Source organism: Lissotriton vulgaris, chromosome 7 (genome assembly GCF_964263255.1).
Source record: "Lissotriton vulgaris chromosome 7, aLisVul1.2, whole genome shotgun sequence".
Taxonomy (NCBI): Eukaryota; Metazoa; Chordata; class Amphibia; order Caudata; family Salamandridae; genus Lissotriton; species Lissotriton vulgaris.
Window position 1 is genome coordinate 181521039 of NC_141695.1, and position 72089 is coordinate 181593127.

General features: G+C 44.6%; 1 protein-coding gene across 1 annotated transcript; it reads left to right on the top strand.

Moving 5' to 3' along the window:
* Nucleotides 1–11583: 11583 nt before the first annotated feature.
* LOC147701143 (phospholipase A2 inhibitor and Ly6/PLAUR domain-containing protein-like) lies at nucleotides 11584–54072 on the top strand. The gene is made up of 5 exons (XM_086929309.1): nucleotides 11584–11923; nucleotides 26506–26625; nucleotides 39333–39488; nucleotides 43747–43896; nucleotides 53942–54072. The coding sequence occupies exons 1-5, from the start codon at nucleotides 11584–11586 to the stop codon at nucleotides 54070–54072; spliced, it is 897 nt and encodes a 298-aa protein (XP_086785435.1).
* Nucleotides 54073–72089: the final 18017 nt, after the last annotated feature.

Consider the following 72089-nt stretch of genomic DNA (forward strand, 5'->3'; position numbering starts at 1 on the left):
AAGCTTTGTGTATATCGGTGCCTTTTTCACCTGTTCTAACAACACACTGATAAATGGCAAGGGGTACCTGTTTTTAACTGTAATGGCATTCAATGCCCTGAAGTCCACACATGCCCTCAACTCGCCATTGGTCTTTGGAATAAAAACAGCGGCGAGGCAGCAGGCGACTTGGAGGGACGAATGAACCCAATCTTTTCGAGCTTGTCCAGATATTCTCCCAAATGGAGTTTTTCAGGTTCCAATATAACAAAAATGGAGTATCACCATAGGAATCTGAAGAAGATTCTGAATGGGATGTGTTTTAGAACCGAAGGCGTATTACCCTCTGTTAAAAAAAACCCTCACTCACCAACCTGGTTTGTGACATGCTTCATCATTGGGGTCCACCCTGATGACCGAGTGTCACCAGGGTGAGCTGCGACACCTGAACTACAGTGGAGCTGGTTTTTTGAGTAATTAGTGCAAAAAAAGGAGTGATGTTAAAAATTGTCCTGGTATAACTTTATTGAAAACACTTTATTCGCAAGCAACTGGACAATATTAAAAATAGTGAGAAGATACTAATGGGTGATTATGACTGTAAGTATCTATGTGATTGGTCTACATGTTTCAACCTTTACGCTGTCAATCCCAGGTTTTCATCAGGACCAGAAAAAGGAAAATGAACGGTCTACACATACTAACGTGCACCCAATCCTTGATCCCTAAAGCCTAATTGCAAAAATCGTCAATAGGCACAAGTTCAAACCTAAAATAGGCGAGAAGAAAAAGAAAGACCTGTGGGAGGAACAAAATAAAAGGCAGTCACAATCAAACATTTTTAGGTGCCTGTACAGTAGTGTCGACTCTCACGTGTCTGCAAGCTTCATGTCAATCCTATTCTGAACATACAACCAACTTAGTGATGTGTATTAAGAGAATACTTAATCGTATTCAGCAGTACAGTACTGATTCGTTGAATATATAAACTGATACAGGGTGCTATAATATAGCTATAGTTTGCTTACTCTGACACACAGATCAATAGGTGTGTGAATGGTGGCGTAAGTTCAATTACTCATAAAGTCACTCGCCTTCCAAATTTTTTTTTGGTAGGGTGACTATCAAGACTCACAACAATGATCGTGAGCTAAGCGCTAAATGCATGCATTTATAGTTGTAATACGCGGACAAACACAGACAAACCATACAATCACAATGGTTATCACGAGGAGATAATCCTACTCCTACTGCGGGTCTCTCAGGCTTTGGGGGGCAGTGGGAGGATTAAATCAGCTTGGAAACGTACTCTGTAGTGAGTAAATACAGAGAATCAGTTGGAGTGCCGATAGGGGTGGAAACAGTGTGTCGGCAAATCTAAAATAAAATGGGTGCCTCTGAGCTGCAATGGCAGCGGGTACAGTTCTTACAGTTCTGCCGATTTTAACAAGGTAGGTAACCTACGTGCCTCACAAGGAAGCCCGCTGAAGTGGCGAGGAGCCGGCCACTGGCTTTAGCTTCCGGGTGTGAGCGGGGCTGGGGTACGCACGTGGTTAGGCTAAGTTGCTAGGCAACGGAACGCGTAGACTAATCGGCGTTCGGCCTGCAGGCTTAATGCGCTGAAATGAACATAAAGGTGAATCTTAGAACAAAGAGGGAAGCGCGGGAAGTGAAAGTTTACCCAGTCTATGGTTACATAAATGAAAAACAATGGGGACAAAGTGATGCGCAATAATAGTCAGGTGCTTTTCGGGATTCCGGCCATTTGGTTTCTGCCACCAAACGCCGAAAATAATTCAAATATACTAGCTGTTCCCTGTTCCCCTGACAGAGCTCTAACAATTCCCTATCAGCTGTATAGGAATCAGCCCGTCTATCAAACACCCTTAAAAACTTAGCCTGAATTGCTTCCCAATCGTGGAGGAGACGATCATCTCGGTTGACTAGCGGGACCGCCCACTGAGTATGACATCAGAAAAGCCACCCTCGCCTGGTTAGTGGGGAAGGTCTTTTGTTTGCATGAAAAATGCAACGAGACCTGTGTCAAAAAGTGCTGGAATCCCCATGGTACCTTTCAGGGGTGGCCAAGGGCATAGGCACCGACATCTCCACCACAACTGCACTAGCGGTAGATGCCCCTGCATGAATAGGGTATCTCTGGAAGCCATCCAATTTAGCCCGTAAATCAGCTGTTTCCTGTCTGGATGCTGCTAACTCTACTTGCACTGTGGCAAGTGCAGCCAGTACATCATTAAGAGTGACCATTCTGCACACACCCTGACCGGGAGGACCGTATATCGTAGATCGAATATTTTGTTAGGTTGTCAGTCCTCAGGATCGGTGTGATGCCAGAAATGTCCACCTCTTGATCTAGCCAAGCCTACTAGCCGTAATGGCACAGGTCAGTGGCAGGATCAAGTGAGGGAAGGAAGGGAAGGGGACAGCAAGGAAGGAGACCTGAAACAACAAAGAACAACCAATAAGTACCAAGTACTCTATCAAGACTGTTCCACAATGATAGATCATATACTATTGCAGTACCTGTAAATAAACCAAAAAACCAGACAACTGTGCTTGAGCCCTATTGCAATCAATGCTATGATCCCAAGTAAATTCTGACTGTAGAGTGTCCGTCTTTATGGGACGCCGTCGCACACAACTGGTGCAAGTAATCATGGGAATTGTAGTTTCAGGCAATGGGAAGAAGCCGATTTCTTCCTGAACGAGGGTGCATTTGGCCACGTGTTGCGCACCACTGAGAATGTAACACATCTCTCGAGGGATACCTCGAAGAATATTGTCTGATAGCATTAATATGTTTGCCTAGATAGATCTCATCCATACAAACTTTGAATGATTTCACAAAGCTGAGAAAAAAATCACCATACTAGGAGATAAAGTGAACAAATGTTTCTGACTGGGGATTCAGTAACTCATTATAAGATATCCAAGTACTGTTTGTATAAGATGCCTTAGTAATGCATTACGTTGCATGAGTTACTAAGAGCTAAGCATTAGATGAAGGGAGTGAGCTAATCATTTTTGCATGTTGGAGTCCCTTACTATACACATGCGATTCTATATTAAGTAAAAAGTTTATTGTTTCTGATTAATTAAAACCATTACAAAAAGATATATTTGAGTGCACTTGTCATCAGTTAAAAGTTTTACGATTAAAAAAGAGAGAGATTCTGATTATTAATAGTTATACTAATAAAAACAATGGGGTTTGGTAAATGACCATAGTTCATTAAATCCTGTGTGGAGCATAGTTCATTAAATCTTGTCTGGATCGACCTCTTGGGTTGTTAATTTCAGCTCCGCTAGTTTTAGGAATTTCACCAACTTCCCATTTAGTGACGGAAGTCCTGGATCAAAACAAGCAAGAACTGCTTGTCTACGTGTGCGTATTCTGTGTTCATTAAAAGACATTTTTAGCACGGCTGCTCTTTCCTCTTTCAACCTCAAGCTGGTACATCGCAACTGTTCAATATCATCATTCCCTGCGCCACATAGCCTACATTTTGTCCCGCAGTTCCTTCTCAACCATTAACATTTTGTAATAATTGTTTAATGTCATGATGTTTGTTTGTTTTTTTGTAATTCTTGTTTTCTAAATTTAGTTTCATTTTGAAGTATTGTCATGTTTTATGTGTTGATAAACAATTGTTTTGTATTATGTGTTGATATATGTATGGCAGTGAACAAAGCTCTTGTTCTATTTCCCTTCATGTATTTGTACGTAGTGTTTATTGCCCCAATGTGCCTGTAAGTAAGTTACTTACAGCCCGGATGAAGTTCAAAATACTGTTTGTAAATAAAGAATTAAACATATACTTTGAAACATATATGTGATCTTTATGTACTACAATATTTCTGAGTGCATCTTTCCATTTCTAATTCCAACATTGTATCTTTGATGCCTTCGGCTTGGAGCTTAGAATGATGGATATGCAACTTCCTTGAGTGTCACACTCCACAAACGTTGGTTTCTCCTTCCATACCTGCTGTGCGATTTGATTATTTGCCCAGGTAATAATGGTAGATTCTTCTGCATTATTCAGCGCTGGTCGGTGGAACGGAACTGTTAAAATGCCAGTGGTAGTGATGTGCTGTAGAGAAGGGTTTTCCTGGTTCATAAGTAACATTGAGCCTTCATTAATTACATCTTGCTGTCCCCAGGACTTGTATTTACGGATAAATTAAATCCAATCTACAAAGTATGCTGTAGATCAAACCTAATGAACTACTGACTGATTGTGCTTATCAACATTGAAGCCAAATTGTATGCCTCCAATCTACCATTAGACTTTGAGGTTTGGGCCACAGCCAGCAACATTATTCCAATCACATAAACAAGATTTAGAGCTGGCATGAGCACAATGAGCAACCTTCTTGCCCTGAGTCTCATTAGTAAAAAATCTATTCACAAGACCTCTAAGTTATACACCGGCTTCATTGACCTAAAAGTGATCTTTGACATGGTCACAAGAAAGCGCCTTTGGGCAAAGATGGTCAGATGGGGAGCCATAGTCAAATTTTTCTCAGAGAAATGGATTTGAGTCAAACAAGGCAAGGATGACAGAATAGCAGGGAAGATTCCCATACACACACCCCTAAAGCGAGTGTGTGTGCTTGCCCCTTGCTAATTTATCATTTTTGTGGCGGACCTAATTAAATGGTTATCTGCAAAAGCTACAAAGCGGTCCACCCAAACTAGCAAAGAGCCCAGTGAGGCGCCTACAATATGTGCACTACATTGTTCTATGTAACCAGACCCCAATTGGTCTTCAGCACCTGATAACCAAACACATAAGTGCTGGGTCTAGAATTGAACTAATAAAAACAAAAGTCATCTTTTTCCAAATTCAAGTGGAAAGCAGCAGGGAACAAACTAGAACTGGTCAGATCCTACGAATACCTTGGATTGGTCCTGAACTCCAAACTAAAGTTTGAAGAGCATCTAGTTCAAAGAAGGGCATAGGCTGCTAAATTGCATATTGTACTTAACACACTAAGAACAATGCTTGGGTGTACGTTACATTCCAATCTACTACAAATAATAGTCGCCAAGTTTGTCCCTACAGTTACTTATGCTACAGAACTTTTAGAGGAACAGAATGTGACCACTCTAAACTTACTTCAGTCTATCCTGTTCAAATGCTGTTTTTGCCTTCCGTGGTACACTTCTCAAACTTAGGTTTCATTGGAATTTGGGTTCTTCCACCAGTCCTTGGTAAGGATGGCCGCACCTTTCAAACTGTGTTGGAAATTGAGAACCGCACAACCAGATCCTCTGGCTGCCTTGTGCTGGACAGAAATGAACAACCAGCATACAACCAAAAATGACTGTCCAACGGTGTTTCAGCAAGTGTTAAGCACCCTAACCATCTGTTTTACTGCAGTTAAAACAATTGTGTAGTAAAGAAGTCGCTGGAAACAGGCAGGAGCCAGTGAAACAGTTTTATTGGTGACAGGGACTGTGAAGCAGCTAACAGAGGAGACAACTCAAACAAACTGACTTCTACATTAAAAAACTGAGTTCAATGTTCTGTTGTGGAATGCACACATGCAAGGACCCACAAGGGGTGAGCATTCCACAACAGAGAAGCACACAGTGAGTGAAGCCACTACATTATCACCTTCCTTTAAATGTTTTTTTTAAAAGGACGCATAAACAGGAACAACAAGAGAACACAGAGGAGAGCAGAGAAGGATGAAAGGGGAGAATGAACAAAGGAAATTGGAAGTGTACTAGGAAAAGCGGACACAGAAAAGAAATAGAGAAAAAGATTTAACAACATCTCATCGGAACAGATTGTCGTTTATGGCTCTTGTGCAATTTCAGAGGGATAAGAGCATGTCAGTATTTATCATTAGGCAATTCAGCAGAACTGCTAAAGGAGCAATGGTTGTAAGCATGTTCAGTGAACTCAACAACCCTGGACATGTTCCACAAATGTTTGTTCACTGTAAATGTAAATGTAAATGCCTTGTAAAGCGCACTGCTACCCGGAGGCGTCCTGGCGCTAAAACCACTGGTGAACCCGTCCTGGCTTTCCCTGTGAGATGTTCCCTCCTGGGTATCTCCAAGGTGAAACCAGGCATCCCCGGCGTTTGTGGGGGGCCGTTGTGGAGATGAGGCAAGCTAATGCCCAGAGTTGCCGAGTGTGATCCCTGGTTAGAGTAGGCACCGAGGCGAGAATTATCGAGTCCGCTGACCCTGGTTCACGACCCTGCCGCGTAAGGAATTGAACCCTGGTCCCGGGCCGTCCTCTGCTTCCGGGTCTGCCGCCTCTAACCAGTGAGCCACACCACTCCACTGTAACAACATTTTCACAAACCCTGTCAACAACATTGCGTTCAGAGAACTTAGTGTCTCCCTTCTTGCTGTAAACAGGAATCCTCACACACACAATGTCCCCAATCACATATGTATGTAGAACCGTGCCCCTCCTGGCATCAAAGTAATACTTTTGGCATAACTGAGCCTTGGAGACATTTTTCCTGACAAAGTCATCCACACCCTCAACGGCATTTACCTTCACCCATTTAAACATCCAACCTGGACACACCTTGGAAGAAAGCTTGCTTCCCCGCAATAATTCAAAAGGGGAAACCTTGGTGGATGAGTGGGGGGTGGTGTGGTAGAACCATAGCATGGAGCACACAGCATTCTGAACAATATACACTTGCTAGCAACAGCCCCTTGTACACAGTTGTTCAAAACCCTGTTCATTCATTTCACAAGAACATTAGTTTCTGGTTGATAAAGAAAACTCTTGGAGTGAACAATACTCCCCTGAGTTAAAAAGTCTTAGAATTCCTGACTGATACACCCATTGTTGGTCTCACCTAGGGCTTCATGCCGCTGAGCAGCCTTGCTTCCTTCCCAGCATTACCGCTGCATTGCTCAGCTGACTCCAATCTCCTGAGGCAGAGTTCGACTTATAGCCACGCTCCTAGAGGCTGGAGACAAATTTATGGCAGCTGCGCGGCCAGAGTGGATTCCTGTTTTGTGAGCGATCACTTTGAAGCCTAACTGGCCTTTTTACACCTTCTTTTCATTTTCTTTCAGTTTCTTGTATCCGTGCTAGGTGCTGGGAGTTGCCTGGATCCTATGTCACTTTCAACTTTATTTTGCCCTACACTTTATCCTCAGTTCCTTGTAAGCACACTAGGCGCTGGGAGGTGCCTGGATGCTGTGCATTATTGCGTTGCTCAGCTGCCTCCAATCTCCAGAGGCAGAGTCAGCCTTGTAGTCACGCCCTTAGAGGTGGGCTACAAATTCATGGCCGCTGCGCGGCCAGAGTGGATTCTTGTTTGGTGAGTGATCACTACAAAGCCTAACTGACCTTTTTAAACCTTCTTACTTAGGGCCCGATGTAGGTACCAAATACCGGTCGGAAACGGCCGATTTCGGCCGTTTCCGACCGTATTTGGCCTACTGAGATGTAGGGGACCTTTTTTTGTCCGATTCGGTATTTTACCGATTCGGTAAAATTACTGAATCGCAAAAATACCGAATCGGTAATTTTACCGATTTTTTAAAATTTGGGATGTAGGTGGGACTACTTTCAGTCCCACAGGCCCTTTAGATTCGGTATTTTAACACCCAATCCAATTGGGTGTTAAAATACCGAATCCAGGTGTGCATGCACATGTGTGCATGCACACCTATGCCATGTGACAGACAGACATGCTCTTAGGGCATGTCTGTCTGCCACATGGCTCACATGCCTTTTTTTGGGGTGCTGGAGGGTGTCAAAGTGACACCCCCTGCACCCTTGCACAAATCGGTAATTACCGAATCGGTAATTACCGATTCGGTAATGCCCATTGATTCCTATGGGCTTCAAGGCCGATAGGAAGCAATGGGGGATACCGAATCGGTATTTACCGAATCTGAAATACCTACATCTCCCCCCCTCTAATTTACCACTTCATAAATACCGATTCGGTATGATTCGGTATTTATGAAGTGGTAAATGTAGATTTACCTACATCGGGCCCCTAGTGTTTTCTTTCAGTTCCTTGTATGCGTGCTAGGCGCTGGGAATTGCCTGCCTATTGTGTCACGTTTAACTTCTATTTTGCCCTATACTTTATCCTCAGTTCCGTGTAAGTGCAGTAGGTGCTGGGAGGTGCCTTCGATCTCCAGAGGCGGAGTAAGACTTGTAGCCACGACCCTAGAGGCGGGCTAAAAATGTATGGCAACTGCTCGGGCATGCAGCTGGCGTGCGTAGTGGGTGCACTTCTGGCACACCAAAGGCAAGAACATCTGCACCCATCTCCAACTGGACAGCCCCAGGGGCCAGGACCCCTGCTTCACACATCCTCCAGTCCGCCGCCAAGTGTATGGAGTTAGGAAGACATGTCCACTATTCCCTTAATGCTCTACTAAAGCTTAATTGTCCTCTGAGAGGCGTGTGCACCCACACTTTAAACCTATCATAAAAAGTTAAAGGCTGCAGTAGGTGCGGTTTCCGTTTAGGTGAAGCCCACAATATGGGTTCTACTGTTAGGGCATACCTATCCAACAACCGAAGGATGCAATGTCTATTTCTTAATTGCTGCTCACTACCCAAAGATAAATTGGAAATAGCAGACCTTATATCTGAACTTCGGCCTGATGCTTTCTTATTATGTGAGACCTGGCTCCTGACATACTAGATGCACTAGTGCCTAAAAACTATGCAATACTTCGCCTTGACAGTCCCACTCTCAGAGGAGGAGGGCTGGCGATAATCTTTATAAGCACTTTGCGCTGCCCGCTGCAACCTATTCACTTTACGAATGCTGAGACAGCTTTAATTAGCTTAACTTTTAATATAAAGGTTACACTGAATGGATTCTTAATCTATCGCCCATCGGCATCAGCAAATACTTTTTTTAAAAGCCTAGCTGATATGATTCGTTACTACGCAGTCAGATATGCAAATTTTATTGTACTAGGGGTCCTCAATATTCATAGATTCATAGATTCCTCCTGCATTCAAGGACCAGCTGGACAACAACGCACACAACAGCAAGGAACTCTTCAACATCGTGAAAGAGCTATCCAACCCCAGCGCAGGAAACAATGACATCACCCCATCGCAAGACCTCTGCGACTCCCTCGCTTCTTACTTCCACAACAAGATCGCGGACATACACAACAGCTTCAACAACCAACCAACGCACACCATGACCGAACAACCACCCCCCACCACCACCCTCCACGCCTGGACCCCGATCAGCACCGAAGACACCATCCGCACGATGAACTCCATCCACTCCGGATCACCGACCGACCCCTGCCCTCACCACGTCTTCAACAAGGCCAACGCTGTCATCGAACCCCACCTGCGAGACATCATCAACACATCCTTTGACACCGCCACCTTCCCTGAGAGCTGGAAGCACGCCGAACTCAGCGCCCTACTCAAGAAACCAACAGCGGACCCCACCGAACTCAAGAACTACCGCCCCATCTCGCTCCTCCCGTTTCCAGCCAAAGTCATCGAGAAGACCGTCAACAAGCAGATGGCCGCCTTCCTCGAGACGAATGGATCCCTCGACCCCTCACAGTCCGGCTTCCGAGCCAATCACAGCACCGAGACCGCCCTCATCGCCGCCACCGATGACATCCGAGCCCTGATGGACAACGGAGAAACAGCGGCCCTCATCCTCCTAGACCTCTCCGCGGCATTCAACACTGTCTGCCACCGCACCCTAGTACAGCGCCTCAGCAACGTCGGAATCCAGGACAAGGCGCTAGAATGGATCATCTCCTTCCTCGACGGAAGAACACAGAGAGTCCGCCTACCACCGTACAAGTCAGAGGCCTCCGAAGTCATCTGCGGCGTCCCTCAAGGATCCTCTCTGAGCCCCACCCTCTTCAACGTCTACATGAGCCCCCTCGCGGCCATCGCACGCCAACACAACCTCAGCATAATCTCCTACGCCAACGACACCCAGCAGATCCTCTCCCTGACCAACAACCCCGCCACCGCCAGAGCCAACCTGCACGAAGGGATGAAAGAGGTAGCCGAGTGGATGACGACCAGCCGCCTGAAACTGAACTCTGACAAGACGGAGGTCCTCATCCTGGGCTCTTCACCCGCACCCAAACCGACAGACCATGCACGCAACCTGGGCTTCATCCTGGACTCCTCCCTCTCCATGACCAGGCAAGTCAACAACGTCTCCTCGGCGTGCTTCAACATCCTACGCATGCTACGGAAGATCTTCTGGTGGATCCCCACCGAGACCAGGAAGACCGTCACCCAGGCCCTCGTCACTAGCCGACTGGACTACGGCAACGCCCTCTACGCCGGTACCACCGCCAAGCTCCAGAAGAGACTCCAGCGGATCCAGAACGCCTCAGCCAGGCTCATCCTCGACATCCCACGAACCAGCCACATCTCCGGACATCTGAGAGACCTTCACTGGCTCCCGGTCAACAAAAGAATCACCTTCCGCCTCCTCACCCACGCACACAAAGCCCTACACGACCGAGGCCCGAGCTACCTCAACAGCCGGATCAACTTCTACGCTCCCAAACGCCACCTCCGATCAGCCAACCACGCCCTCGCTGCCGTCCCCCGCATCCGAAGAGCAACTACAGGAGGAAGGTCCTTCTCCTACCTGGCCGCCAAGACCTGGAACTCCCTCCCGACCGACCTGCGCCTGACCCAAGACCACCTCTCCTTCAGGAAGAAGCTGAAGACCTGGCTGTTCGAGCAGTAGCGGCACCCCCCCCCTCCCCCAAGCGCCTTGAGACCCTACGGGTATGTAGCGCGCTCTATAAGTGTCATTGATTGATTGATTGAGATAGCAAGGACTGTCCGATCACAAAAAAAACTAAAAGATTTGAGTAGGCTGGAACTCACCCAATTAGTTTATGCCCATATTTTGGATCCCGTGTTTACCAGCTCTCATTCTTTAAGAGTAGCGGAACCCATCTGGGTAGCAGACCATCACTTGATTCGTTTTGTAGCTACAGAACCCTTACAGGCAGAGATGCCACTCCAAAAATCCATCGCGTGCAAATGGGCTTGGATTACCCCCAACAAATTTACAAAGGTCTTAAACTCCCACACACTAACTCTTGCAGAATGTCCATCACAAATCTACATATCTTGCACCCTTAAAGAAATACCACAAGGATCTTAGGCAGTCCTGGGCAAACAATTATGCTCTACAAATCGAACACCCGAAAAATTCTACAAGGGAATTCTTTCAGGTAATCAAGTCTCTCACCTCTTTAGAACGTACTACAGCAGTAATCCCCCTATCTCCTTGGTGCTGTGATCAAATTGCAGTCTACTTTGTGAATAAAGTGAACAACATCTACGCTTCTTTCCTGGAGAATGCTAGGATCTTTAAGAAGCCTCTGCTCTCGAGCACCCCATTATACACCCTGGTTAAACTTCTTAACTTTTAATATGTTTCAGAGATAAATACCCTCAGTCTAATGCTTAGAGTTAAATCTGGATCCCCCTTGGACACTGCCTCCCCAGCTATGTTTGAAAAGGGCAGTGCTGCTATTGCTTGGGACTAACTGAACTTTTCAATTTGTCTTTCTGCACCGGTCTAGTCCCGGAAGAATGGAAGCATGCCATGGTCATTCCTTTGCTCAAAATGCCTACCTTAGACCCATTAATACCTGAAAACTTAAGACCTATCTCATTACTTCCCTACTTTGTGAAGGAGGCAGAGACGTTTGTCAACCAACAGCTAATGCAGTTTGTAAAGGAATATGACCTCCTCCATGAGACAAAGTCTGGATTTAGACCCCTCATTAGCACAGAATCTGCGCTACTTCTAGCTTCAGACTCAACACGTAAAATTGCTGATGATGGTCAAACGGCAGCTCTAGTCATGCTGGACCTACGTTCCGCCTTTGAAATGGTTGCTCGTGACTTGCTACTTGACAGACTACACCAGGCAGGTTTAGGAGGTCTGGTCTTGGGCTGGCTGGCAAGCTTTCTGGAGCGTTGCACTTTTAAAACTACTCTGCAACCCTATGTATCCTCTATTCAACAGCTGAAACAGGGGATGCCACAGGGTTCCGCCTTGAGCCTGACCCTGTTTAATCTATATATGCAGCTATTGTCAGATCTGTTTAGCAAACATTGGGTGCAGATGACATGCATCTGATCCTCACATTGGCCCAGGACAATGGCTAAGCATCAGAGGATTTTAAGTCCTGCATGGAGGACATAGCTAACTGGATGAAACACTGTTACCTCAGGCTTAATGCTAGCAAAACTGACATTCTAGTGGTAGGAAAATAACTCTCCATCTTGTCCTCAAGGTGGTGGCCTATGTTGTTAGGATCTCTTCCCACTCTGAGACAGAAATTTAAAAAATCTTGGAGTTTGGTTTGACTTTAACCTGTCTTTCTCTGATCAGATTTCAACTCTTACAGATACCTGCTTTGGGATTTTAAAGATGCTGAAGAATATCCTAGGACTTATCCCGAACGATGCTAGAAAGACAGTGGTACAGGCACTTGTTGATTGATTGATTGATTTTAAAAAATAGGTCACACCTGCCCGAGCCTCAAAAAGACTCAAGCTAGGCCTTGGGAAAAAGCCAGGTTTTCAGGTTTCTGCGAAACTCTAGCAGGGCGCTGATCTGTCTAAGGCTCTGAGGGAGTCCATTCCACAACCATGCGCCGGCCACACTAAAAGCTCTACCTCCTAGCCTGGCCCGTTTGAACCTAGGCACCGTGAGTAGTGCAGCACTGGACGACCGGAGCTGCCTGGTGGGTTGCTACCAGGAGAACCTTTCCTGCATAGGAACTGGCCCTAACTCATGCACCGCTTTAAAAACCAAACACAGGAATTTAAAGTGAATACGCTCCATCACAGGTAGCAAGTGCAGCTCTCTCAAGGCCAATGTTGTTGAGGTGCAGCGTTGCCAACTGAGGGCAAGTTTAGCTGCTGCAGACTGGATTCTTTGAAACCCCTGCAGAATGTTTAATGGGGCCCCCAAATACAGCGAATTGTAATACTCCAGCCTGCTACCCACTATACTACTTACTACCTGTGGGCGCGCCTCTTTAGGTAGCAGGGGCAGTATTTTATGCAACATACGTAATAAAGCAAAGCAGACATTGGCGGTCTTATTAGCCTGTGATTCCATCTGGAGATCCTTGTCAATCAGCACCCCCAGGTTACGTACTCTGCTTGCCGGGGTCAACGGTTCCTCCTCTGGGGTGAGCCTGAATTCCAGAGGAAATTGTCTAGGTGGCCCACCCGAGGAACAGTAGACCACCTCAGTCTTTCCTGCGTTAAACTGCAGTGAATTCCTGCTAAGCCAGTTGGCTGTCTTCTGCATGCATTCCTGAAACAAATCAAGAGATACTGCATTGTCACCTTCCAGAGAGAACGCCAGTTGTATATCATCCGCATAATTAACTGTGCAGACTCTGGCAGACTTTATGATGGGGAGCAGGGGCTGCATATAAATATTAAATAAAATGGGGCTGATCGCAGAGCCCTGCGGCACCCCGTGAGTGACTAAGGACTTACTGGCAGTGAAAGGAGCCAGTGTTACCACCTGCTGATGTCCTGCCAGGTATGATTGTAGCCATTGTAGTGCCCGCCCCCTCACTCCCAAATTCTGTAGTCTTTCCAGTAGGATAATGTTGTTCACCGTATCGAATGCGGCCGACATATCGAGAAGCACTAACACAGTCGCATTCCCGTTGTCGGCACGCATCCATAGGTTGTCCAGCATTGTAACCGAGGCCGTCTCCGTCCCATGACCAGGGCAGAAGCCAAACTGATCTTTGTCAAGTACAGAGTTCTCCTCCAAAAAGCCCAACAGTTCCCTATATCTAGACTGGCCTACACTAATATCCTATGTCTGGGGGCACCAAAAAGGAACATATATATGCTCCAACGGGTGCAAAAAGCAGTAGCTGGTATGTTTCTAAACATCCCTAGATTCTCTCCAACAGGGACTGCCCTGGAGACTCTCCATTGGCTCCTTAATAGGGAGAGAATCTCCTTCAAAGCCATGTGTTATGTCTACAGGATACTGCAGGGTAGGGGTCCTGAATATCTACCCCCATAATACATCCTTATCATCCCACATGCAGTCTAAGATCAGCCGAAACCGGACTGGTCTGCATTCCTAAATTAAACAAGAAATGCTTTGGAGGTATCTTTTAGGTACCTGGCAACAGAAAAATCAAATTCTCTTCCTATGTACCTCAGACAGGAGTCCTCAGAATCAGTTTTTACGAGGAAACTTAATACTTAGTTGTTTAAGAAAAATCTTGCTCCCTAGAATTTTTATCATCTCTATGATATTAGCCTCAGAAGGAATTTAGCTTGGGAACACTCCTTAATTGAGTAACTACTACACTTTACAAACTGCCATAACATAACATAACAATGGTAGATAGAAAACCCTCCCTCATGAAAAGGTCCTTGAGGAAATTAATACCATCTTTAGAAATAGGCTCTCCAGGTAAACAAACATCTGGCCATTTGGAATAGTAATCAATGGCAACAACAGCAAAGTGAGAAGAGGGAGGAAGAAGGTTAAAAGGACCAACCAGATCAATGCCAATTTTCTCCCAGGGTCTAGCTGGAAGTACAACGGGTAGGAGAGGAGGAGTTCTCACGTTCAGTCCTTTTGTCAGCATTCAAACATACAACACACTCATCCACAAAAGCATCAATGTCCTTGTCCATAAGGGGCCACCAAAAACATCAATGTAACCTGTGCTGAGTGAGTACTATACCCAAATGCCCTTCGTGAGCACCACAAAGCAATCTTCCTCTGAATTTGTTAGGAGAAATCAATCTATCACCACACACCAAGATACCCTCCTCTTCAGAAAGTTCAAGGGAGACCATTACAAATGTTTGCAAGGAGTAGGGTGCGTTCTTTTCTTTAGGAAGACCACCTTTAACACACTTCATGACCTGAGACAGCAAGATGTCTTTAGTCAACTCAGGTCTTCATTCTTCCTTACTCACAGCACACAAGTCACCCATTACCAAGGAGGCATTAATACAATTGTCGAGATCCTCATCATCACCTGACAAGGAATTTTCATTGGCCACAGGAAATCTTGGGAAATAGTCTGCCCTGGCATTCTTCTTACCAGGAAGGTAAGAGACTTCAAAAAGTATTGTAACAACTTAGTGGACAACCTGACTATTCTGGGAGTGTGTTCTTTGATTTTTTCCCAAGAAAGGATGGAAACAAGGAGACTATGATTGGTGCGCTACACAAAATGGATGCCCCAAATATATGGATGAAAATTCCTGATGGTCCACCAACAGGCCAACAACACTCTTTCTATAACTGAGAAATTCAACTCTGGACCACACAAAACCCTAGATGCATACCCCAAAGTGTTCTCTGTACTGTATTTGGTCTGTATGAGAATAGCGTCCAACGCAACACCGCTGGCATCTACGGTGATGGTGCACCTGACATTGGGATCAAAAGGTTTAAGAATATTCAGACCAACTAATTGGATCTTGAGCCCTTCAAAAACTTTCTGACAGTGATTGTCCCAGACAAAAGCTACACTTTTCTTCAACATGTTGCTGTGGGCTGTACCTTTGATGCATAGTCAGACACAAACCAGGAGTAGAACTCACAGAGTCTGTTGAATGACTTGAGGCCAACCTTATCAGTGGGCGCAGTGCAGTTAACTATGGCCCTCACCAGACCAGGCCTAAGTTCCACCCCTTGTTCAGAGAAAACATGTCCGAAGTACTCCATTTTTTCTTTTCTAGGAAGAGACACTTTTCCTTTTTGTGAACGGCTCCCTTCTCTTGCATGATGTCCAGAACATGTTACAAGGATTCATTGTGCTGTTCCTTTGATGCACCATGGATCAAGACATCATCCTGAAAGACAGCAACACCCCTGACCCCTTTAAGCACGTGGCACGTACTCCTCTGAAAGACCACCGCTGCAGAGGCAAGGTCAAATGGCATCCGATAGTATTGTAACTTTCCAATGGGTGACATGAATGCCGGGAGATGCCTCGAAGAAGGGTCCAAACCACCTGGTGGTAGGCTGATGCTAAGTCCAGTTTGCTGAACCACATTGAACCATTAATCGCTATCAGTAACTCCGAGATCTTGAGAAGGGGTGGGACACAATCCAGTGGTTTTAATTGAGACTGCGTAAGTCAAAACAGACAAAAAATCTCATTCTCCTTCCTGGCCACAACCAAGAGAAAAGGGTAGAGAGAAGACTCAATAGGCTCAATAATGCTCTTCTCCCACAAGCCAATAAGCTCATGCTCAAGCCGATCCCTGACACTAAAGGGGACACTCCTGAGTCTGTGCTTGGCAGGAATAGCATTATCCTTAACCCTAATCTGATGGGTAAAACCCTAGATCTGCCCCAACTCTCCACCAAACACAGATGGGAAACATCTAAACACATCTTCAGAATAGTCATTGGATGAGACAATAGAGAATTTGTTCCTTTGTGCCGGGCCTAAGAACAATCTGAAAGTGCCTTTGATGGAAATACCCCAGAATGGTCGGCCCCTTGATTGCTACATATGCACCTTACTGATGATCTTTCTACCTTTAAATTCAAAAATGTCGCAAAATTACAAGCCATTCTATCCTCAGCCCCTCATAAGAAACTGGTACCCTATTGGAAGGTTCCAAAGGATGAGATCCCCAGACCTTGCAAAACATTTCCTGTGTGATCACGGTTATTTTTATACCAGAATCCACCAGCAGCCACAACATTTTATCTCCAATACCGATTTCAACGAAAGGGTCAACACATTCGGAAATGTCTCCCATGACAACAGTCTTCTAACCAACCACCATATCTCTCAGCTCATCCTGGATACTACAGCATTTTTCGAGGATCAGCACGTTCTGCATCAGAAACATTCCCAACAGAGGGGGTATTGACCTGTTTGCCAAACTGAGGAGTGAAATTACCCCACTTACCACTTTGACTAACTTTGGCAAAATGTCCTAACTTGCCACGCGACCTGCAAGTAGCACCCTCTACCCCCTTTGACGTGAGTCTGGTTTTCACAACAGAAACACGTTAGCTTGTTTGAAAAATAAACTTTCAGAACATGAGACAACATTGATTTTAAAATCCTTTGGTCTAACTGCCCCTACCAGATCATTAGACTTGTCCTTCAACTCTTTAACATAAGCTTTGGAGAGCTCAATAATCTCCATGAGGTAGGGATTACCCATGGATAACAGTTTTTGCTGGATAGTCTGCTGGATAGTCATGTCAGAACACTTACATATGTACTGTTCTCTTACCAATTGCTCTGCAAACGCATCAAACTGACAATCAGCTCTCCATTTACAGAGAGCAGACACAAAAGCATCAACATCTTCTCCAGATCGCTGCTCCCTTTTGAAGAACTTGTGTCTAATGACAACCAAGCTGGGCTGTACACCAAAACACAATTCCAATTTCTTTACTGCCTCAATGTATTCATCAATGTCTTCCTCCTCCAGGGCTCGTACTAAAGGTGGCAAGTGTTTGAATACTGATGTAGCCTAGAAACCTGAGGAGTGAAGCAGGAGATATTGTTTCCTTTCCGCCGTGTAACGAAATGCTTCAATAGCTCCCAAGTAAGCCACAAATGCATCGTACCAATTTTTCCATGATATGGGTGGGTTTCCAGGCACCTCGAGAAAGGGGAGTGGGGGAGAAACAGACTGCATGGTGAGTAAGTATACGACTTAGCTGACACAACACCACAAGAGGCAATACAAGTAAAATACAACCACCAGAACAGAGGCATTAGCTATTGTGGGAAACCTAAATAATAAAATTGAATTAAAAAACATCAAAGAGAACAAATTCTTTTCAAGGTGTGCGTTGTCCCATTAGATGCATGAAATGAAAATAAACAGGTATGTTTGCCAACATGAGCAAGAACTCACACCATAATTGTTATCAGAGTTAAAAATCTGCACTGAGTTAAAGTATATGTAGGACACTCCTGGTGTGTGTGTCACGGTCCTGCTGCTTGCAGTCCATGCACAACCTGAGATAGAAGGACCCAATGAGTGACGTGTCACCGTTGCTGAAAATAAGGTGCAGCATGTGGAAGTGCAAAGTATGAGGTGTAAGGTGTGCGTGTCACCGTAGATGTGTGAAGCTGGCTTTCTGAAGCGCAAACAAGGATTAACTGTGACTGACACACAAGGTGTGCGTGTCACCGAATTAACAAGAGCTCTGCTTGAGGAAACAATGAGTCACTGGGGAATCATCACTGACACACAAGGTATGCGCGTCACTGAAATTTGAGACTGATTAGAAGATGGCAAGCTGGCTGGAATGCAGGCTGACCCATAAGGTGTGCATGTCACAGCTGTAAACTGCATCTAATCTGCAGAGGCAGACAAAGTTGAAAATGGGCAAAACAAATGGGCGCGATGCTGACTACGCTGCGAGCATAACGTGACAACATCACATATTCCCTCGTCCTAGGCTTGACTCCTGCCTGACAAGCGCATGCCTAAGAAATGGCGCCTCCTGTGACGCAACAGTGCATCCCAAATACCTTGCCCCAGCTTGAAGGAAGCTGTTGCTTGGACTGCTGCTTAGGGGCGGGTGCAAGCACGAACAGCAGGGCTCGAGTCGGGGTACCACGCGTGTAGACGGCGTCCCCTCACTTATTTTCCAGAGGGGACACAGTCCCCCGTGCTTACTTATTAAAACACCGTCCACCCTGCTCCTTCAAAATGCCATGAAGCACACACAGAGCGCACCGAGCGAAACACGCATTTCCGGGTGAAGCATCGGACTGCATGCTAATCACCACACCCTGTTAACTACGCCTATCGCAGGTCATGCCACCCACCCCACCCCTTCTTAACCTTGCAGACATCACTGGATGGATGGCTGTTTCTGCACCTCAGCAGTCCCGCCCTCGTGCTCCATGCCCTTTATTTTTCTGGCTTTTCTTGCTCTGGCTCCTTAACTTTTTGACCGGATCCGGATATCGACGCTGTTCTCAGTCCCTGCCTGGCCTCATCTGCTGGAGACTTCCCTTCCTACATCTACGATCTACGCCGTCACCTAGGAAATCATTTTCGGCTTGGCGACAGTTTCACTTTTAAGATAAGTGTAAGTTTAATGGCTCCACTTGTTTTTTTCCCTCGTTTTTTTGTGCCTTTCTGCCCTTTGTTCCCCTCGTTCTTCCTTTGTTTTTTGTGCATTTCTGCCCTCTGTGCCACTCGTTTGTCCCTCTTTTTTTGTGCCTTTTTTTGCCCGCTATGCCACTCGTTTGTCCATTGTTTTTTGTGCCTTTCTGCCCGCTGTGCCACTTGTTTTTTTTGTGCCTTTCTACCCGCTGTGCCACTCGTTTTTTTGTGCCCTTCTGCTTCCTGTTCCCCTCGTTTTTCCTTTTTTTTGTGCCTTTCTGCCCTCTGTTCCACTCGTTTTTCCCTTGTTTTTTGTGCCTTTCTGCCCTCTGTTTCCCTATTTTTTTGTGCCTTTCTGCCCGCTGTGCCACTCGTTTTTTTGTGCCCTTCTGCTTCCTGTTCCCCTCGTTTTTCTCTTGTTTTTTGTGCCTTTCTGCCCTCTGTTCCACTCACTTTTCCCTTGCTTTTATTGCCTTTCTACCCTCTGTTCTGCTCGTTTTCCCTTTTTTTTGTGCCTTTCTGCCCGCTGTGCCACTCGTTTTTTTGTGCCCTTCTGCTCCCTGTTCCCCTCGTTTTTCCCTTGTTTTTGTGCCTTTCTGACCTCTGTTTCGCTAGTTTTTTTGTGCCTTTCTGCCCACTGTGCCACTCGTTTTTTGAGCCTTTCAGCCCGCTGTGCCACTCATTTTTTTGTGCCTTTCTCCCGCTGTGCCACTCGTTTTCCCCTTGTTTTTTGTGCCTTTCCACCCTCTGTTCCACTCGTTTTCCCTTGTTTTTTGTGCCTTTCTGCCTGCTGTGCCACTCAGTCAATGGTCCTCATGTGCTATTCAATGTTCCTGCTGCACTATTCAGTCATTGAACCTGCTGCACTATTTAGTTAATGGCCCCGCTGCACTATTCAGTCAATTAACCTGCTGCACTATTTAGTCAATGGCTTGCTGCACTATTCTGTCAATGGCCCTGCTGCGCTAGGGGCCTGTTGCACAATTCAGTCAATGAACCTGCTGCCCTATTCAGCCAATGGCCCGCTGCACTATTCAGTCAATGGCTTGCTGCACTATTCAGTAAATGAACTTGCTGCACTATTCAGTCAATGAACCTGCTGCACTATCCAGTTAATGGTCCTGTTGCACTATTATGTTAATGGTCCTGCTGCACTGTTCAGTCAAAGGCCCTGCTGTACTTTGCAGTGAATGACCATGCTGCACTGTTCAATTAATGGCGCTGCTGCACTGTTCAATTAATGGCCCTGCTGCACTGTTGAGGCAGTGGCCCTGCAGCACTATTAAGTAATTGACATTGGGGATTCTTCGGGCAGTGCTGCGATGCCTAAATTTGTACAGCACACGCAATGGTTTTCCGTTCACGTGGCAATTGGCACTGTGAGGGGAATTCTGCATGCACGCATTTTCCCATAAGATGGTTGGATTCTTCCACAGCACCCATGTCAGTGCTGCCAGATTCACAAGGAAGCACTGACTTGCATACTTGGACAGGAAGACACTGGTTCGCGCACTGGGACAGGGGGGCTGGGACTGCGAACAGTGAAACACGCAGCATGATAGAGAGATACTGGCTCGTGCGCTGGGACAGAGAGCTACTGGGACAGGGTGGCTGGGGCAGGGAACAGTGATGCCCGCAGCAGGACAGAGAGATCCTGCTCGCGCACTTGGACAGGGAGCTAATGACATGCAGGAATGGACAGGGAACAGTGAAACACACAGCAGGACAGAGAGGTACTGGCTCGTGCACTGGGACAGGGAGCTACTGACACGCAGGCTGGAACAGTGAGAAGTGAAACATGCAGCAGGACAGAGAGTCCTGGCTCGCGAAGTGGGATAGGAAGCTACTGACACACAGGCTGGGACAGGGAACAGTGAAGCATGCAGCAGGACAGAGAGATACTGGCTCATGCACTGGGACAGGGAGCTACTGACATGCATGCTGGGACAGTGAGAAATGAAACATGCAGCAGTATAGAGAGGTCCTGGCTCGTGCAGTGGGACAGGAAGCTACAGACACACAGACTGGGACAGGGAACAGTGAAGCATGAAGCAGGACAGAGAGATACTGGCTCGTGCACTGGGACAGAGAGCTACCGACACTCAGGCTGGGACAGGGAGCAGTGAAACATGCAGCAGGATGGAGAGGCATAAAAGGTAAATGAAACATAGATTACCCGTGGTTTCACTCAGTACATCAAGTCACTTTTCATTAAAAAATATATTTCACTCATAATAAAACTGAGAAGCACCCGGGATTGTGAAGTCAAGTGTAGGTCATGCAAAACTGGTAAGAATTAGAATGACAGGGAATTGTGAAGCTGTTTTTAAGCAAAATATTTTAGCCATAATCACTGATTAAAATGCTTTTTAAACTCGACCAGAATTCAGGTGCTTACAATTAAAGGTACTATAAGTATTGATTACATGAGATGAAAATGTCACTCACCTCTGTAGGCAAGTGAGGGTATTTGGCAAATCCAGACTAATTTGGATTAACTGCAAATGACTGTCCTCCTCACAAGTCAATATGAGGAAATGGCACATACAGATGTTTTTTTCCTCATATTACGAACAAAAAATCAAGCAAAAGAAAACATTTGAAATCGTTTGCTAACAAACAAAGTCATAACATTGAAACAAATCCCATGGTATAAAAGTGTTCTGCGCTTATGCAGATTCACAGAGAACATGAACAAAGGAATGCTAGAATGAAAGCCATGATAAGTGTGGCATTCAGTAGATGTAGGAAATGGCCACATGAGTTGATACCAATAGTCTTTCCTTTCCACAGTGTTTCTAAGAGATGCCACACACAGCAGAGCAAGCACTGTCATAGTCAATATGCCTTGACTTTTTTCCCCAGAGTTTTACATAGCGTGAACTTGACCCAAAGGTATCAGAGACCTTTACATGAGCACCAGTTATGTCACACAACGACACATTCATTTATTTGTCAGGCATGGGGAGATTTGCACATAAATGAGGTTGCCAAACTGTACATTTTCATATTTATTTCACTGATGGACGCGAACTCATACTTTGCTGTCTGTCGAGTTTTAGCTATTTAAGCTGGCAGTTATTATATAACAATCAATCCACTGTAATACAAGTCACAGGCTTAAGTGCTGAGTAGCTTCAATTGTTAAATCTTGCAATATGTGCAAATGATAGATCTGCCTCACATGTCATGTCACTTCCTGCCGTGATGTCACTTCCTGCCGTGATGTCACTTCTTGCTGTGATGTCACTTCCTGTTGTGATGTCACTTCCTGCTGTGATGTTACTTCCTGTAACACCACCTAAATTTGAGAGTCCCCCCACTTCTTTGTTTAGGACTTGAGCCCTGACGAACAGTACCTTGAAAAGTCCACCCCACATGCCACCAAACTTGTGCCAATAGGAAGGCGGTAGGTCGCATAAACCACAGGAGGGTTGCGAGGTTTGAGAAGTTCCAAAGAGAAATAGACAAAAATCGGTGTGAAGAAGTCTCTGGAAACAGGTACGTGCAGCAAAACAGCTTTATTGGTGACAGGGACATCTCAAAATAACTGACTTCTACATTTAAAAAACGAGTTCAAGGTTCTGTTGTGGAATGCACACAAGCAAGGACCCACGAGGGGTGAGTATTCCACAACAGAGAAGCATAAAGTGAGAGACGCCACATCAAAATGTAATAAAGAAACCAATTTGCAAGCTAGGACACTCGACAAAGCCGAGATGGCAAAAAAAACATGGATGGATGGTTCTGCAAACAGATTGAGGCCCACAACCCTACCTCATAAGTCATATATCCACATCAATCCATTATTTTCTGCTTTTATTCTGCCTGGTAGTCTTCCAACCAAAAGAACAGGTTCCAGCCAGGAAACAAATCATGTTGGACCCCTAATGTTGTTTATGCGGCAGTTACAAGGAGAGAGTATTACATTTATTTGCATTTGCTTCATTGTCAGCCAGCTGAGACAGAAACTGCTATGATAAACCCTTCAGATCATCCAGATAGGATCCTGCCACCCCACGGGGATGACACCTTGAACAGTCAGTCGGTCCGGCTTTCTTGCAGGGCAACAAAGTTCCTACTACAAGGTAATAGACTGTTACAAGCGCAGCAGGGGTACAGTGTGGGGGCTGTGAGTGACAGCCCAGCGTCTGGAATGCAATAATAAGCTCCAGCCATACAGTCTTTGCTTAGAAGCAACAGTACGGCTTCCTAGTAATTATGAGGATTCTCTGCCCCTTGAGAAGTTTAAACATTTGTTAAATTAATTTTCCTTTTTCCAACAAGAAAGCGCACTGTCTCAATTGAATTTGTGCCTTATCCGTTACAGATGTTTTACATTTTGTACTGGTCTGTCTTTTTTAATGATTCTAATTAATCAGAAAATAAAGAATATTTACATTGGGGAAAATTAATTTAATCTGCACGGTACCAGTGTTTTGCGCCTTCACTGCCTTCTGGACCTTGATCTCAGCTTTCAAGTAACTGTAATTATCATTCCAAGGGAGTTTTATTGTGACCTGCAGGATGGCACCGTTGCTTGATACTGTTAAGTAGAGGATTCCTGGTAGATCTGGAGGTACCTGACTTCTACTGCCAGTATCACACTTTCCAGCACTGATGGTTTTTAGAGCTGCAGCACTCTTTGATCTGACTTAAGATCTGGCGTGCCACCCAATTGGTGATTTTAGGTGGTTGCATTTTCAAACTTGTCTAATTGCTGCTGAGGGTCACTGGGACCTGTTTCCTCACTGGATAACTCACTGTTCTGCTTGCATCTCATGTACTCTTGGTGACTTTTTTGTGCTATAAGGATGAAGCACACCCACTTCTTTTATGTTATTAAAAGTGGACCTTGCTATTGTTGGAGAACTCCAGCTTGCTCCTGTTACTATGGCCTCCATTGATGATTCCAGAGCAGACACCTTCTTTTTGGAAGCCCATCTGAAGATGAAATATATATCTGATCCATCTGTTTGGTTTTGCTCCCTTGAGAGGGCTGATTGTTGTGGGCCTTTTTTTGTTGTTTGCGTTACTTTTTTGACGCTGAATATTTAGCCCTCACTGAAGAATCAGTTGTTCCGATGACATGCAGAGATCTCTTTGGAGAGGTCTATTGACCCAACTTTCTTTATGATTGGGGGCCATTCAGTACTATTATTAACTGGTTATCATTGCAGGTAATTTGTAGGTTGTTTGTTTTTTATGGTTGCCCAGTTCCTGGCTTAAGCTGAAGTTTTATTTTGTTTATTACAGCATCAAGTTATGCAGGAAGGGTGGATACATTATCAATCAATGGGCTGCAAGTACAGGCCACTGACGAATGTGACAGATCTGCTTGTGCTCATTGGATCAGATTAATTAAGGCTGCTATTTTGGTATTGATTGCAGTGACATAAATTCCAAATGTATTAAGTAAATTGACCCGCAGGTCTACTTTGTTTGACTTATACGTTAGAACGCCTACTGCTACTTGGAATGAATTTTGCAGAACCTCCCAAGTCCCCTGCATTTAATCTATTTGATGCTGCTGTATTGGGGAATTTTGAGTGCTCTTTACTATTTTACTAGATTCAGCCAGATCCGGAGACCAAAGTACACTCTATTGTACCTGTTTCTACAAGACTAATTTCATGCAATTGAGAGCTAGCTTACAAAGTAATGGCAAATAAAATGGCGGAAGAGGCCAGCCTGCCCAACAACCGTCTAGAGTCTTTTATAGGTTAGTTAAGTGTTCGCTCCTGGGCCAACGTGCGCATGCTGGTGGATCCTGTTTGCTTGTCACATCAGCGAATGGAGCACTAAAGTACTCCGATACAGCTGCTGGTAATAATGGAGCATGGCGTACTGCGGCTTTCACTACATGCTCTCTCTTTTCATTGGATAGCACGACTGAAGTTCAATATTTATTTGCCTTTTTAATACTGTAGGATCCATTTAATAGCCCCCCAGGTTGTTCATCTGAGGCTCGAGGGTACATAGGTGACCTAAACTTGTCATTGCCAGTACTGCATATGGGTGCTTTCTTTGAATGTACTTACCCATTTCTCTTCTGATTTAACACTTCTTACTGCCCATTCTTCCATTTGGAATGATGATTTTCTTTAGCTTTCTAGTTTTATCTTCTGCACTGAGTCACCCTGGTTGCCTTCAAATTGTTAATTCATTAGAGGGAGTAGTGTGTGGCTGGAGGGGAGCTTGCAGTCCTTTGACATCTTTATTGTATGCAAATATTGCATCCATTGGGTTTTTTAAATAACTAAATGTATTCTGCGATCTCAGCTTAGCACAATAGGACTATTCCACTGCAGCTGGTGAAAATAGGGCTCCCTCCTCCTGCTGTAACATTAGCGGTGGACCTTCTGGAACACTGTTGCTTTTAGCCGTATGTGTGCACCTCTGCTTACGCCCAGTGGTTTTCAGTGCCACTAGTGTTTTCACCCGACCTCCTTTGACCCTACCTGGTGGGTTGGGTCTGATCCCACCAAGCACTTTTTTGAGTAGTAGAGATGACCTCTACTCCCAAAGAGGCACCTGTCTCTATTAATTTAAGTCTTTAGATGATGTTTGGATGTTGCCCTTGCACGTGTCTTACTCGGATTGCAGAAGGGAGCAACTTTTCTGTTGACTGTGAGTCGTAGGCCATAAACTGCATGCCACTCTTATCATTCGACACACTCTATTGTTGAAATTGATACTGTGAGCCTAGAAAAAAGCTGAGGGTGCCTCCATAGAGCACAGTTCTTGGTTTTAATGTAGCGGCAACTTTCTTTACATTATGCAGTGCTTTATATGGCTTGGAGTTCGAATTGGAAGGCCCACATCCTCGCACTCCCCATAAAGGACATGCGAGAATGTGGGCCTTCAGGTGGGCCGTCTCACAACTATCCTGTGGGCCAGCAGGCAGATTTCTATCCCATGGGGCAACAGGATTCTAGTTGCCCCCTAGAGGTGCAGAAGAGCCAAAATGCTGGGGCATGGAGAGGGCCTTGATCGTGAAGTCCCTCGGGCCTCCATGACAGAAGAGGAACTTTCAATTATAAGCCAGACTTATTAGCAGTGCCAGTGCTTGTTTCTTTTTAGAAATTTCCTTCTCACGCCAATTCTTATGGTGCATAAAATATAGAAAATGATTCACCGGCCTATGGCTCAGCATCATTTATTGTGCATAGTTCCCAGACTGGACGGACAATATTCTCAGAAAGAGAAATTTATGTGCTGTTCAATCGAATACCCGCATATGTACTACAATATGTTGTACAGTAGAACAAGGGTGTACCTTCTCAAATCCAACACTTATCATAAATATACGTTTCTGACAATAATGCTGGGCCCAGTAGCAAAACAGTTTCATAATGGAAAATCTAACAACACACAAAATCTAACAATATAACCATTCTTTTCTTTTCAGGGAGTTCCATCGTTTGTGAGACTTGCTTAAGCCTCAACAAACACAGTTGCTCTGGTGAGTTAAGCCCCTGCCCCCAAGGAATCAATCAGTGCAGCAGTGTCCTGCGGAAAAAAACAGAAGGTACGTGTCCATAGATGCATGGATTAATTGTGTCTTAATTGCCGACCCAGGCCCGTTTTATGCATTCTACCCAGGGGGAACAACGGCCATGTGTGCCCGCCATAAGCTCCCCCAAGGCACAATGGTACTACAGAAGGATGCTTTTGTGTCCCCTTCTATACAGATAGTGCTGGTGCACACGTTGCTCCAGTGCTATCATAAGAGGGCTTTTCACCATTTGCATGGGGGCGTGGCTCCATGTAAATGAGTGCGCCCATGCCGCATTACCGCCGAAGAGATAAGAGGTGTACTGAAAGTGCACCACAAAAAGGTAGTGCACTTTCAGTACGCTTCCTAACAGTCACCCTCTTGAGCGGGAGAAATAGGGTCCCATGGACCTCCTCAGACATTACCCTGAATTTGGTTACAGTCACTCACTGCACACAACTGCAAGGGAATCTGTAATATGCCTTAAAAGTGTAGGTGGGTTGCTACCTGCACTGTGAAATGCAGGAAGCTTTTAAACATCTGATCCGTAATTCAATTGAATGCACTGCCCCAAGGAAAGTGCAATTTCACAGTTGCTGTGGGGGCAGCACATTCATTTTAACATGGAGCACTTTCTTTATTTGCTCAAGGGCGCAGTTCAACACAGCGTGTGAAAAGTAAGACCATGCTCATTTTACTAAAAGCTTGTGTAATTTAGGTAATTTTACATTGTGCATACTTTGCAAAATGTCAGAGGAACGTCATTGTGTAATTTAATACATTTTCTGGAGTGGAAGTTGTTTGAGCATAAAAGGTCTTGCAGGGGAGAGATTCTGGAAGAAAATGAGCCATAAGAGAAATTTCCAATATGAACCATTCCTTTTGTCGGCAACTTTGAATGTCAAGAATGTTTAGTGTTCGCTCAATGTAACCCAAAGTGCATTTTATGTACATTACGTGTAATTTTTCACAATTCTCTGACATTTCACATATTTTCGGGATAACAATTATGACATTTTGCACTCCTTTGGTGTAGAATGTCTGGAAGATGCAAATGTTTGCGGCATATTGGCAAAGTACTGGAACATTGATGAGACAGTCAGATCAAACTTATGGATGGGCTGGTCCCATAACAGTAATTAAACCTAACTGCATTTGAACTTGGTTTAAGGAGCATAGCTGAAAAGATATTCTCGAAATTAGGTTAGAAAGATTTAGTGAAGTATGATCAGGAATCCAGGTACTTGTTGAAATATATGTATTTAAATTAAGATGGTACAGGATAGTAGTATATTTATTAAGTAAAAGTAAAGGAAATATTAACACCACCAGGAGCAGGATGGTACCAGCTCAGCCCTAACTCTCAACTGAAATCCTAGAGCTGTGTAGCATTCTAATATGTCATCATGATGTCAAAATTCTACAGGACTAGGCAGGAGACTATGGGGAAGGGAGAATGAAGTGCAATCACTACACATCTTCCCCTTTTACAATATCAAAAAAACATTAGGCTTAAACAATGCAGTACGACGAAAACAAAGTAGAGAAGAATAAGAAAAACACAAAAAGAAAGAACAACAAGAAAAGACCATCAAGAATGAGAATAGGAAAAAGCAATAAAAGCATAAGGTGGAACAGGTATACAACACAAGAACAAAATCAAGAAAAAATGAAAGAAATACTGCTAGTGTGCACTGAGAAGGACAAGCACTAAGCCAGGAAGAAAGAAGAAAGATAAGCAACGATTAAAGAAGGAAGACAGGACATCTCATTCAATGACAAAATAGGAACGAGAAAGAGGAAAACAAAATGAAGAATGCATAGAAGGACATAAGGTAACACGTATAAAAAATAAAAACAACTTTCAAGATACAGCGAGGCACACCAGTTGGCCATACTGGAATGGATGCATGAATCAAAGAACACTGAATAATGAAAAGAAAAAACAGATAACAAATAAAAGCAAACGAATTACTCCAACAGGAGAGCATAGGATAACTCCAACACATGAAAGTGTTAAGAAAAAGAGTGAGGAAAAATCCACACCCTAAAGGAGTAATAATCAAGAATGAATTAAAGGTAAACCTTAATTGCCAGGAGAATGTCAGAATGAAAACTTTGCGCAAAATTGAACCTGGCATAACTTTAGAAGAACATCAATTAACAGAGGTTCCGTGCACAGAACCGCTGTGAAAACTCATGAGTAACATAGTGAATGAATAAGAAAATGCAGGAGTCGACATCCTAGAACACGATATTAGATTTATGTAAAATGAAATGAAACATATTCTAAATTAAAACCTGTGAGGAAATACACAGAGCAAGGACTAAGCGAAAGAGCGAAAATTCTGTATTCAAACAAATAAAAATAGAATGTATCATAAAAATACAAAGAAAGTGTGAAAAGCTGTTTGAAATAAATATGGAAAGTCATATAAGATATAACAATAAGCAAACAGAATTACATTATGCAAAGGTTGAAAATATCATTGAAATTATTTCATGAATGAAGAGAAATAAATTGCAGTGCAGGATAAAACACATTCAAGATTTGTGCAGAACATTAGATAAATGCATATTGTAGAGGCAAACTCCGGAGAATGGAAAGGGGCGACCACTCGGTCCCCCCGAACGTATGGCGGAGTGCCTCGATCCCCCCGGGAAGCCATTTTTGGGCGGGAGGCGCGTCTCGGCTGGTATGCCCGAAGCGGCGTAGCCGGGGCGCGCTTTTTCCCGCCCTAGAGTGGGCTGGCCTAGACACTGACGCAGCCAGCCACGCCCTCAGGGCAGGCAGGGGCGGGTTTTCGCCCGCCCTGAAGACGGATAAAAAGGGATGCAAGACTGGAAGACGTCCTCTTGTTCTTGTGCTCTGAAGCTGCACCTCCTCGCTACACGTGAGCTCGGGACAGAACGAAGAGCCAATTTTGAGCGTTTTGATCTTTTCTTTTGTCTTCTAGATACTTTGTCGGAGAGATGCCCAAGAAAGGCGCGAAGAGAATGACGACTGAACAGATGGTTCGGGTCCTCGTCAAGGAGATGTCCGAGATAAAGAAGCGACTGGCGGAGCGAGACGGGGAGGAGGGATCGGGGCGTCCACCGGCTGGAGGGAAACCCAAGAGGCCAAGAAGGGGTCCGGCCGGGGGAGACGTCCCGGTTCCCTCTGCCCCGCTCGAGGCGCCGACCCCGGTACCGATGGAGGGGAATCCGATCCCCGTCGTCGTCACCCCGACATCTAACGAGGATATGCCCCCCGAGCTGGCGGCACAGCTAGCAGCGTGGTTGGGCGATAGTAGTGAGGGCGCCACGGCTGCCGAGGCACAGGCGCTGATGAAACAGTTGCGTGAAAAAAGAGACGCAGCCAAGGTGCCCGCACCGGCGGCAGTGATAGAAAAGCCACAAGTGACGGAAGCAGCGTCCGGTGCAGGTAAGCGGCCATTGCCGATCGCAAGGGATGAGTCAGCACCCTCTCGTAGAGAGAAATTGGGTCAACATGTTCCTTTGGTAATAAAGGAAAAGATTTGGGCGGGGGAATACGTGAACATTTTCTCCTTGCTTGTCGATCATTATGAAGTAGAGCATGTTAAGAGTCAGAAGGACCTAATGCATCCGAGTGTTTGGCGCGCGAAAATGGCCGCCTTTAAGGTAAATGAGAATATTGGCAACTGGGGCAATGCCTGGGGTATTTTTACATCAATTTTGGGGGAACGTAGGCCTGAGTTGCTACCTGAGTTTCCAATTTATCAGTCACGAATTATGGGTTACTCGACATCATATCAAGGTAACCATTGGTTCTGTTATGACAACCTTTTCAGGAAAGAAAAGGAGCATAACAAAAGTTTGACTTGGGACTGTTATGATTCTTTGACATGGGATAAAATGAAAGAGTCAGGGATGTTGGAAATGCCATTGGTGGGGAGCAATGTTGGTGAATACTCCCGCCAAAATGCAGGGACGCCCTTTCGGTCAGGTACGAGTACCGACGATTACTCGAGACCTGCCGGCAATACAGGGAAAAGGGGTTTCTGCTTCAATTTCAACAAAGGGAAATGTACTAGGCCTCCGGGATCCTGTAAATTCAAACACGAATGTAGTAATTGTGGGTCGTCCCATCCTGAGTCCTCGTGCAGAGCCAGAACGGGTGAGAATGGGGGTAGAGGAGGCGCCAAACAGGTCTAATATAGTCCGAGGGGCGCCTTTACCAACCCCGATTGATACCTTGGCGATGATTCCCTGGCTCAGTGAATACCCAGATCGTACTTCTGCTGGGGTGCTGCGGAACGGTTTTTCATATGGTTTCCGCATCCCGGTAGGGGACTTTCAGGGCGTCGGGACGTGCAGAAATCAACTTTCCGTCTTGCAGCATACAACTGTAGTGCAAGATAAGATCCGGAAAGAGGTTAACCGGGGTCGGGTCGCCGGCCCGTTTAGTGTACCCCCGGTACCGTATTTCGTCTGTTCTCCGTTAGGGGTGGTCCCGAAGAAGGACCCAGGTGAGTTTCGTTTAATTCATAATCTGTCAGCTCCACATGGTCTTTCGGTGAACGATGCAATTGATCCAGAGGTATGTTCGGTGCGGTACGCATCATTTGATGAAGCAGTGGCCATTTTGAATCGCCTGGGGCCCGGGACGTTGATGGCGAAATCAGATATCGAGTCAGCGTTCCGGTTGCTCCCGGTACACCCAGACGACCAGCGTCTTCTGGGATTCATGTTTCAGGGATCATATTACTTGGATAGGTGTTTGCCGATGGGATGCTCTATATCCTGTGCATATTTCGAGAAATTCAGTACTTTTCTGCAATGGGTATTCACCAAGAAGACGGGTTTCCGAAATGTAATGCATTACCTTGATGACTTTCTGTTCCTTGGGCCCGCCGGAAATCACGAGTGCGCCCAGGCCTTGGCTGAATTTTGTGTGTTAATGGGTCAATTTGGCGTGCCATTGGCACTGGGTAAAACTGTGGGTCCCACGACTTGCCTCGAGTTTTTGGGGATCGAGTTGGACTCTAGTGAGGGTTGTTTTCGTTTACCAGCTACCAAAGTGTCGAAATTCAGGGCAGCCCTGCAAGTATGTATAAATGCATCTAAGGTTACGCTGAATCAGTTGCAACAATTGGTGGGGAAGTTGAATTTTGCCCTAAGGGTGATCCCAATGGCTCGCCCCTTTTCCCGTTCAATTGCCCAAGCGATGGTTGGCCTAAAGGAGGGTCATCATCGCACGAGACTGTCGGCTGAGGTCCGCCAGGACATGCGTATTTGGTTAGCATTTTTGGCGGACTTCAATGGTCGAGTCGTCTGGAACAAGCCAGCCGTGTCCTCTGAAGAGCTTGGTCTATGGACAGATTCAGCGGGGAGCATGGGCTTTGGCGCCATCTTCGGCACGAAATGGTCGGCACAAAGGTGGCCCCCATGGTGGCATGAAGAGGGGCTGACGAGTAATATTGCTTTCCTTGAACTGTTTCCCATTCTGGTGGCCCTCAGAACCTGGCCCGAAGGGTTCAAAGATCATTCTGTCGTGTTTTGGTCTGACAATATGACCGTTGTAGAATGCATCAATAGTCAGGCAGCCCGTTGTAAACTGATTTTAAGGCTGCTCAAAGAAATTGTCTTACTGTGTATGCAACTGAACGTGATATTCAGAGCAAAACATGTCCCAGGGGTGATGAATCAGGCGGCTGATGCACTGTCTCGTTTTCAAATGCAGGCTTTCTCGGGTTTCCTTCCCTCAGCGGACCCAGAGCCGGCACCCTTCCCCGAAGCTCTATGGTCTCTCGGTGCCCCGAACTTCGTCACCTCGTGGGAGAGAGTCTAGCGCCAAGGACGAGGAAGGCATATGAAGGGGCGTTTCGGGCCTATTTAGCCTTTTTGGGGACTGAGAGAGAGGGGCTTTGGGGTCAGGAGGAATGGGTAGTACATTTTCTGATGTCTTTGCGTAGGGCTGGGAAGTCGGTGGCTACGGCCCAAAGGCATCGTGCTGCCATTTCCTTTGTTGCCAGGGCCCATAATATCCAGGACCCGACAGCGTCTTTTGTGGTACAAAAGGCGCTGCGTGGGTGGCAACGCCTGGAGGGTCGCAGAGTAGATGAGAGGCGACCGATAGGTCTGGATAGGTTGTCCCAGTTGCTGGCCACACTCCCCGCCACATGCTCGTCTCAGTTCGAGGCATGTTTGTTCCGAGCTGCATTTACGCTGGCATTCACGGGGCGATGAGGATAAGTGAGCTGGTTGCAAGGAACAAACAGGATGTGGTGGGGGGTTTGTGCCGGGAACACGTTCAGATCAGGGGTGAAGCGATGATTGTCTCCTTTGTCAGGTCCAAGACCGATCAAGATGGGATGGGGGACTGCACGATCATTCGCAGGATCCCCGGGTCCTCCAGGTGTCCGGTACAGTGTTTAGAAGATTACCTAGCACGAAGGGTGGCATCATGGGGGGGGACATTGTTGAGACACGCGGACGCCACCCCACTGACGAAGTTTCAGTTTCAGCGGGTGCTTGCGATGTCTATTACCGCAGCGGGCTTAGACCCGGGCAAATTCGGGACCCATTCCTTTCGGATAGGGGCTGCCACTGAAGCTACAGCCAGGGGTCTTAATGTTGAACAAGTAAAACGAGTGGGGCGTTGGTCCTCCAATTGTTATAAGAGATATGTGCGGTTGCACATGTTGTGAAGCTGTAATAATGCACTCACGCTTCTTGTCTTTTGTTTGGTTTTCAGTTGCGCAAGCCTACGAGGCAGGGCGGACTATGCAGTCGACCCAACACCAGGCCAGCGGTCAGACATCACCGGCTGTGAGAAAGGAGGTGTGGGTCGTGGGCCACTCATACGTGAGGCGTGCCGCAGACGTATTCGAAGCAGGTGACATGATTCACGTACCTGGGGAATACGGGTACAGAGTGTCCTTCTACGGAAGAGGCGGTCTCTGTATTGACCAGTTTCAAGCATTCTTTGAGGGTTTGTTAGGGCGGACGAGGTCACCGCCGTCTATAGTCATAGTACATTTAGGGGGCAATGATTTGGTCACCACCGGTAGACGACTTCTCCTAGAGGCAATGCTTTCCACTGTAAGTTGGTTGGCGAGGAAAGTTCCGGGGTGCATAATTGCGTGGTCTCATATGATCCCACGAAAAGTGTGGCGGGGGGCTATCTCGATTCCTGCTTTGAACCATTCTGTTAGAAAACTTAATAACAAAGTGAGTAGGTTGTTCCGTTCCAAGACATTGCATTCTATCTCGCATAGTTGTATTAATGATGACAGTATGTATTTGGGGGATGGTGTGCATTTGTCGCGGGTGGGGAATGAGTTACTCATAGGAGACTTCTTAGCTTGGTTAAAGACGTTAAAACATGACCTTTAGGTAGGAGTTTTGTGGGGGGTCCGGATAGCCGGTCAACTATCCGGACCTGTGGCGGTAAGGTCATGATCGGTGAGCACTAATTAGAAGATCCCTATGAGTGGGCGTCACCCAACACGGATGGGAGCGCTCGGGTGAGGTGGCCATTGGCCCCTCAATGGGGAGGCGGTCCCTTCTAAGGATGGGTCGCCGGAAGTAAAGGAAAGGCGGTCAAGGCCCCTTCCTGTGTAGGAGGGGTTACAGCCCCCTCCTGGGGAATTTCCCGGGGCCAGTGACATCTGCGACGGCAGATGCGGTAAGTTGTGTGGGGTTGGGGGGAGGTCTACGATACCTTCTAGATACCTCACACGAGTATTCGAACGACCTTTAACTGGCGTCGAGTTCTTAAGTGCCCCCGTCAAGTCAAGGGAAATTGGTAGTAGTTGCACTTGAGGTAAGCCTCCGTGCTGTCGCCCCTCCCAAGTGGGAGGGGTAAGTCTGGTTAGGGATCTTGACACCGGTTATGACCTTGCCGTTGGCCCTTAAACGTTAGGATGTACAATTTCAATATTTCTAGAGAATGTTTTGTAGGATGCTAGTTCGGCTAGGAGAACCTCTGTATTAGAGAATATGTTAAAGTTAGCCAAACAGCGCAATGTGGTAATGAAATTGTACATAACATGAAACGTTTAATGTTTTAATTTTGTTTTAATAAATACGGCCGGGAGGGTCACTCCCTCCCACTTCCAAAAACTTCAAGAACTGTTTCCGGTTTCCCTCCTTTTGGGGATTGTGTTGAGAGGGGGTGGCGGGTATCTCAGCCATATAAGTAATAACAAAGAAATAAAATATCAAAAGTAGTCACCGTTGTCATCAGGAATGTAGAAAGAATTAAAGTACTCACTGACTTCATGCCATTTAGCGAAATCGATGAACTATTAAGTTGCTCCCATGTATTTTAACTGTATGGAATACAAAGGTGTGATAGTGCTGGAAACCACTAGATGTCACAATTTTACTAATTGTACTTTTGTAGTAAAACAATGCATCGGACAAAAATACTAAGAGAAGAATGAAAGAAAATTGATCCCACGTCATTCCATTGGAAGACTTGAGGAGAAAAACGACGTTGGGAGAATAACGTTATTAAGACATTAATAAATGTAGACTGCAAAATCTGCGCAAAGCAATGGCAGCAAGATTAAATGCATACCTTCCCCCTCTCATACACAAAACACAAGTGGGCTACCTGAAAAACAGACTCTCACAAGATAACACCAGACTTCTCTGCCACCTAATAAACCGCACCGCTAACAGCACGGAGAAGGCCGTCATGATAGCACTGGATGCGGAAAAAGCCTTCGATAGAGTTTCATGGCCATTCCTAAACCAATGTATGTGCAAATTCGGACTTGGGGATAAGTACAGAGGCATGATCATGTCTCTGTACAAAAACCCACGGGCTCGAGTCGTGGTCAACGCAGAAACATTAGAAACACTCACCCTAAGCAGAGGGACGAGGCAAGGTTGCCCTCTCTCACCAGGGCTATTCCTACTAGCACTAGAACCACTCGTCCATATAATCAGGACAAACCCGCAGATCGCAGGGGTGCAGGTAGAGGGCCAAGCCTTCAAACTCGCAGCATACGCGGATGATATCCTCATCACTACAAGCAACCCACAAGAATCAATAGAGGCACTCGTGCAGACAATAGAAGAATACGCACAAGTCTCAGGGTACAAACTTAACAGGGAGAAATCTGAGTGCAAACCAATGAACTTCCACACCACCAGAACAGTCCTAGGCACGTCCGATTTGGCGTGGCAAACAAAACCCCTAAAATATCTGGGCCTTCTCTTCAGGAGGGACCTTAGATCAACTTTAGAACACAACGAGGAAGCGATACTGAAAAAGATCAAGACGAAACTAGACACATGGGGCCCCAAATTCGTCAGCTGGTGGGTAAGAATTGAGACAATCAAGATGATGATCACCCCATGCTAAATTACCTGCTGTCCATGCTACCAATAACCCTAACCATGGACTTCCACAAACACATGGACAAAGCCATCAACACGTTCCTATGGGGTGGGAAAAAACCAAGAATAAGCCTAGCAAAACTCAGACTTAAAAGAGAACAGGGTGGACTGAACCTCACAAATTACAAGGCCTTCCAAATGGCATGCCTCGCCAAGCAGAGACTACACTGGGTAGTCCCAACCGCAGACTACATGCCAGTATGGCTGGACCTGGAAAGGGGCATTCTAGGAGGAGCTGATCCGATCATGGCGCTTATGGCTAACAAACACCCAGAAGTAAAAAACGTGATACTACGCAACACAAAAACAGCGCTACTGAGAGAAGACAGAAAACTAGAAGTAAGCATCAAAGGCACCAAATGGGAATCAATATGGTACAACACCAAAATCACATACAAGGGCAAAGCGCTAGAGAACAGAGAATGGCTCAGGAGAAGAATCACTAAGCCGGCACAACTAGAAGTAGGGAACAACCCACTCACCTACAAGGCACTGCAGCAAACAACCAGGCAACCAGACAAGGATTTCTACGAATTCCTAAGACTCAAAGCAGCCATCACCAAAGCAAACCTTTCCAAACTCAAACCCACCATCCTACAGTTTGCACAGAACCTAAACAAGACAGGCCACCAAACAGCACAGATCTACAAACTAATCACACCACGCACCACAACTCTTAACAACAAAACATTAGCATTCTGGGAAGGAACCATACAGAGACCGCTAAACGAAGAAGAGAGAGCCAAATTACGGACATCGGCGTCCAAAAACAAAATTACACCGCAGCTGGCACAAACAAAATACTGGATCCTACACAGACTACACTGGACACCGGCAAAACTAGAAACAGTGGGGGCAAGTGACAGCAGCACCTGCTGGAACTGCCATAAAGCGAGGGGTGACCTAGCCCACATGATATACGAATGCCCGAGAGTCAAAGCATTCTGGAACAAGTATATAACCTCATAAACACAATCACGGGTTGCCAGATACAACGGGGTCTAGCAGGGATTGCCACCAGCTTCCTATAAACACAGCTTCATTCCAAAGAAGTACACGACCTAGTCGACATTCTACTAACTGCCGCAGTGAAAACCATCCTGGGGAACTGGAAGAATACCACCCAAGCCACCTTCAAACGCTGGTTCAACTGGGTAACATTCCTTCGAGGGGCAGACAACATTACCGCCAAGCACAAGGCGGCAAACCACACAGGCAAAGAAGACATGTGGGAAGCCCTCGATGCCTATCTAAAGAAATGACCAGCAACCTCCCCCCCACCGCTTTTCTCTCTCTCTTCTCTTTCTCTCTCTCTCTCTGGCTCCACTAGGCCAAAGTTCATACAAAAGGGCAAACTATAAGAGCAGCCCAAGCAAGACTACTATATGTCTATGTATAAGTAAAATTTATTTTCAATAAAAATATTTGAAGTAAAAAAAAAAAAGACTAACTTGAAGGGAAAAAAAAACGTGGTTGGCAAAACGCTCTGCTTAAGAAGTAAGTAGAAGCGTGGTTGGCAGTGTACATTCAATGCTGCAATAATATTAAGGAGGGTCAAGTTAAAATGGCGGTACGTCGACGTAAGGAAGTATCGGGTGGTTCCTGGCACGGACGTGCGTCAAACGTCTCTGTGAAGCTGAAAAAAGGAAAGATGTCATGGAGGCTTCTCTGAACATCACAGGTAAGAACGCGTGGAGAAGAATGCTTGAAGTCATGAGGTCGTGCCAAGTTTAAAAAATGGAATGGCAGTTCAAATGAACATAGCAGTTGAACTTCTAAAAAGGTGTAGCCAAAGTCCAAAATACCCCGAACTTGTAAAATCACATGAGCTGTGAAAAGTGAATTGCAGAATAAAAAAACGTTACACCAATCTCCACACGCCAAACCCTAGGCTGGAAAATTAAATCAGGACAAAGAGAACCAGCTATTTTTCAGCTATTTTTCATAACGGGGTCAGAAGGTTCCCAATTCCAGTTGCAGCAATTCACAGTAAACCATCGATGTGCCAAAACTTGGTTACTAAAAACAGTTCAATCTTTCCCCACTAGCGCCATAAATTTTGGCATAAGCCTCAGTGGAGTCAGCTCCTTGTAAGAATTCAGAAAAGTAAAAAAAAGAGCAGGCAATATTAAATAAACGTCAACAAGGTAGCAGGAGTTCATCATGGCAGACGGTTTTAACAAATTGTTTAATTAAGTGAATAAAGAACTTTAAAAAATGCCAGTTTGTTTTGAAAACGAGCCCCAGATCGTAGTTCACGGAGATTTTCAACTTGGAAAAACAAGCAGAAAAGCAGGGAAATCCTCACAAGGTAGGTAGTAGATTACAGCAAGGACTGAAATGCTTGCCTCAAGAAGGCATCAATTACAGCTGGGACTGGCAGTTTAAGTAAGAGGGCGACCGGTGGAGTGGTCACTTGTGGGGTTAACAGTGTGCCAGTTTGCTTGTGAGGCATTAGGGAGAAGTAAACGAAGTTCATACCTTGTAGTTAGTTGAATAAAGAAAGTCCATTTGTAGGAAGCAGGTTGAAGCAGATAACTGAAGGTCCATTCAGAAGAGGCCCAAATCATCACCAAAATATGCGTAGTGAAGGATGATCGGGAAACCAGGTAGCTGTTGAAATATATTTATTTAAATTAAGATGGTACAGGATAGTAGTATATTCATTAAGTAAAAGTAAAGGAAATAAGAACCCCACCAGGAGCAGGATGGTACCAGCTCAGCTCTAACTCTCAACTGAAATCCTAGAGCTGTTTAGCATTCCAATACATCATCATGATGTCAATAATCTACAGGGCTAGGCAGGAGACTATGGGGAAGGAAGAATGAAGTGCAGTCACTACAAAACACCATTAACAACAAGGTTGAAGAAGTTGGTAAACAGTGCAGCGGGAGACCAGATAAAGATCTTGAATTTGCTACGAAGATGTTGCGATTTATGGGGGTGAGAAGTGTGATTTATTCACCCACACACTACTAGCTCAATATTTAGATTGAATTGTATGGCCATTTGTTTGTATTGCACATCAATCAGTTGTGCCCTTTTCTATTCATTATGACATCATTTTAACCTCTGGAACATTCATAGAACTTTCTTGCCATGCCAAAAGCAAATTGTGCTGCTCTTAGAACTCAGAAGAGTAGCTGTTGGTCTCAACAATACACTTTGAACTGAGAGAAGCAAGTTCATAATGTACTGAAGGGCTAGAGCAAAAAAAGAAGGGATTCTAAAAACAGTCGAAAAATCACCCAGTGTGCTACAGTGCCATTCGGAGATAGAGGGCCTGTGGAGGTATTAGATATTAAGATGTTTGTTGCTGCAATTCCCTTATCTTATAATCATAAAATGTGTTCTTTTCACGTAGGGCCCAAAATCGGTTTAACTTCATTAAAGGGTTGCTCGCACCCCTCCAATCTGGCCACCTGTGGAAAAGAAGTGGTGATCAGGGGCGCTGGCCATTCCTTGCAGATCTCAACAACGTGCTGCAACACAGACAACTGTAACCATCACGAAATTCTGGGTAAGGAACATTCCTGATCTGCCATCCAACATTTGACCGGCCTTCTGAAAATGAATAAGGTTTAAAAATGTTTAAAGGGGACCTCAATTTGTCAAATGTTTACTTATAAGTTCACCATAGTAGCATTTCAAACACTTTTAGATATATGATGACTGCTATTCGGAAGCCCATAGAAAGCAATCTGCCTACCATCAACTAGGAATCCAGGAGGGAGTTCAATCTGTAGACTCATTATTGGATGAATTTGTAGTTATTCGCACATCTTAATAGAACTGTCAAAGAAAAACTACAAATGCACCAATTAAAGGACAAGTAATCAGCTGAAAGCAGCCTGTACAGAATGCTGCTGACATTAGCAGGGGCTGCATAAGGCAGATTTTTATGACTGAGTTTTTGAGGTGACAGGATGCCCACAATGTGACCAGTGATAGAACAAATTGCTCCTTGAAAATTCTGGTACAAATTCAGGTTCAGAAAGCAAATATGCCTCCTTATTCCGCAGTCTTTTAGTATGCAGGGAATCACAACGTCCGCGTTGTGATTCCGCATACCATTACTCCGCAAGTCGGAACAACGACTTGCGGAGGGGGGGCGCTGGATGTTGGAATAGTATAATTCTCCAACTTCAGTCTGTGCGGAAACTAGCGAAGGTCTTGGATTTTAAATCCAACACCTTCCACCCTCCCTCCACAAGTCATTGTTCCGACTTGTGGAGTAATGGTATGCGAAATCACAATGGGGTCGTTGTAATGACCGCATTATGATTCCCTGCGTACTAAAAGTTTAGTTATAAACGTTCTTTACCTCAGAAAGCACTTTCCGATAAATCTTCAGTTCAGACTCAGGCTGGCATCAAACAACAATAAAAGTCAATAACGTGAAACACATTTGGCTCCACATGTAAGACAGAGAGTGGTTAAGTTTCAAAACCATAACGGTTTTTCAAAGGGGTAGCAAAGTTTTAAACACAAATCATCAAATTCGTTTTTAATCAATACATAAATGTGTTAATCAATATATTCAAAGCAAATCAAAGATCATGAACAAACACTATGATACATCTCAAAGGCAAATTAAGCAAGGCTAGTTCTACCATAAAGAGACCATGCTAAGTCAGGGAAAGGTTCTGCTAGGATGTCAGGAAAAAGGATTCTGCTGGAAAGGCAGGTGAAAGGGCATCTGCTTTATGTACCTGAATCTCTGTCAACATTACATTAGTTTAAATCACGCAGTTCTAACACTTGATACACCTACCCATGATTCCCACACAAAGGGCCAATCGCTTTAAGGTACCTGGAGATAACAAAAATGTATTATTTTCAAAGGCTACTGCACAATGATCCATCTCTAAACCTACTTTGGACTTACGGTTATCTGCAACATAATGAGATACGCTTGGTCCAAGAAGTACTCTGCAATTGCTCGTTTGTTCTGAACAGATTGTGTAAACGCAAATGTTCACATAGGAACAGGAAACAAAAGTGGCACCATTTAAGATTGCTGGTTCCTTTTCTCCTGAAAAAAAGAAAGATACACAACATGGAACAAGATTGCAGCCAGGCACTGCACTAACCGTATTAAAATGAGGCCCACATTAGCTGTGGTCAGTCTAAACGTGAATAGTACACACCTAGTACATTTGCGTGTTATATGTTAATATCAGTATGAATTTCAAAACATTTGATAGTGAAAATATCGTCATCACAATCACAGAAACAGCAGTAGGTTTAGTCTCGTCAGATTCTGACCCTCCACCCTTGCTATTCCTGGGGCCCCGGTTTCCTCCACTGGGTACATACCTAATCCCACACCATTGATTGCCCCCATAGATAGGGCCGTACACTTTGAAAGATAAAGGGAAAGGTGGAGGTTCAAAGAGAGTGAGTGGGATATAGAGTTTCAACTAAACAAGCAAAGACTTGCTAGAGAAAAAGAACTAAATCCACATATGATAAAAGTGTCAAGATTACTCTATTGATTAAAGTACCTGCTGGAGAGAGATGGGTGTTTTGCCTAATGTCTGTATTTTTTCATCGAAGGTAGTGCAGAGGGTTAATAGTACCATGAAATTTCACAGAACAGTATTTTACGAGTATAGCTCATTTGGCTCCTTCTTTTGTCGCAGAGATTCTTTTGTGACTGTACAGTTCAAAAGTTGCAATGGTAATCTAGCACTATGAGCAATAAAGTGCCATCAAAGAGCTGCATGCAAGCTGCAGGGTATAGGACAGAAAGTTATGTGTTTCCCAGTCTTTCTTTATATGGGTGATGTTAAAAAAAGGTTTGTTTAGGTAGAAATAAATTCTAATTACTAAATGCAACCCTAATCTCTGAATCTTGAATTTATTCTTCTCCAGACCAAACACTCTTAAAACCTGCCTCCAGTATCAGTTGCATGTGAATCCTACATCCTATAGACCCCTTAGCCTTATGTAACATTCTTCATACTCTGATTACACATGTATGATATATTGTCTTTGTGTGTGTGTTTGTGGGTGTGTGTGTGTGCATGTGAAGTGCTCCAACACCCTACACTGGTATGAGAGGTGCCTTCAAACAAATAAAACACATGTGAGAGAGAGACTGTGCAGAGATGAGAGGCGCTTGTGGTCATATCCTGGTACACAGTAAGGTCATCATTTACTATGCTCTAAAGCTAATTCAATAGAATATATAAATAGAAAAATGTGTTGTACATTGCACTCTTTATTCCCAAACCTTTCTTGGGGTGGAGAACCCTCTTTTCAAAATTCACCTTTGTAGTGGTCAGGCTCTCTCAATGCACACGCTATGCACCGTTGGGGGAGCTAGTATGACAAAAATTGCCCGGGCTGCTTTGGATTCCCATTTGGCCCTGGGAGGATGAGTCAATGAATAGAGTCCAACCCAGATCCCTCAATCTCCACTTCCAAGGACACACAGAAGAAGACTAGATGGTGGAACTTATAGAGAAGATACTATTTTTCTTTGTGCTGGGGCTCCATCCTAAAGTCCTGTTCTCATGTGGACTGTTGGTGTACCTTACAACTAGAAGATTTCAGTTGTGTCCGGAAGTGTGATAACACCATCCATAATCAATAGAGGACTTCACAGTGAGTATCGAATCTACTATCACATCACTTCGGTGCTAGAAACTAAAAAACTGTTACAGCCTTTTGTTTTGCAGATTTTACATAGCGTAACCTCGACCCTAAGGTATTGGAGCTCTTTACATTAGCACCAGTTACATTACACATTCAGGCACAGGGATATTAAGTGATTTGCGCAGAATCATAGGATGTGGACCCGACCCTGAGGCTCAAACCCTGCTTTCAAGCACCAAAGTTGGCAGACTAGCCAACGAACCACAGTGTTTGAACAGTGCTCTGTCTAAACATTGAGTAGCTGGAGCTTCAACCAGCAGACTAGCCCTCTCGGGCTAGAGCCATTAGAACAGAGTCCGAAATATCATAAGATTGTTGCAATAATGTCAAATAGCATCACTTGTGGCAAGTCTCAAATTCCCTGGTTCAACTCAAGCATAGCCCATTGGGACACCAATGTTATAGAGTGCTTGAACACTATATGAGTGCTCTATGTTGTTCCTCAACACAGGGAGGTGTTGGGGCCTTTCAGGGTTCTCTGCGTATTGTGTTTAATTTACTTTTTAACACCCCTGTAAATAAAAGCCCTTTCCATCTTGAGTGTGTGTGTTATTTACTTTATCATGCTATAGCTTAGTCTCTATCAAAAACCTCTCCAAGAATAAGCCTTAATGGCGTGCCTCCACTATCCCAGTAGAGAGTGAAAAAGCCTCACAGTCTACATTATATGAGGTAGTTGGGGTTGACTCCGAAGTTTATTCTGTGGAGTCCACGGGCCACGGTGTTGTGGTCAGATGTTCTAGGGAAAATGTTAATCCATTCATTTATAAAGTTGCTGGGACACCTTGCATTGCAGTTGAGACTGGCAGTACCTTTGGTGCCGCATGTCCCGTTTAGAGGAGATGCACAGATGGACTTGGTTATCCTCTGTCTGGAAACTGTATGTTTGTCCAGAATTGCGCAATGGGACTCCCTTTCTATTGAAGATTTGAGAAATGAGTTTCAACCTTGTTGAGGTGGCTAACTAGGACAGTCTTTCCAGGATAGATGTGTTCCTGTAAAGACATGTCCTCATATCTCTTTGATGTTGGATCGGACATCATCCCCTCTGTGACGTGTTTTATTCGTCAAATGCAGTGAAAACCCCCTGAGATGTATTTCTCTTGTTCCTTTAGAGCCTCCTGCAAACATGACGATGAACGGATACAATTGTCCAACTTGCTTCACGGACGAGTCCTCTGATGGATGCACACCTAATGGGAATGTTAACTGTGTAGGCAAGGAGGACAAGTGTGCCACCTTCACCAGAAGAGTCGCCAGTGCAGGTAACCCTCATGGATAATGCATCATCGTTATCAGTTATTTAATATCGTTACTTATTAACATGTCTCAGTAAAAAGCTGTGCATCATGTTGTATATTTGTACAGCACGCTGATGGACTGTGGCTATGGGCACTAGATAAGAATGCTAAAATAAAATAAGAGTTTATTCATTAAATAAAATAAAATATGCTTTTCTTTAAGTGCAGCAACAATTAACAGTGGTGTACATTACAGAAAGAATACACTTAATACATGGGAGTGGAACAAAAAACAACAAGATCATAGATATGTGAGTATAGTAAAATCTGAAACATGTTACGAGGTCAGTGTAACAGGCAATTGACTGCTTGCTTGAGGTACATAGGCACACCTGACAGCTGTACTCTTAGGAAAAACTGCATACAGAGCTCAAATGAGAATAAAGGCGGGGCGGGGGGATCTCTGCAAGGGGCGTGGCCTTTGCAGTTATAGCCGTGACTTAAACACAAACAATTTCTGTGAGTGTGTGCCACTCGACCAGTATTTTGGTTTCTCTCTGAGCTTTCTGTTATTTTATCCCATATAGTAACACAACAACATAAGAACACCTAAAAATAGACAAGACTGTTGGCTTTGTCAATGATTGGGTGTGTGGAGAAAAGCCAGGGATTGGTTGACCATGAATTCCAAATGCCCCAATGACAGGCATTGTGAGAAACTCACTGCTTTTAGTCTCAAGTCCGGAGCTCTCAGTCAACGCTTTCATAGCAAGCATTTGCAATGCAATTGGTCTCGCCTTTGTGACCTTATATACATTTACCTATTATTTGCTCTCATTACTCGCCCGTTCATTGACAGCGCATTAACTAATCTCCCTGAAACACATAGATACAACTTGTGCTTGCCATATTGATTAGCTTAGTTGTTAATTTTATATTATAAATAATGAATGTATTTTTTGTGACATGTAAAAGTAGTGTGTAATAGAATTCATTTGATTACTTACTTTGTTTAAGAATTGTTTTATTATCACAGCAAACATTTACTCATATAATCAAAAGGAGACCAGTGAACTGTTTGGCTGCAACTCTACCCAAATGGACGCTAACACAGCCACCAATTTAGCAAAAATAAAAGCGTGTTTTTGTGTGGTGCAAATTATAGTTACAAGTACTGCAGCTTAGAGGATTTGTGTGTGTCTGCTTTAATATATGTACAAATCTTACAGGGAACGAAAGGATGTAAGCCTTTCTGAAATAGCACCAACATTTAGTGAGGCTACTGAAACATCTTAGAATTTCAAGTTGCTCAAATGGATGTAACTTGTAATATACAGGACTCAACCACTAAAAATAAACGCCGACACTGACCTGCTGAGACTCTTGTTATATGTGTGTAGATAGTGCCATGAGGCGAGTGACCGGCTTTATTGCCATGGGCATAAACGGGAAAGCAAGGGGTACCAGCTCATACTTTTATTTAGCAATACTTTACATTTAGGCGAATTCCGAGGACAGTGGGTGTGTGTGTGGGGGATGTAAGAGGGGGCTATGTGGTGTACTCCACAGTTATAACGTTTTACCCCCAAAGAAGACTCGCACTCGGGAGCTCGGTATAACACTGCTTTATTCTCCCGGTGCGATCGCCATACCGAGCTTTCCTTTTTCGCCCCCGGCTCCACCCTTCCGCCTCCGCCTGCCCTGTAAAAACACCAGGGTCAGCCGAGGCGACATAACACCTCTTTCCTTTTTGTACAAAAGTGCTTACTGCCTCTCAGAGTTCTTAAATGAGTCTAACAGGTTGCTTGGTTGTTCTTCATGGACGGCTGGTTCGCGCCTGTTCAGGAGCAAAGCGGTCCCTTGCCTCATCAGGAATCACTGAGCTGGGACGCGCTCCATCACTGTTTCCTACTTGACTCGAAGAGTCTACCTGAACCACGGTCTTGGACTTGAGTGTAGACAGAGGGGTTACATCTTTTGAAGTGGGAAATGTTCCGTGTTATCCGTCTGCCTTCAGACTCAGCTGTGATCATAGTCCCTTTTCGATTGGAGACTCGCAACGGGTGTGAGAGGTAGCGACTGTCTGCTTTTGTTCTTCGGTCCCGTTTTACCAGTACCCAGTCTCCTCCATGAATGTCCGTCCATCGTGCATGTCTGCGTTGGTCAGCATTGTCTTTCATCTTTGATTTCTTCTCCTGATCAAGTTTCACCAGAGTGCCATGATCTGTGGTCACGGTTCGAGATTGTATGACGGTGTCCGAGGCGGGCAGCCGCGTGCGGGGAACTCGCCCAAGCATCAGGGAGGCAGGGCATTGGTTTGTGGTACTGTGTGGCCTGGTCCGGTATGCTAACAGCACTTCATTTAACGCTTGCTGAATGTTGCGGTGTGCGAGTTCGGCTTGCTGAACAGTCTTCTTGAGGGTCCCCATAAATCGTTCAACCATTCCATTGGCTTGAGGCCATAAGGGGGTGATTTTCCAATGTTTCAAGTTGAGATGTTTTGCAAACTCTGCAAATTCATGGCCGTTGAATGGTGGCCCGTTATCTGTTTCCACCACTATGGGGATTCCCCATGCTGCAAATGTTTCAGCGATGACAGGGATGACAGCCGTCGCTTGGGTGGAGGATACTTGATGCGTGATGGGAAAGCGAGAGTATTCATCCATAATGACAATGATATATTTGCCTGATTTTAGCAGACCAAAGAAGTCAATAGCAACTTGTTGCCACACCACATCAGGTAGTTCAGACATCTGCAATGGGGCCGGAGGTTTGTCTCAACTCACTAATTGGCATGAGGCGCAGTCCTTGAGTGTGGCTTTTACCATTTGATCAAGTAATGGGAACCAGACATGTTCCTGGAGTGCTTTCTTGGTGGCTACGACTCCTCTGTGCCCTTCGAGTAGATGACTCCTTGTCGCAATTGGTGAGGAATGACTATCCTCCCCCCTCTCAGTAATAGACCATCCGTGCTGATTGATAGTTCTTCTTGGACGTGTTTGAATGCCACGAGTTCTTGAGTGTCGACGGTTGTTTCCTGGTGACTGTTGTCCAGGTGTCTCCATGAGTTGGTGCGTATCCGGACCATGATGGCCTGAATGGTGGAATCCTGAGCAGATGCTTCACGAATAGCATCCAGTGGCACTGCCGGAGGGTATGCATTGTCAATGACGAAGTGGATGTAATACTCCACTACCTAGCATCGTTCTAGTGTGTGAGCCTGTGGGTGCCGTGACATATAGTCCGCTGGGTTTTCCGCTTTTCCAGGTTAGTGGACGATGGTGTAAACATAGTCTTGCAAGCGTAGACCCCATCTTTCTATCCGTGGGGGAATCTTCGCCTGCGGTTTGCCAAAGATGGTGACAAGCGCTTGGCTGTCGTGATGAGTGTGAAGTGCTTCCCATATACGAACAGGTGAAAGTGTTCACAGGCCCACACAACCACGAGGCTCTCTTTCTCAGGCTGCGAGTAAGCCTTCTCTGTATCAGTGAGACTGCGACTGGCATAGGCTACCACATGACGTTGGTCTGCTTCATTGTTATTATGCCAGTATGGCACCCAGGCCTACAGGACTGGGGTCCACAGTGAATTCAGTCTTTCTTTTGGTGTCAAAGTATGCTAAATTGATAGCAGTGCTCACTGCCTTCTTGATTTTATTGACCGCATGTTCACACGCGGGTGACCACAGAAAATGCTGACATTGGCGAGTGAGTTCTCTGAGCGGGTAGCTGATGGTAGCATAGTCTTTAATGTAGTGGGCACAATAGCTTGCCATCCCCAGGAAAGAGAGGAGGTCACTGATGTCCTTTGGTTGTGGAGCGTCAGAACGGGCAGACACTTTCTCCGGGTCTGGTTTCATGCCGTCTTTGAAAAAGATATGTCCATAGAATTTTAGTGTAGACTTGTGGAATTCATATTTATCGGGGTTGAGTGTGAGGTTAGCATTGAGTAGGGCGTGGCGCACTCGGTCCAAGGCTTTGTCATGTTCCGCTTCATTTTCCCCAAAGACCAGGATATCGTCACTATAATTGAAAGCCTTTGGGATGCCCTGGATTACCCGCCAGATGGCTTCTTGAAAGATCTCAGCGGCTGAAGATATTCCGAAGTTTAAGCACTTATAGCGGAACAGGCCTTGATTGGTGGTAAAGGTGGTATTGTAGCGTCATTTCTCATGTTGTTCCAGCTGGTGGTATCCCTTATCGAGATCTAGCTTTGAAAAGACAGTCGCCCCATTGAGACGTGCAATTATATCACTGATGTGGGGTCCGTGGTGTCGTTCCCACTCAATAGCTGTATTCGGTGCACGCATGTCCACACACAGGAGTACTTTGTTTTCTTGTCCTTTCTTGGGCACTACCACCACTGGTGACACCCAGGGAGTGGGCCATGTGGATCGTTCAATGATGTCTGTCCATAGCAGGTCCTGCAGCTCGTCATCAATTGCCTGTTGCAGGTGAAACTGCACCTTCCTAGGATGCTGAGCTATTGGTGATATTTGTTCGTTGATGTGTAGTTTGACTTTGAACTGGTTAAGCTTCCCAAGGCCTTTGAAGAGATTTGGAAACTTGTTGAAAATGTGCGGGGAGTCCTCCACTGTGTATTAAAGCTCGACAAGTTGTGTCGAGCATCTGTAGCATTTTGAGGCTGGTCTGCTTGCCTGACTGTTTCGGGTTCCGTTGCGCGAGGAGGTTGCACGGAGGGACTGCGTCAGTCTTCCAGACTTGCGGCGGTCGGAGCGGCGCCTCGAGTCTGTGTGAGACTGCATTCGGAAGGCTTGGTCCTTTTTTTCAGATTTGCTGGCTTCCATCTTCTTGGCGTGGTCTTCTGCTTGATCATTAATGCAAGTGAGTTCCTCTATTTCTTCAAGCGTATAGTGTTTCTTTAATAATCGGCTGTGTAGTGATTCTGATTGGCACCCTTCAATAATGTGCAGTCGAAGTGCTTCCTCAGTATTGAAAGTGTCAAACTCACAGTATCGGGCTATTTACCAAATGCGAGCAATGAAGGCTTGTTCCATTTTTTTCAGATTTGCTGGCTTCCATCTTCTTGGCGTGGTCTTCTGCTTGATCAATAATGCAAGTGAGTTCCTCTATTTCTTCAAGCGTATAGTGTTTCTTTAATAATCGGCGGCGTAGTGATTCTGACTGGCACCCTTCAATAATGCGCAGTCGAAGTGCATCTTCAGTATTGAAAGTGTCAAACTCACAGTATCGGGCTAGGCGCCAAATGCGAGCAATGGAGTCACACATTGACTTGCCCTTTTACTGCGAAGCAAGGTTGAACGTATACCTCTCGTAGTCTAAGGTTCATATGAGGTGGCATTGGCAGCAGGCAGTTCTTTAATGATCTGTGCAATGTCTTTTCCTATCAATGCTTCTGCTTAGAGTCTTGCACTTGAGACCCCCTCATGAAATCCTCGAAGTCTTCAGCCCAGCTCTTCCATTTGGGCCCCAATCGGGGGCAGATTACCAACAACTAGCGATAATTATCGCTATGTTGGCTTAGCGGCAATATTTTTATCGCCGAGCTGCGGCGATTTGTATCACTTAGGAACCTTGATATTATCAAGGTTTTTCTCCTAAGCGATAAAAATCGGCCGAAATGCATGAATATCGCTGAAAAGTCAGCGATATTCTTGCATTACCGAGCTAATGCTCTTAGCCATGTTATCCACCTACCATTGGATAACATGGCTAAGAACTGCTCAGGGGCAGGTGTTAGCTTTTGGAGATAATCGCACTTAGTGCGAATATCTCCAAAAGTTGGTAATAGGAGATAGCGATGTTAGCAACTGTTTCCAGTCGCTAACATCTCGGCACGCCCACTTTGCATGTCATTAGTGATAAATATTACTGACAAGCAAGATGGTCGCTATCTCCTTCTAGCTGTCGCTAACTGGTGTTAGCGACAGCTAGGTAATAGGGAGATAATTTCATCTCCGCTTTCTTGGCTTTTAAAGCCAAAAAAGCGGAGATAAACCCCCTTGATAATATGCCCCTCAATTCCTGCAGAGCTGCTCCAGAAAAATCTATTTCATGCCCTTATCATTGCTTGGTTAGACTATTGTAATTCTCTGTTGTACGACTGTCAGCTATCGCTTCTAGAAACTACAACTTAGCCAGAGTGGTTATTCTGGGGCTCAGTAAGAGAACTAGTATTTTTGTCCATCTTGTTCTATTTTACTGGCTCCCTATGAGCAAGTGGTGGTTATTGAAGATCTTATGTTTCTGGGTCATAATCAGCCTCGCCACTGACAGTTACTTGGCTTCTCTTTTTACAACCTAATTCCGCAACTAGTTGCCTCCAATCCAGTCCTTTACATCATGCTTCCCTCCAAGACAAAATATATATGTAGCATAGTCTGGCTGTAAAACCCTCTTTGTGAACCAAGATCACAATGTATAAAACTGTAAAAAGAATATGCCCCGAGAGCAGGCTAGCGAATTCAGAAAATGATTTTGCACCCAAACACAGAAAACCACTAGCTGCCAGATCAGAATGGTCTTAACTGTATGAAATATCTTCTAATTTTTTTTTTTTTTTGAAAACCTTTATTTATCGTAAACATTGTACACAGCGTCTGCCTACAACCACTGCGGGCCGGCCGCTATGACACTGTAAAACATTCCAAGTTACCTTGCGCTGCAATAAATGACAGAAATAACAACACTACGATGTACTGGCAAGGAACTACAGGAAAAGGATAAAGAGGGTTTCATTTTGTAATTTTGACGAATCGTCCTAAAGTCAGACCGGGTAGCTGAGAGGGCGAGCCACATAGCAGGGTATCCACAAGTGAAACAGCGTTATCAAAATACTGGCGTAAGTCATTACAAGCAGGATACACAAGTGCGGAAGTGCATGTCGCCCCAGTTAGCGTCCGCCCAATCAATATATCACCTCAGGAGTTGCGATCTAGCTTGTCTATGGTATACCAGGATGTAAGAGGGTTCATTGTATGGCATCAGTGAAAGGATCCGACGACCTACAAAAAAGCATATATTACGTGGGACAATTCGTAGACAGGATATGCGCCCTCAAACAGAAGTATAGGAGGGAAGGAAGAGCAGAATATGTAATCATTCAGTGACTATGCATTAAAATCGATATCTTAGCCATAGAATCAATAAACCATACAATAAAGACATAAACGCAAAGCGCAAAAATCGTCCCGGAAAGAACCAAACCCTAACCCCTCGTCTGACCCAAGATATATAAGAAAGAAGAAGAGAAACAAGAGAAAGAACAAGAAAAAAGAAAAGGCCATAGAAACAAAAAGAAACGAAAGTCAAGCCCCAGTCCCCCCACCCTGCACGTCGAAGAGGCTACACCCCCCCCCCCCCCCCCCCAACTAACGTGCCTGTCGCCCCAGGAATACCCACATAAGGGAAAAGACGGGGGAAAATCAACACAACCAGACTCCCGCCCCACCCCACCCGCACAAAGCAGCTCAGGCTCGATCACAAACAGACTAACAGGTCGACAAGCAATGGCGGCGTCGTAGTATAGGTCAGCAAAGCGTCCACATCATAATGGGTGACCGGGCATCCATCCTGCGATATATAGAGGAAGAGTTCACTCCTGTCCCAGCTTGACCCTTCCGTCAATACGTAGCCACTGGAAGTTTGCAATGGAGTGCAGCCTCAGATGAACAGGGTGGCCAGGCAGGTGGAACAAAGTCAATTCCGTGAGAGACCCCAGAAGCAAGGGGCTGAGAAGAGATCTCCTCGAGATATGTAGGCACAAAAACAGGGCTCCGGGCCAATCTCTCAGATTGCGACACATCAGGGACAGCGCAAGATGGCTGGGTAGTGGAACAGGCCCATGGAGGCGATCCGCATGCGTTGCGGCACCAGGCCCCGATGTCACATTCACGCGGCCGGTCGAGTTGGACCTGCGACCAACACTATCCAGGGCCCTCCGCGGAACCACCTGTAGACACGCAGCAGTTGCACTCAGTGGCGGTAGAGATCCGCTTACGACACCACTTCTCCCCGGATCGCCGGAGCCCTCATCTCTTGGCGGGATGATAATAGCGTCTGGCTGCCGTCCAAGGTCCCTGGCCCCGTCCACCCAGGCAAGACGAAGGGAGCTCAGAGCATCAATGAGGTCTCGAACCGTAGGTCCCATCCTGCTTAGCCAATATAAACTCTCTCGCACTCTGTGTATCTTCTCACCCAGCCAGTGTCAGTAGCCCCCACAGCACCACCTAGCCAAAAGGCTGGTATGAAATCCACCAGACGGGGGCCGGAGCCACACCCAGCTGCTACGAGCAATCCGCCATTTCCCCTTGCCCGTACACCGATCACTCAGTCACAGGATGCCCCATGAGAAGCGCGGGCAGTATTAGCGCTGTGTGGCACAGAGTCTTGGTAGCAGGGACAGACCCACAAATTGTGCGCAGGAGTGCCGACCTCCACATCTCCGAGGTCCGAAAACGATGTGCAGGTCTGCCCCAGATCCGCAAAAACCAACAACGTTGCGCCCGTTCCAAAATGGCGAACCCAGCCCGTCCAGTCGACCCACACACAGCATAAAGAACAAAGGGACAGTCTTACTAGGTGGTGGAAGCGAATCTCCAGCGTGCGCGTCCGTATCTGGGGCAGCGCTTATTCATCAGGCCCGTCTAAGTGGGTGCAGTGTGCCTCCCGCAGTTCCAAGTTATGGGCTTCGTGGCCCGCAAAGCCGCGTCCTCGAGTGGCATCCGCGGCCGGCAGCAACATCCGGTCCCTCAGCCAGGAGTCGGACGCCGCCACGGCACCAGGCAAAAATGATGAAAAAAAGGGCTGCCGGTCACGGCCAGATATCGGAGTTGCCGCCCGCTAATCCCCGTGACTTCCGACGCCGTGTCAGCTCGGCCCGAGCTTGTGCAATCCGGGGAAGGCAGGATATGAGCAGGAATAATGCCGTGGCGAGCGGAGCTCGCGGACTAGGCGGCCATCTCGCTCCGCGCTCGGCCACGCCCCCCATCTTCTAATTTGTTGAAAGCATGTCCAATCAGAACTGTTGAAAGATCATGTTGTTGAAGAATCAGATTGACAAAGCATTCACCCAATCAGAGCAAGGCCTTGCACGCACACCATTTTCAATGGCTACATAGTACCCAGAAGGAACAGCTGTGGCACGGGGGGAATGGCCAACATGTGGTCATCTGTAGACTGGTGTGAGAAGCCCTGCTTATTATTAAGCCAAAGTGGGTCTCCCCAAGATTTGCTTCTTCATACCGTGAACTAAAAAAGATAAAAAGTTTTTGCTCCCAAATGTGCTACCCTCATCAGCCACAGCAGCTATAGTATTACATACATAAATTAAACGTCATGCTTTGATAACCATGTACCAGGTAATTTCCCCTCTAAGTGCACTTGCTGTCTTTCCACTAAAATATACATCACTGATATCCATATAGGTCAGTGTCCTGGCTGTTGGGCACCCGTACTGACTTATTGCTGTGGAAGGTTACGCTCTTAAACTGTATAGTTAGTCAAGCACATGATGCCTTAATTCCACTAATATACTTACTGCATACCTAAAGCAATATAAGATTAACTTTGGAATTAGGTTTTTTATTTAGTTTAACTTTTGGTTTCTTGTTTTATTGCCAAATTCCGCCTTCAGAAAGCGTATTCGATCAATCCAAACACCAAGTGAAACATGTGTCAACTTAAAGATTTTAAGAATGTAGAATGCAGTACAATGAACAAACAATATGATACTGAAGTGACTTATTGCAGCAAAAGTGTTAATTCTAGAAATGTGTTCTTTTCGTCCTGAGAAAATTACCCATCTGGTTATGAGGTTCCCACCAAGTGCAGTCAATGGCACATTATTTTCTCCTCTTCAGTTGTCAGTATCATAACTGAACAGACATAAGTTAATTGTTTGGTGCTTTCTTTTTACAGAAACAAAATCTCAGTTCAATCATCAAACATGCAGATTTATGTGATGTAGAGCTTTTCATACTCACACACTATCTCACCCAGTGGAACAATGATTGTTATGCAAAGTTCTACAGTTTTACCAACTTGCACTAGAGAATGAAATACTGATGTGTGCTGTCTTTGTGTTTCAGGTAAGCCGGGTAAAAGGTATAGCATGAGAGGGTGTGCTACCAAGGATACCTGTGAATTCGGACTTGCCATCATGTCGACAGCTAAAACATATCATTATGAGTTAAAGTGTATTCCTCCCAATAAAGTTTAAAATGTACCTAGAAGTCTAAAATCATTCATTTTCTCAGCCTTGTTAATCATAGGCAGCATATCAATAATTCACTGTGGCCACCAGAACCATCTGATGCAGAGAGTCAGGTTTTATGAACAGGACCACAACTTAAACTAACCACATCTCCTCATCACCATCCTGGCTACACATAATTAGGCCAAAGTAATGCACATTGTAAAGACACCATGCTGTTTATGGGCCTCCCACTTGCATTGGGCCAGCTTTGTCTGCAGGTTGGGTTCCACCTGTAGGCTCATAGAAGCCTTGAGCAGTTATTATATGCATGTATATATTTATGTCACTTATAGAGAGGAAATAGGGGGATGTGGGTGGCAGATTTTGACTGTAGAGAGCGGGCAGACAAAGAGGAGATACACTTTTGGAGCACGGATACAGCCCTGAGTGGTGAACTTTGAAGAGCCATAAAGAATACAGCCACTATTAGAATTATAGTGAACATGCATATGATTAGTCAAAACCCAAGCATGTTATTTTAGTATTGTACAACATTTGTGATGTACTTGGTCCCAGAGGTCTCAGTGGGAGCCTCTGGGTGCAAGGAGCAGGTTTGGCCAATGAACCAGACTTTGAAGGGATTTCATTTCCTACTGACATTGTATCTGGGACAAATGGCAATTTGAAAGAGGGATACCATGGCTGAGCCTTATTAATTTGTCTGATAAACCTTGAAATATGCTGCAGGCTTCATGGCTAGCTAACCGCATCCCTTTGCTCCCAGTATCAGATCAAATTGAGCAGCTCCTTCCCAGGTCCAGCAAAAAAAGGCCCACTTACCTCTGAGAGAGTACTCTGAAAAGTGCAGATGATCAAACTCTGTAGCTGATCATCCCCATGTTCTACTCTACCTCTGGCCAATGTCCACCTACACCAATTTTCCACACTTGTGCAACACAGAATGCATTATATTTGTGGGACTTTCCTGTTTGTTCCCATATCCATCCTGCTCTCCACATCACGTTTTGTGGGTGGTAACAAGTAAACACAGGGAAAGCGGCCTAGGCGAAGAAATCTGTCATTAAATTGACTTTGATACTTTTCATACTTTTGCACCTGGCTACTGTGGTGATGCTGGTTTGGAAATTGGAAGCAGCGTTTTTCATGTATCTTTGAGCCTTCATGACTGTTGGTAATGATCATCTTTTGTGTGGTATTCCCCTAGATTGTTGCCTTCTTTTGCTGCACATGTTTTTGCTGGCCATTGGACTGTGTACACCTTACTACTGCTAACCAGCGGCAATGTGCTTGTGATCTGCTCTATTAAAACGTTACAATCGGTATACTACTAAGCAGCATATTTAATTTATTGGCGAAGTCCCTAGTAAATAGCACCAAATGTTTCCAGTTTTGTACAATGACTTTGCCCCAAGAGGGATGAGGCATGCTGTTGTGGGTCTGGTGAAATATATCAATATAGTGTGTTGTTGGTCCACAGCCTTCCTTACTGAGATGTAGACACATCAAGACTCCGCAGACTGTTAGATCATTATGATTGATAGGAAAGCAGTCATGTGTTTCTTTCAGGTGGGGAGATGATAACATTTCAGCCCTGCTACACAGCCAGTTTGATGTTTGGAAGTGTTTGCCCTGCTGAGGTGCAAAGGAAGAAGACTTCTGCTTCTAAGCGAATGCCTGCTTCATACTTGGCAGAGCTAGCTTCCAGGGTGTGGCCCTAGAACATCATCACCAGAATATTGACTGACATAAGTATTGTATCTTAAATGTAATTTACAAAAATATTGCTCCTCTGGGGTTGAATAAAGAAAAGTTACACCCAATGGGGCTATATATGAGTACATCCTTTTTTTTTCTTTGAGCCAATACTTTTAAAAATGATATTCGGACATAACTGTTTCCAAAGCAGACCCACTAGTGAGATTGTAGCCCACAAACTGTTGGCTATTGAATGTAGAACTTGATGCCTGGAGAATCCAAGGGGTAGTGGTCCAGCAGGTCTTTAACCTTTCTGAAATTCTGACACAGGTGTGATTAAGTGTTGTTTGGAGATGTCAGCAACACTAGGCATTCTATTACATTTTAGTTGCTTGATTCTATGGTGTCTAAAAGCTAAGAAGCTGGTTCCAAGAGGAAACCATCGCCATCTCCCTCCCCCACGGCTACTCCTTTTTCAGACACGACAGACTGAAAGGTAGAGGTGGAGGCGTCGCAATTATTCTGAAAAATACCTTTACCTGTCATACGTTTGGCCTAGACCCCCTAACTGATACGGAAGGTATAGGTTTCTCTATCAAACTCAGCCAGTCCTTCTCCTTCACTGGTGGTTTGATCTATCGTCCGCCCGGAAACGCCTCCAAATTTCTAGCCTCCCTGAGCGACGCTCTGGGACACTTTCTACTCCGTTACCCTCATTTTACCCTTCTTGGAGACTTCAATCTACACCTCCAGTCCCCATCTGACCCACAAACTAATAGTTTTCTACAGACACTTGAAATCTTCAATCTTCAACAAAGTGTCATCTTGCCCACCCATTCCTTAGGTCACACCCTCGATGGTGTTTGCACCAATTTTTCATCTCTCACCACCCTACCCCCCTGCCACCAGATATGGACTGATCATAGTCTGATCCCTTTCCATATCACCTTCTCGCACCCTACCGTTAACAAAGTTACTTCTCACTGTGACCACTCCGTCAACTGGAAAATAGTCCAGGAAAACCTTATGCTTAACCCCATCCTTCAATCACACACTCCCGCTCTTTCCGGTAACATCGAAGCAGACGCAGATCTCTTCTATAACTGGCTATCCCTTGAGATCAATAATCGGAACCCTATTAAGAGGACCCGCAAAAACCCAATGAATACTAAAAACAGCGCCCCTTGGTACACACCCACATTAGCGACCGCTCACCTTAATTGCAGGAAAGCCGAACGAAAATGGCGCAGAACTTCTGATCACGACGACCGTCTCTTCTATATTCAACAAAGGAAATACTACCTTTCTTGTATTAAGTCTGCAAAGAAAACCTTCTATGTCAACGCCATTACAGAAGCCAGGCAGAAACAAAAAACCTTATTTTCAATAGTAAAATCATTTACCCAGCCCAAAGCTCTCCAACCCGAAATCCCCCCATCCCAAGATCTTTGCGATAAAATCTCAGACTTTTTTGAGGAAAAAATCACCTCCATTCAAATGAACTTCCCCCCCCCCCGCAAACCCATCCAGGGCCCCCTACCCCTGACAAATCCGAACTCCCAGGTGGCAGTCTCAAACTTTTCACCCCGGTTACTCTAGCACAAACCAGAGAAGTCATTCTATCTTGTAAATCTGGCTCCCCCTCCGACCCATGCCCTCCAAAAATTCTTCACCAACTCATTGACGTTGTTAACCCCGTCATCAATGTCATAGTCAACTCGTCACTCTGCTCTGGATCGGTCCCCCGCCTATGGAAAAGGGGCATTGTTAAACCACTCATGAAAAAAGTCAACAAATCACCGGCGGACTTGACCAATCTCCGCCCGTTCACCCTTCTCCCCGCCTTGGGCAAAATAACAGAACAATTGGTCTACAAAGAACTTAAGATCTACTTAGAAGCCCACAACATACTTCACCCCCAACAGTCTGGTTTCCGCCCCAGACACTCAACGGAGACCGCTCTGATCGAACTGTCAGACACCATAAAAACGCTGCAAGATCAGAGGAAGAAGGCTATTCTTATACTTCTGGACCTCACGGCGGCGTTTGACACCATCTCCCACTCTATCCTCATCGACCGACTGATGGACATAGGAATCTCAGATACGGCCCTTCTATGGATAAAATCATTCCTCAACGACAGAGTTCAAACGGTCGCCCTTGGTCCCTTTAAATCCAAAGAAAAAAGGGTCACCTCCGGTGTCCCCCAAGGGTCCATCCTAAGTCCCCTCCTTTTTAACATTTATCTCATCCCTCTCCTTTCCCTAATTGAGTCATACGGCATACCAGTCACCTCGTATGCCGATGATACGCAGTTAATTGTACCCCTTGAAGATAACTCTACTAAAGCTGAGCTCAATCTCAAAAATTGTTTAACCGCGGTTTTCCACTGGATGGACATCAACCACCTCAGATGTAACTCCAGCAAAACAGAGATTCTCCCCATCGGAAAGAACACCTCCTTTAGCCCAGCCCTCTGGTGGCCTGACAACTCTGTTGCTCCGCCGCAGACCGTAACTACTGCGAGAAACCTCGGGGTCACGTTCGACTCGGACCTATCATTCGACCAACACGCTAAGAATGTTGCCGGCAGATGCTTCGGCATAATCAGATCACTCAGAAAGTTTTTTGATTTCCTCCCTCTCGAGGCCAGAAAAACAGTTACAGTGGCCCTCATCATCTCCCGCCTCGATTACTGTAACGGCCTTCTCGCTGGGACAAAAAAATCTACACAAACCAAACTCCAAAGCATCCTTCACACGGCCGCCCGTCTGGTACTGAAATTACCACGCAAATCCTCTGCCTCTGCAGCCCTAAAAACCCTGCACTGGCTCCCCCTACACAAAAGGATTCTTTTCAAAATACTTACCATTGCCTTTCGAGCGTTCAATAAAACCGGCCCTCAATATCTTACCAGACGCTTCCCTCATTATGCACCTAGTCGTCCCCTCCGTTCTGCACAAGAAAAACTCATGTCTCCCGCCAGCTACAACTTGAAGACAAAAGGAGGTAAAACCCTACATACCCTGGCCATCAAAGCCTGGAACAGCATGCCCATTCATTTGAGACAACAGGTCCTGGAGAAACCCTTCAGAAAACTCCTCAAAACTTGGATCTTCAACCTCCCCGATGACTGGTCCAAAGCTGCCATCTAACCCGCCCTCTGCCACCCTTGACTTGGCCATCTGGTTGTTTCAGCGCCATGATGCTCCCTCCGGAGCGACCGTTCGCGCTCTATAAATACCCTTTCAATTTCAATTTCAATTTCAATAGGGTTAAAAGTGTTGTATAGCAAGCTGTGTCATAGAGAGTACAGCATGAGATTCATTGGGTTACTGAGCTAGTGTGTACCCAATGAGCTTTCTCAAGGCTAAATTAGCATGAAATAGTATTTGGGTGAGATGGGACAATGAAATAAAGTTGTTGTATGTTCAACAAACAATGTGTCTTGCTAGATCACTAACCATGGGATTTTCAGTCTAAAAAGACTTAAAGCTTTTTCTCACAAGTGTATGCAACGCCTAAGAATTTCTTGGCAGACTAAGGGACACATTTATGAGGAATTGACGTATGACAGCAGCTCAAGTCAAGTCTACGCCAATGTGAAAGGGCAGGAATGCACTGTATTTATGAAGTAAGGGGCATTTGTGTCCTTTTGCCCATCCTGTGGCACACAATTTGCTGCCTAGTACCAATGTAGGCACCCTTTCACCATGGTTCAAGGGTGCCTCTGTTTCATGCAGCATTGGTTTTGAGCTGAAAAGAATGCTTTCCCACACAAAAAATACTGAGAGGCTTTTTACTCTTTGAATGTGTGCTGCACGATGCACAACACATGAAAAGCAGAAAAAAAGTGAAGAAAAATATTTCTCCTTGTTACACCTGCTCTGGGGCAGTGTATGATTTTGGCGCTACCCCAGATTTATGTGATTAAGCAAATCTGGGGCACCATCAAAATCCATGGGGGTTGCATGGGAAAACCCACATTGATGCCCATAGAATGCCTCCTTGTTGTAGAGTAAGGCAAGGCAGCGACTTGCGCTGCTTTGCTTACGCCATATCTATGAGGCCATGCAAAGGCACACAAAATGGCTTTGCTTCACCTCCTAGGTGTGATTGAAGAACTTGCACTGCTGTAGCATCAAAAAAGTGGCTTAACAGTGGTCCAGCCCGCTTGTTAGTGACCCTGAGTCTACTGTATGAGGCTTAGAACTGTGACTCTGAACTGTGACTCAAAGATCAACATGAAGCCTGCTATTCCTCAGAAGTGTCATGTGGTGTCTGTTATGGAACAGATGATCCATTTCAGATTGTGACTATTGAAACAGTGACACTGGGATGTGACACGGGCGAGGTAAGACACAGCAGATGAAGTCCTATGCATGATGCTCAGGACCACCACACAGAAATAAACAGGAAGCCTGTGGTGTCTTAGCACAGATTCTTGGGACCCACATAACTTCAGCTTCTGTACTGATTTGGTAACTAGCGTAACTCTTATTATTGCCCCTAGCGCTACCCAGTAGTGCCATTCTATACGAGCTGCCTTAATAATGGTAAAAAATGCCCAGAGATTTTTGAGCTCCTCTCGGAAGATCAGCTGGACCTACTATTCATGACTGAGATATGGCTCAATGAGTTCCCTGTCCCAGTTATTGAATTGGCCATCTCAGTGGGGTATAAAATAGCAAGGGCCAATCACAAGGTAGGGAGAGGAGGAGGTGTAGCAGTAGTGTTTAGGGATAAATGAGTTTTTATGCGAGGAGAGTCCCAGGGTATTGGGGAGGGGGAGGCACTTGACTTCTCCTACATCATATCCCCTCACTTCACGCTCGGGGCACTTTGGTATATAAACGCCAGGGCCACTCTGGCACCTTTCTGAAGCCTCTAGATTAAGTTATTGTGACGAGCGCTCTGCACTTCTCGAACTTTGTACTGCTTGGGGACTTCAACATTCATTTGAACTGTGTGAAAGCTAGAGACATGGGGGAATTTTGTGATTCGTTGAATCTGGCTCAACAGTCTCAATGGATCATTGCCCCTTCTCATAGTAGGGGGGCATACCTTAGACCCAGTCTGTTTCAATTTCCCTCTATGTGCTCAGGAACCTCTTCCAGTCTTTTGGTCTAATCACTTTTTAATCCACTTCTCATGTACTATTCAGAAGCCTTACTCGGCCCAAGATCTCCCTAAGGCAGATCATCTCAAAGAATAGAGCCCGCAGTGCTATGTAGAGTCCTTACTGACAAGCACCATACTGTGTCCAATGATTTGGTTGGCGCTGTAGGCAGCGTTAACAACAGGATATCACAGGCTGAGGAATATCTTTCCCCACCTCTTGCTAATAAGCAAGTGAGAAACACTCCTTCCAAACCTTGGTATTCTGGCAAGCTGAAGGAGTTAAAGCACTCCTGTAAAAACTGGAGCTCAGTTGGAGACTGGCCTATTGCCCATTGGCTAAAATAGTGTCAAGGAAGTCCCAGAAAGAGTACAAAGCTGCTATCAAGACGGCTAAACGTAACTTCTACACAGAGCGCATTGTTCAGTACAAAAACAACTCAAAATATTTTTTTTCTATTGTCTGGAGTTTTCTGAATGCTTGTGCAGAACGCATTGCCCTCCCTGCCTCCATCTATTGGTGTGAGAAGCTGTCCTGTTTCTTTATTGATAAGATCCAAATGATCCAGGACAGCTTTGGGACTAGTACTCACGGGCAAGGTGGGGCTCCCTACTCATATGGCCCCAGTGGCTGATTCAGTCCTCACTGCTTTGACGGGCTTCTCACCCATCCCCGGCAGGATTCACTGTACATTCTCAAATCCCTGAAATCGGGTTTGGCTGCCGATCCCTGTCTAGCTAGGCTGTTAGCAGCAGCAGCTGTGGTTTTTAATTCTGAAGTTAACACCATTATTAACATGTCTCTTCAGACCACCACAGTTCTGCTCAAGTGGAAACAGGCTAAATTGCCCCCGCTGCTAAAAAATCCCTCTTTATATCCTGCTACATTAGCTAGCTGCGACTCATCTCACTCGTCCAGGCTGTGGCAAAAGAGTGTGAGAAGGCAGTTCTAAAAACTTTACAACTTTATTGAGTCATCCGGTGCCCCCCACCAACCCAGTCGGGATTTAGGGCCACATATAGCACAGAGACGGCCCTTGTTGAGATGTCAGAGGCTATAAGAGATTGTTTGGATGCAGGCGGCAGAGTGGCCTTGATACTACTGGATCTCTCTGCCGCCTCCGACACGGTGCCCCATCGCCAACTCTTAGCCCATCTCTCAAACATTGGAATCTCAGGTTTAGCTTGCGACTGGATTAAATCATTTTTAGAGGAGAGAACAGCGGAGGTATGGCTGCCCCCGTTTTCCTCAACCCCAAGAAAGGTGACCAGGGGAGTTCCGCAGGGCTCTACTCTTAGCTCCCTTCTCTTCAATGTACATATCACACCTTTAATCTATCTGGCAGAAGAGCTGGGAGCTAAGGTCATAGCTCATGCCGATGACACTCAGCACCTCTTTACGTGAAAGGAAAAAGATGCGTCCCCGGATTTAGCCAAAAATTCCCTTTCAGGCGTTTTTAACTGGCTTGCACGGGCTCAGCTCAAACGCATTGAGGACAAGTCTGAAGTCCTTTTGTATTGGTCTTTTCCCCCTCATTTTAGGGAAGATCTTTGGTTTGCAGACTATCCAAGGCCTAACTCAGTTGGCACTCTGGTCAAGAATCTGGGGGTTTAGTCAGGACCTCCGGTTCTCCAAGCAGTTAAAAAAACTATCCGGTGTGTGCTTTGGCACACTGAAATCTCTTAGGAAATGTTTGCCATTGATGCACAGACCGGCTAAGGAAATGGTGACTTGTGCCCTCATTTTGTCGCGTTTGGATTATGTGAATGCATTAATATTTATTTATTTCCGAAATTTGTAAAGCACATAGCTGCCCCAGTGACAGGGCGTCCCAGCGCTACCTCAGCACAAGTGCCATTAGACCAATCCAGCAGATGAAAACACACTACTCTGGAAAAAGCCAGGTCTTTATAGCCTTTCGAAATGCCAAATAGTTCTGAAGTCCTCTAAATGAGATCGGGAGGGAATTCCATAGGTGAGCTGCCTGTACCTTGAAAGAGTGGCCAACTGCTCTGGCTCTTTGAAATCGGGGGGTACAAAAAGAATCAGAGATGACAGAGCTCAGAGGACGATTTGGCACATATTGAACTAACAGATCTTCTAAAATAGGGCCTTGTTGCGTCAAAGTTTTGTGGGCTACACACAAAGACTTACATTTAATTATTTTAGCTATCGGCAGCTAATGGAGCTTAAATATTGGCCTTCCTGGATACCAGCTGAAAAAGCTGCAAACCATTCAAAACACGGCAGCAAGAATTCTGCTTGGTATCCCTGGCAGATCAAGTACAAGGCAACATCTTCGGGATCTGCATTGGCTCCCCGTGGTGCAACGTGTCCAGTTCAAGGCCCTCACCCTTGCCCACTGTGCCCTATATAAATCCGGGCCGCCATATCTCAGGAGACACTTTGAGTTCTATAATCACCGAAGACAACTGAGATCAGCCGCATTATGTCTTGCAGTCATTCCCCGATTTTGCCTTACACAAACGCAGAACGGGGGGCAGCTCTCTTCTTTTAAGGCAGCCAAAGCCTGGAATACCCTGCCTTTTGAATTGTGAAACACTCAGGATCTCAGGCTGTTTAAAAAGCAGTTAAAGAGCTTGCTTTATAACTAACTTATAGCTCCTCCTAGCACCTTGCTTTTTGTTTCCTGCAGTTGGCTTTTACGCCGACACACTCTTGAGTATTATTAATGTGCGTTATAAGTACTTTAAAACATAACATTATAACATAACTGCCAAGGTTCCAGATTGCTTATGGTTGACATTTTCTTAATTTCAGTGTAATTATGAGTGACATTCAGCGACTATGAGTGACACTTTTTTCTGAGCCTAACCAAGCAATGTTTAGTAGAGAAACATATAAATAAAAGAAGTTACACCCATTTGAGCAACAAGCATCTGTAAGAAGATCTTAAAACTGCTGTAAAGCACCAAAAATGGAAGGGTGCTAACCTAGTTCCGCACTGTAATTTTTTCAAAAGACTCAACTTAGGCTCATGGTGACATGCTCTAAGTTAGTAAATTAAATTAGGATTCATTGGAGATCATAGATGCCAAGTATGTCTGCATCTGTGTTACATTTTCCTGTGATCATGTGGGACACTTATGTGCCTTAATGGGGTTAAAATCCTGTCTGTGGAGCTGGCCCTTGCTCTCTGGGATGTACGTGGCTGGACTACGTGACGCCACGGTGTGCTGGGGGAGCCTAGTCCGGAGAGCTCGCAGAGTGACTCTCAGCCACGATTGTGGACCCACTGGCTGTGGCAGGAGCCCCCTGAGCAGCAACCCGTGTGAGCGGAAATCACCCTGTTGGTGGAGCTGGCCCACACTTGCCGGACTCTGCGTGGCTGGGATTAGGCTGCGCGGAGGAGCGTCTTGAGGTGTGCTAGGAGGAGCCTGACCCGGAGTGCCTGCCAAGTAATTATTTCAGACCCGTCAGGGTCCTTGCTGATGGCAGAGGGGACACTCACTGTGGCAGGAGCCCCCTGAGAAGAAATCCGATGGCCGTCCTGGGCCACATCCACAGGGTGCTGCAGGATCGGGAGTGTCCTATGTGAGGAGAAAAGAGGTCTGGCCCGGGGCGCCTGACAGGGATGATCTGCAGAGACCTACAGCTTTTGCCTGACTAGAGAACGGGGAACTCCCTGCACTGCACAAGAGACACATCATCTATGGCAATACCAAAATCTCAGTAGACCCTGACTATACCAGGCAGGTCCAGGAACAGTAGAAATCATTCTTAGGTGTGAAGCAAAAAGTCAGTGAGCTACTTCTCCAGTATATGCTACTATACCCCGCCAAACTGAAGGTGAAATCTCACTTCTTCGAGTCCCAAGATGAAGTGTGGGGATGGTTGGAAATTCAGGGAGATGCATTTCCTGCCCAGGAGAAAAGAGGGCCCCGGAAAGAATGGGGAACTCGGTTCCCAAGGAATCGGAGGGCAGGCGCAGGAACCGGTCTGCGGACAGTGACCCAGCGCAGAGATAAAAGAATCAAAGTAAGGGATCACGGCACCATGTGGGTGGAGTCCCCGGGATCGGGGTTATCTCCTCTGCAGTCCTCGAGGAATGCCCCAGGAATTATGTGATTCCAGAAACTGTTATGGACTCTCTCACATCCCCTCTGGAGCTGGAATGACTATAACGGTACTACTATGGGGCCATACTTCTAATAATCCAGCAGGACCTGAAAACTCATATGTGAAATAATGATATGTAAGATGTGCTGGCCTGGGAAGGAAATGTTTGGTGGGTGACAGGAGGGCATGGGGATAGGATGTCCATCTGGGATCTTGTACATGCTGGATCGTCTGTGATGTGGTCTAGACTCGCACTGGAACTAACCTAGATAATGGCGATCATGTGGAATTTACACATGATAGCCTGCGACTGGGCGAGGCTGGGATCCTGATAATGTAGGGAAGTTCGACAACCCCTGTTGGGCTGATGGGGCAGCTGTGCACGTCCTGGCACAAGCATGGGTAGGGCATTCCTGCACGAACAGTTCCAACATACTTGCTCATGGGTGGGGGAGGGGTTACTGGGAGTCACTTACTTTGATTGATCAGTTGTTGATTGTGCAGCATGCAGTGCATAGCCTGATTAAAGCTCAAAAAAGCAGAAGCATAATGGTGCAGGATGGTACGAGGGCAATGGGGTCTAAAATTATGAGCAGCAATGTTAAAGGTCCGGGCACATGCACTAAAAGATATAGAGTTCTTTCCCTTCTCCGACGGCACCAAGTATCGGTAGCATGTCTCCAGGAAACCCACCTTAGTGAGGATGGGGCTCAAAGGCTGGCAAGGAAAACAAAGGGACAGCTGTTTCACTCCTCATACTCTACCTATGCTAGAGGGGTGCTGGTGTGGGTAGTCCTGTGGACCCCATTTGTTCTTCAATTTATGGAAGCAGATATACACGGAGGGTATATACTAGTGCGAGCTAAACTAGTCAGAAGAGATGTGGCTATATTGAACACATATGTGCCCAACACGGATGATCCAGACTTTTTTCAAGTCCTCCAGGAGGTCTTGGTGTCAGATCTAGAGGTAGCCTTCATATGGGTGAGAGATTTTAATTGTGTATTGGATTCAGAATTAGACAGGTTCCCTCCTTGAAAGTCTACAAAACCATGGATGACAGAGAAGCTTCGAGAAGTCATGGGGAACTTAGGTGTACAGGATATATGGAGGCAACTACACCCCAACCAGAAACTCTACAATTGCTGTTACCCACAGTAGACTAGAAAGAATATTAGTGGCAAATTTAGTGGCGAGTCCAGAGAATGACATTTCCTTAGAGGTGACACATCGGGCTAGATTCCTCTCTGACCATTCCCCAGTGACCTGCATGGGTGGAGGTACCAGGATCGATGACCAAGGACTTGGAGTCTACCCACAGAAGTGTTGGACAACCCTAGAGGAAAGCAACACATTGGAAAAGTGATAACTGACTACGTTGAAATAAATTGGGAGTAGTCAACTTGTCTAAGTCTATGAAGTGGAAGGCCCTGAAAGCGGTGGTGAGGGGTGCATGTCTGACATGTAGGGTCTGCAAACAGCTCCAAAGGTAACTGCCACTTGAGGAGCAAGACCTATTGGACATACAGACCCAGGAATGTTCGGACGCGATGCCTGGGTCTAGGGAAAGGGAAATTTGTACACGCCTCCAAGATATATGGGACAGACTAATTAAATACACTCTCAAGGAGTATAGACAGCGCCTGCATAGAGAGGGGGACAAATCAGGTCACTTATTAGCATGGAAAATTTGTAGAGAGCAAAACCCTGACCCTATACTAGCGCTGCGAACGCCTTCTGGCGGCCTGGTCCATTCTGGGGTGGGGCTGTGGTGGGTCATAGAGTCTCATATGCAGCTGGTGTATACAGCAGAAACAGCAGTGAGGGAGAGCACCTACCTCCCTTACTTACACACTTTGACCCTGAGTTGTTTACCTGAGCAAGCCTGGAAGGAATTAGAGGTACTGTTAACCCAATACAAAATACAATCTGTGTTGCAGCCTTTACCGGGAGCTAAGGGGTCCATTCGGATAGGGGGCGGACTTTGTCCGCCCGCCATCCCATTGGTAATCGGGACCACCCACCATAAGGGCTGGGGTCCCGTGGGGGTTATTAGGATGCGTCCGTCACTGTGGCGGGCGCATCCTGTAATTTTAGCATTGTGGCGGGCGGTGCTCTCACAATGCTAAAAATGCACTTTTTACATTTGCATAAACAAAGCGGCAGGCACCGCGCGGTGCCTGCCGCTTTGTTTATGCAAATGCAGGGGGGTACCACAGGTACCCCCGTGTGCATCCCCCCACCTCTTCTTCACTCTGGGGGCCCGAAGGGGGCCCCCCAGAGTGAAGACCGCATGCCGCCACGGAAAGGCATCTCCCTAAACCCATTGTAATATGGCTGGCGGTGTCTAATAGACACCTCCCCATATTAATCCTTTTCCGCCCCGGCCGCAAGGCGACCGGGCGGAAAAGCAGCAGACCGTCTTTCAGTCCGCCGAGGTCCCTCCCGCCATACTAATATGGCGGGGGAAATTCGAATGCGGATATCGGGCAGATTGCCCCCGCCAGGCTGGTGGTAGCCACCGCCAGCCTGGCAGGGGCAATCCGCCTGACATCCTAATAGGCCCCAAAGTCTCCAGGGAGTGACGGATATCCCTCAGAGTTCTACGGGGCCTTTGCGGACACACTGCCCTAACTTTTCCTATGGGTGCACCTGGAGGCCTTTGAACAGGGAACCCTCCCGCCTAGTATGAAACATGGCGAAATTTGCAATGATCCTGAAACCGGGAGAAGACCCATACGGGCCTTCCTCATACTGCCAAATCACAAAGAAAAATACAGACACCAAAATCTTATGTAAATTGCTAGCATCTCCCTTAGGGCCATATATGCAGCACCTAGTACACGAGGATCAATGTGGCTTTATACCTGGTCGTAATACAGGTATGAATCTGCGCCAACTTAACCATATTATGCACTAAGTGCGGGACAGGCAGAAGGAAATGGTACTAGTCTCTATAAACCTAGCTAAGGCACTTGACACAGTTGATTGGGGATACGTCTTGGAGGTCCTCAGGGGTGTAGGACTAGGCCTCAAATTTCGCAGATGGTTCCAGATACTCTATACTGACCCTCGGGCGAGGATTAATCTGGGAAGTGCACGATCCAAGGAATGGCAAGTGGACCGGTGAAAAAAAAAATCAATTAAAGAAAAGTTATTAACTCCTAAAGTTGTAACACATGTAATAAAAATACAAACAATTCTTATACATAAAAATAACATTAATGAAAAAATTGTATCTTTAACAGACAATATTTAACACTTCAATTTTTTTTACATCGATATTACTTACCTAAAATCATTATTCTTGAACACAATATTTTATCTATCGATATTTCTAACCCGCAATATTTTACTCCAATATTTGTGCAAGTCAATATTTTTACATCGATATTCTGTGTCTGCATCCTAAATACCACCACGAATGCCCACAATATGTTTAAGGCATGACCACAATTGATGTATTATTTTTTTTTAGTAAGCACACTTCACAAGATAACGTTTCTCTGAGCACTAGTGTTTCTGTAAATTGCTGAACACATTGCTAAGATATGCCACTGAAAGATATAGCTTCACAATATAAAAGTGAAAGCTTTACAATATAAAAGAGAGCTTTAGAATACAAAGGAGAGAACTTTACAATATAAATGACATAGCTGTACAATATAACAGAAAGAGCTTTACAATATAAAAGATAGAGCTTTACAATATAAAAGAAAGAGCTTTACAATATAAAAGACATAACTTTACAATAGGGAGCTTTTCAATATAAACAGAGAACGTTATAATATAGAAAAGAGCTTTACAGTATAAGAGAGCTTTACAATGTAAATGAGAAAGCTTTACAAAATACAAGACAGACCTTTACAAATTAAAAGACAAAGCTTTACAATATAAAAGAGAGAGCTTCACATTACAAAATAGAGAGTTTCACATTATAAAATAGAGAACTTTGCAATATGACATAGCTTTACAATATAAAAGAAAGAGCGTTACAATATAAAAGAGAGCTTTACAATATAAATGAGAGAGGTTTACAATATGAAAGAGAGAGCCTTACAATTTAAAATAAATAGCTGTACAATATAAAAGAAAGAGCTTTACAATATAACAGAAAAAGCTTTACAAAATACAAGACAGACCTTTACAGAATAAAAGATATAGCTTTACAATATAAAAGACAGTTTTACATTATAAGAGAAAGAGCTTCACAATATAAAAGGCATAGCTTTACAATATAAAAGAAAGTGCTTCACATTATAAAAGAGAGAGCTTTGTAATATGAAAGACATAGCTCTATGGTATTAAAGAAAGCATTTACAATATAAAAGAGAGCTTTGCAATATAAAGGAGAGCTTCACAGTATGAAAGAGAGCATCACAACAATAAGGACATATCTTTACAATATAAAAAGGTGAGATTTACAATATAAAAGATAGAGCTTTACAATTTAAAAGAAATCCTTTCACAAAAATAAGAGACAGCTTTACAATATAAAAGAAATAGCTTTAAAATATAAAAGAGAAAGCTTTACAATATAAAAGAGAAAGTGTTGCTATATAAAACAGAGAACTTTACCATATAAAAGAGATAGTTTTACAATATGAAAAGGAGAGCTTTACAATATAAAAGAGAGAGCTATACAATATAAAAGAAAGATCTTTACAATATAAAAGATATAGCTTCACAATATAAAACAGAGAGTTTCACATTATAAAAGAAAGAGCTTTGCAATATAGAAGGCATAGCTTTACAATATAAAAGAATGAGTGCCACATTATAAAAGAGAGAGCTATGCAATAAAAAAAGACATAGCTTTACAATATTAGAGAAAGAGCTTTACAATATAAAAGAGAGCTTTACAATGTAAAAGAGAGCTTCAGCATATAAAAGAGATAGCTTCACAATACATCAATTTATAATATAAAAAGGAGAGCTTTACAATATAAAAGAGAGAGCTTTACAATTTAAAAGAAATCACTTTACAACATAAAATAGGGAACTTTACAATATAAAAATAGTTTTACGATATAAAAGAGAGAGCTTTACAATATAAAAGTGATAGCATTACAATATAAAAGAGAGAACTTTAAAATATAAAATAGAGAACTTTACAATATAAAATAAATAGTTTTCACAATATAAAAAGGAGAGCTTTACAATATAAAAGAGAGAGCTATACAATATAAAAGAGAGATCTTTACAATATAAAATATATATCTTCACAATATAAAACAGAGAGCTTCACATTATAAAAGAAACAGCTTTGCAATATAGAAGCCATAGATTTACAATATAAAAGAATGAGTGTCACATTATAAAAGAGAGAGCTATGCAATAAAATAGACAGCTTTACAATATTAGAGAAATAGCTTTACAATATTAAAGAAAGAGATTTACAAAATAAAATAGAGCTTCACAGTATAAAAGAGAGCTTCACAATGATAAGGACATATCTTTACAATATGAAAAGGTGAGATTTACAATATAAAAGATAGAGCTTTACAATTTAAAAGAAATCATTTCACAAAAATAAGAGACAGCTTTACAATATAAAAGAAATAGCTTTAAAATATAAGAGAGAAAGCTTTACAATATAAAAGAGAAAGTGTTGCTATATAAAACAGAGAACTTTACCATATCAAAGAGATAGTTTTACAATATGAAAAGCAGAGCTTTACAATATAAAAGAGAGAGCTATACAATATAAAAGAAAGATCTTTACAATATGAAAGATATAGCTTCACAATGTAAAACAGAGAGCTTCACATTATAAATGAAAGAGCTTTGCAATATAGAAGGCATAGCTTTACAATATAAAAGAATGAGTGCCACATTATAAAAGAGAGAGCTATGCAATAAAAAAGACATAGCTTTACAATATTAGAGAAAGAGCTTTACAATATAAAAGAGAGCTTTACAATGTAAAAGAGAGCTTCAGAATATAAAAGAGATAGCTTCACAATACATCAATTTATAATATAAAAAGGAGAGCTTTACAATATAAAAGAGAGAGCTTTACAATTTAAAAGAAATCACTTTACAACATAAAATAGGGAACTTTACAATATAAAAATAGTTTTACGATATAAAAGAGAGAGCTTTACAATATAAAAGAGATAGCATTACAATATAAAAGAGAGAATTTTAAAATATAAAATAGAGAACTTTACAATATAAAAAATATAGTTTTACAATATAAAAAGGAGAGCTTTACAATATAAAAGAGATAGCTATACAATATAAAAGAGAGATCTTTAAAATATAAAATATATAGCTTCACAATATAAAACAGAGAGCTTCACATTATAAAAGAAACAGCTTTGCAATATAGAAGCCATAGATTTACAATATAAAAGAATGAGTGTCACATTATAAAAGAGAGAGCTATGCAATAAAATAGACAGCTTTACAATATTAGAGAAATAGCTTTATAATATTAAAGAAAGAGATTTACAAAATAAAATAGAGCTTCACAGTATAAAAGAGAGCTTCACAATGATAAGGACATATATTTGCAATATAAAAAGGTGAGATTTACAATATAATAGATAGAGCTTTACAATTTAAAAGAAATGATTTCACAAAAATAAGAGACAGCTTTACAATATAAAAGAAATAGCTTTAAAATATAAAAGAGAAAGCTTTACAATATAAAAGAGAAAGTGTTGCTATATAAAACAGAGAACTTTACCATATAAAAGAGATAGTTTTACAATATGAAAAGGAGAGCTTTACAATATAAAAGAGAGAGCTATACAATATAAAAGAAAGATCTTTACAATATAAAAGATATAGCTTCACAATATAAAACAGAGAGCTTCACATTATAAAAGAAAGAGCCTGCAATATAGAAGGCATAGCTTTACAATATATGTTTATGTTTATGTTTATGCGATTTTTATAGCGCGCAACTTCCCGGGGGTGTCTCAGCGCTCAGAATACAGAACCATCGCTGTGGCGGAATTATACTGAGAAAAAACAGGTTTTTAGTTTCTTTCTGAAACTGATGAGAGTAGGGGCGGTTTTGATGTGTAGGGGTAATGTGTTCCAGAGTTTGGCTGTGGAAATAGTGAAACATCTGTCACCCCAAGTGGCCCTTTTTGTACGTGGGACTTTCAGCAAA

What these genes read in the sequence shown, in the direction of transcription:
- LOC147701143 (XM_086929309.1), top strand. Translation starts at nt 11,584, where the DNA reads ATGGTCATTCCTTTGCTCAAAATGCCTACCTTAGACCCATTAATACCT. An exon ending in ACACCAGGCAGGTTTAGGAG is followed by an intron (nt 11,924 to 26,505) that starts GTCTGGTCTTGG and finishes TTTTCTTTTCAG; the next exon opens with GGAGTTCCATCGTTTGTGAG. An exon ending in CAGAAGAGTCGCCAGTGCAG is followed by an intron (nt 43,897 to 53,941) that starts GTAACCCTCATG and finishes TTTGTGTTTCAG; the next exon opens with GTAAGCCGGGTAAAAGGTAT.